The 59,625-nt window shown below is 43.2% G+C and overlaps 2 protein-coding genes across 4 annotated transcripts; one reads left to right on the forward strand and one right to left on the reverse strand.

Annotated features, from left to right (window-relative positions):
- Positions 1–10,142: 10,142 nt before the first annotated feature.
- Positions 10,143–51,075, reverse strand: PES1 (pescadillo ribosomal biogenesis factor 1). Of its 3 annotated transcripts, none has more exons than XM_040416712.1 (15): positions 50,929–51,075; positions 45,530–45,609; positions 45,051–45,204; positions 43,324–43,433; positions 41,319–41,490; positions 34,058–34,147; positions 25,805–25,921; positions 24,905–24,982; positions 24,687–24,776; positions 20,582–20,712; positions 19,198–19,323; positions 17,369–17,553; positions 11,356–11,486; positions 11,103–11,270; positions 10,143–10,766 (listed from the first exon to the last, which is right to left on the reverse strand). In XM_040416712.1, the coding sequence occupies exons 1-15, from the start codon at positions 50,950–50,952 to the stop codon at positions 10,683–10,685; spliced, it is 1,740 nt and encodes a 579-aa protein (XP_040272646.1). In that variant the 5' UTR covers positions 50,953–51,075; the 3' UTR covers positions 10,143–10,682. The 3 variants fall into 3 exon arrangements, with proteins under 3 accessions (XP_040272646.1, XP_040272645.1, XP_040272644.1); XM_040416711.1 differs by having other exon boundaries at positions 11,356–11,501; XM_040416710.1 differs by having other exon boundaries at positions 11,356–11,504.
- A 137-nt stretch (positions 51,076–51,212) lies between these two features.
- Positions 51,213–59,220, forward strand: TWNK (twinkle mtDNA helicase). The gene is made up of 5 exons (XM_040416713.1): positions 51,213–52,600; positions 54,210–54,450; positions 55,700–55,807; positions 56,843–56,984; positions 58,665–59,220. Exons 1-5 carry the CDS (start codon positions 51,352–51,354, stop codon positions 58,902–58,904), a joined length of 1,980 nt encoding a protein of 659 aa, XP_040272647.1. The 5' UTR covers positions 51,213–51,351; the 3' UTR covers positions 58,905–59,220.
- The last annotated feature ends 405 nt before the right edge of the window (positions 59,221–59,625 follow it).

Consider the following 59,625-nt stretch of genomic DNA (forward strand, 5'->3'; position numbering starts at 1 on the left):
ATATGGTAAGAAGGAGGGGGGATTGGCAGTGCCTAACCCCTGGGTGTATTACCTGGCTGCACAAAGCCAACATTTTAGAGGTTGGCTGGACTTTAAGACACCAGATACGACGGGTCAGATGTATAGACAGTACTTGAAGGACAGCGAATTGATGTCATTGGTGGAGACGAAAACGGCGGGATCTGGAATTGCCATCTGTCGCACGATGTACTCGGTGTGGCAACGGATTAAACACTTGAGGGGGATCTCTGGTCTCACCAAATATACACCGTTGTGGCGGAACCCGATCCTGTCGGAATTTATGGCCTTATCGGCCTTTGAGGAATGGCGGAAGAAGGGGGTGACTAGATTAGGACATCTTCTTGACAGTGGGGTGTTTAGGTCCTTTGCCAACATTCAAGAATTATATGGTATCCCGCATCAACGCTTTTACCAATATTTGCAACTGCGTCATGCATATAATACAACGGGGCAGTACTGGCTCAAAGGGACGCAACGCTGCACCAAATTGTGTCGGGCGGGGGCAATAGGGGAATGATCTCCTTAACCTACAGGCTATTGCTGGACAAATACCTTAAATCTTATCCGTTGAACAAAATGCGCAAATGGGTGGCGGATGTGGGGGAACTCACAAATGAGCAATGGGCTGATATCTTGGAGGCAGTGCCAATGTCCTCTAAGTGAAAGCGGAAAGCTATTGCAACTCTTTATAATACACAGGGTGTACAAAACACCAGTCTTTTTACATCGTATTGGTTACCAATCTGATGCTAAATGTCCGCGGTGTGGTACAGAGCCCGCTGATCTTATACATATGTTATGGACATGTGGGGCTCTCGCTGCCTATTGGAGGGAGGTGACTGCTATCATTCAAAGAGCATGCTTAGTAAGCATTCCCCATGACCCGAAGGTGTGTATTTTAGGATATGTGTCGGATATAAGCACTGAACAGGTGTCCAAAATAGCTATAGGTAGGTTATTGTATACGGCTAGGAAATTGGTAGCCCTACACTGGATACAAGCTGCACCCCCCACAATCAGGGAATTTACGCGTAAGGTGAATACCATGATTACTTAGGAAAAAACATTCTTCAGAAAAGGGGCTGTCTAAATAAATTTGAGAAATTGTGGGACCCCTGGATGTCACAAATGTATGCAATGGCTCGTGGGAGTGCTGGTGGCTCCTGAAACCAGTGGGGAGAGGGGGCAGGGGAGGGAGGGGTAGAAGGGTGGAAATTGGGGTATAAAACTGTTTATTATATCTACTTTGTAATGATTCTATGCACCTGTAAGTCAATTTTTGTAATATTTGAGACATTATGGGTGATTATACACTGTTATATAGCACTCTACTGTGTGTTACATGTTGGATATTATACAAAATGTGGCGCTTTCTGTTACAATAAAAACTATCTGATAAAAAAAAGAGACATGTGTCCCCCAGCATTTGCCATCATCAGACTCCGACAGAGCAGCCGGTCTCAGTTCCATCAGAAGATGATCAGGTTCTGGCCATCCTTTGCAAAAAGATCCTTTCTTTATCCCTCCCCCCCCCAACCCCGATCCTCCAGCAAGAGTCCCCATCCCCCACAAGAGTCGCTGTTATTATACTTACCTTTCCTGCGGGGTGCTCGGCAGCGGCCGGCTAATGGAGTCCGCAGATGTGCCCTCTTCTTTAAGCACTGGGCGGGACGTCACATACAGCGTCAGCAAAGCGGGCTGACGCTGTGTGCACGCCGGCCTTGGCCAGTACAGCGTGGTGCAGAGTCGGGAGGCCAAGAAGAGCTGTGAGCTTCTGCGCAATCATTCACTACCGCTCCGTGGTCATATCACGGGGCAGCGATATACACAAAATCCATATCGTGGCACATATATCGCCCACCCCTATTTCCCATAATGTAATATCTCCTGGAGCCGTCTAGTCCGTAACCTGTGCTTGCACCCTGTGTTCCTGAACTACCAGAGTTCTTTTTTGAGTCAGACACGTAGTACACCTTTGGACCAGTTCTGACCGCCACCTCCCCTTCTACTACCGCAATGTAAGCAAATGAGGTAGGCTTCCTTATTTTGTAACTCATGAGTTTATACACAGGTGCTCAAGGTCATAACGACGTCAGAACAACACATAAAACACAGTGTATCAAAATCTCATCAATTACTGTGGGGTTCTTACTTGCGTGCCCTCAAAGGCGCCGCACCCCTTCTTCAGACAGATGACAAGAGGCTACACCAGGGGACACAGTATAGGCAAGATTACTCTGTTTTCTTACCTCATATCATGGGTAGCGACCCCGGTGTCCGTTGGTGCGCCCCTCCTATGTCTAATCTCTGGGGGTTTGGGAACAGGGGGTCCAACATTCGAGCCCCACGTTGGGCACCAAAATTGTTCTGGTTCTGATCAATGGTCAGGTAGGTTGATACACTGCTCCAAATTAGATACATAGATACGTGCGTGCATGCACGGCGAGAGAAATTAACACTGACACTCTATATAAGGTCAAAGCATAACTCTAATTTATTAGAGATAATATACCCTCCATATAAGTGGGAGGAGTGGGCTCACATGATTGGTTTTTAGCAAGAAGGAATATAAACAGGAAATAAGTTTAAGGCATATGTATGATAGACTCAGAGGAATTCCTGACAGTTTTAGGTTTTTACTGCAAATAGTTTCAATCATAGAATGCATACTGGGGTTGTCTCTCGGACAGACACCATTTTGTAAGTGACAAGCAAGAGTCCATTTTATTCCATAAACAGTATCACAAATGTTTAACCCCTCCACATGGTGTGGTCAATTGGGACCATGGAATCTGAGGTCTTTTCATGGTAACGCTGCTCTCCCGGGAATCGGATGGCTCCCTCATGCCTAGATCGCAGGAGCTGTTCAGTTGCCATGACAGTCTCTGGCCCTCTGAAGGCTCTGAAGCCTGTCATAGCAACATAAGAGTATACAGAATATTCCATAAACTGCAGTATTAAATCATTACTGTTTTCTTTTCAAAATTTTAAGTATTAAAACTATAAATATGTGGAATCATTGTAATCCTACTGACCCAGAGAATTAAGTTAAAAGGTCAGTTTTACTGCATAGGGAACTCTTTAAAAACCATGGAAAATCTGTGTTTATTTCAATTCCAATCCATTTGGATTTTTTTTTCCAGGTTCCCACTACATCATATGCAATAATAAATGGGTCCATTAGAAAATAAGACTAGTCCCGCAAAAAACAAGCCCTGATGTGTCTATGTGAACAGAAAAATAAAAAGTTAAGGCCCTGGGAAGGCAGGGAGCAAAAAATTGAAGTGCAAAAGAAAGAAAATTGGCTGGGTTGAAATTATGCCTGAAAATAAAACAGTAATACTAATTAGTAGCATTTTTAAGCTTTTTTTAATCCTAGCTTTCTTAACAGGGCAGGTCTACAGTGTAAGGCCACATGGACACAACCGTTCAGTTTTTTGCGGTGCGCAAATTGCGGATTTGCAAAACGCGGGTCCGCAAAACACGGAAGCCGCCCGTGTGTCTTCCGCAATTTGTGGAACGGAACAGGCGGCCCATTGTAGAAATGCCTATTCTTGTCCGCAAAACGGACAAGAATAGGACATGTTATATTTTTTTTGCGGGGCCACGAAACGGAGCAACGGATACGGACAGCACACTGAGTGCTGTCCGCATCTTTTGCAGCCCCATTGAAGTGAATGGGTCTGCACCTGAGCCGCAAAAACTGCAGCTCGAAAGCGGACCAGAACGGTCGTGTGCATGAGGCCTAATGGTAACACTTCTGCCTTTGATACAAACTGAAAAAGCCACGTAAACCAATGAATTATGAAAAATTACAAAGATCTTTATTTAACCGCTTTCCGTCCGCCCATAGGATATAAATGTCCTATGGGTGGACCTCTATTTCTGAAAGCACGTTTTAAAACGTCCTTTCAGAAATAGCAGCTGCATGCTAATCGTGCAGCTGCTGATCGGGTTGCCCGCTGTCAGTGACGGCAGGGCAACCCTTAGAGAAGGCAGGGACAGTTCCCAGGTGTCCCTGCCTTCAGGATCGCTGCAGACACAGCGCTCACCGAGCGCTGTGGCGCTGTGTTTGCAGAGAAGGAAGCGCTATGCGCTTCCTGTTCCGGCCCGGCGGTCATGTGACCGCCGGGAGCGGAGAGTGCAGGGGCTGTGTGAGGTCTCTCAGAGACCTCGATCAGCTCTGCTCTGAGGCTGTACAGTGCTGGATTGCTGCTGTACAGCCTCTCTAGGGGTGCATTTCTTCTGTAACTGCGGCTACTATGTCAGCCCCAGTTACAGGAGAAATCAACAGTGAAAAAAAAAAAAAAAAAAAAAAAAAAGTGAAGTAAATGTCCCCCAGCGGTCTTGTATGACCTTATGGGGGACGAAAAGTGTAAAATAAAAAAAATAAAAGGTTGAAAATAAAAAAATAAAAAAGTTTCACATGTAAAAAAAAAAAAAAGTCCCTAAGTAAGGAATGAAAAAAAAATGTTAAAAATAGAAAAAAATAAAATAAAATAGACATATTTGGTATTGCCACGTCCGTAAAAACCAGCTCTATAAAAATATCACATGACCTAACCCCTCGGGTGAACACCGTAAAAAAAAAAAAAAGTCAAAACAAGCAATTTTTGTCACCTTGCATCACAAAAGGTGCAACACCAAGTGATCAAAAACGCGTATGTCCCACAAAATGGTACCAATAAAACAGTCACCTCATCCCGCAAAAAATGAGCCCCTACATAAGAAAATCTCTCAAAAAAATAAAAAAACTATAGCTCTTAGAACATGGAGACACTAAAACATCATTTTTTTTGTTTCAAAAATGCTATTATTGTGTTAAAGTGAAACAAATAAAAAAAAGTATACATATTAGGTATTGCTGCGTCCGTAAAAACCAGCTCTATAAAAATATCACATGACCTAACCCCTCGGGTGAACACCGTAAAAAAAAAAAACTGTGTCAAAACAAGCAATTTTTGTCACCTTGCATCACATAAGGTGCAACACCAAGTGATCAAAAACGCGTATGTCCCACAAAATAGTACCAATAAAACAGTCACCTCATCCCGCCAAAAATGAGCCCCTACATAAGAACATCTCTCAAAAAATAAAAAAAACTATAGCTCTCAGAACATGGACACATTAAAACATAATTTTTTTGTTTCAAAAATGCTATTATTGTGTAAAACTTTAATAAATGAGAAAAAGTATACATATTCGGTATCGCCACGTCCGTAACAATCTGCTCTATAAAAATGTCACTTGACTGAACCCCTCAGATGAACGCTGTAAAAATAAATAAATGGAAACTGTGCTAAAACAACCAATTTTTTGGTCACCTTGCCCCATAAAGTGTTATAATGAATGATCAAAAAATCATATGTACCCAAAAATAGTACTAATAAAACTGGCACCTTATCCCCTAGTTTCCAAAATGGGGTCACTTCTTGGGAGTTTCTACTGTAAGGGTGCATCAGGGGGCTTCAAATGGGACATGGCATCTAAAAACCATGTGGAGTTCCTTTCCTTCTGCGCCCTGCCGTGTGCCCATACAGCAGTTTATGACCACATGTTGGGTGTTTCTGTAAACCGCAGAATCTGGGTAATAAATATTGAGTTTTGTTTGGCTGTTAACCATCGATGTGTTAAAGAAAAATTTTTATTAAAATGGAAAATCTGCCCAAAAAGTGAAATTTAAAAATTTGATCTCCATTTTCCTTTAATTCTTGTGGAACGCCTAAAGGGTTAACAAAGTTTGTAAAATCGGTTTTGAATACCTTGAGGGGTGTAGTTTCTACAATGGGGTCATTTATGGGGGTATCCACTATGTAGGCCCCACAAAGTGACTTCAGACCTGAACTGGTCCTTAAAAAGTGGGTTTTGGCAATTTTCTTAAAAATTTGAAGAATTGCTTCTAAACTTCTAAGCCTTCTAACGTCCTAAAAAAATAAAATGACATTTCCAAAATGATGCCAACATAAAGTAGACATATGGGGAATGTTAAATAATAAATATTTTATGAGGTATCACTTTCTGTTTTAAAAGCAGAGAAATTGAAATTTAGAAAATTGCGAATTTTTCCAATTTTTGGGTAAATTTGTGATTTTTTCATAAATAAAGGTGAAATATTTGGACTCAAATTTATGACTATCATGAAGTACAATGTGTCACGAGAAAACAATCTCTGAATGACTAGGATAAGTAAAGGCGTTCCAAAGTTATTACCACATAAAGTGAGATATGTCAGTTTTGCAAAATTTGGCCTGGTCAGGTAGGGGGCAAATGGCCCAGATGGCAGGTGGTTAAAGTATACAAATAATATGCATACAAGTAACAAAAAAAAAAAAAAAAAATTACACAAAAAAATAAAACAATAGGGACACCCGATGGACAAAATGTGTAACAGCGCCCACTTCCTGATTAACATGCCAAGCAAATTACATTGCTCAAAGCCTAAACAGAGCAGAATATATCCAAAGCAGAAAATTCCGCTAATCACATCAAACTAGGAGGAAGCCTCATGTAATACAAAGTGCAAAGTGTAGCTTGGAAGGAATAATACTAGGATAAAGGACACCGGCCACCAGTAGTGTCCTGGGGATGGTACACTACTGGAAAATCCTTTGATGGCATTATTTTATTGAGGTATTGTCCACATTGCACTTGTGTCCTGCATAGTTCTGATGCAATATTACTGTCTCGCAAATTCATTCTTTAAACTGACTCAATTAGTGTCTGACGTCATTTCCGATCTCTGTCTCAACAGATTAACAATAGAGATCAACGATTACTTAAAATTCTAACCAGCAGCACAATAATGGGGAATTAGGTATCCCCACATGAAGAACCTTGTGTGAAAACCATAAATTCCCTCAGTGCTTTGTGACAAGGGGCAGGGAAGCACATGGTCTTCATGCTGTGCGAGGCAAAAAGTAAAAGGCTAATGCTAAATTCTTGACCTAACCCCTTCCCTATAGCCAGAGGTGTAACTTTACCAACATGCACTTTCTATAATACCGGTGTCATAATACGGCACAAGTGTCTTTGGGCCCATCAGGCTCCTGGGCCCAGTAGAGACCACTACCTCTGCACCCCCTATAGCTACACCCATGATTTCAGGTATTCAAATGTATATCTATGACAGAAGGCCCACCTGGGGGTTAAAACTGTTTTTGTGGACCTTTCCATATTTACTGGTTTTAATCAAATGACAAATTTTTTAAATGAGAAACAGAGCTTTTGTTGTACCCCTCTTTATCAGATCTATCTTACAATTCTAATTGAATGGAATGTTACAATCCAAAGGTCTGATCAAGCTTGATTTAAGTAAATGGATATGAAAGGGGTTGGCCACTATTACAACCTTCACATGTGCTGAGAACAAGCACATACATGCAGCTAGTAATAGGCGTTATTAAACCAAATGTCCAGTGGTTTACTGTGCCTCACCTGCTTCCAAAATGGCTGTTAATGGCGGGTACCGTCCATCAGCGGCCTCCATTCATTTACATTGGGGACAGAACGGCAACTAGACAATGTAGTCAATCCTCAGTCTAAGGCCTGGTGCACACGACCGTATGCGTTTTTTGCAGTCTGAAAACTGTGGATTCGCAAAACATGTATACTAGCTATATGCATGCAGCCATTTTATTCTCACTTCTGTAGAAATGTCCTATACTTGTCTACAAAACGGACAAGAATAGGACATGTTCTACCTTTTTTTGCCAGCCCGTAGAATGGATATACAGATGCGGACTTGCACACCTTGCAGTGTCCACATTTTCGTGGCCTCCATTGAAATAGGTTAGGATCGCTTGCAGTAATATACGGTCGTGTGCATGGGGCCTAAGTGAATGGAGGCTATTGATACCGGAGCTGATGGTTTAGTAATACCTATTACTAACAGCACATGCATGTAGCTAGTAATAGACCGTGGTCAACCCCTTTAACCCATACTGACAAGTTGCTCTAGGAATATGGAGATGGAGGATTGACATGAACAGAAGGTGGCAATCATTTTAATGTCAGCAGTTCTGGGGGGAAAAAAAAAAAAAAAAAGTGACTTTACCATATTATTATAAAAGGATTGAACCATGGCACTCAATGTATTCAGTTCACGAAATAATTTTATTATTGCATGTTAATTCCATAAAATCTAGACAAGAGGATGATTGTATTTTCCAGTAATACTCATGCAGATTAGCTGAACCTTTCGTTCTATTCAGACCTTCTTCAGCTATGAGCCTGAACAGCGAGCGGAAACCATGTTGACAGTCAGGACTTCCACATTGCTGTTCAGACTCATAAAGCTAAAGAAGGTCTGATTAGACCAAAACCTTCAACTAACCTGTATGAGTATTGCTGGAAGATACAATGATGCTCTGCTCTGGACTTTATGGAATGAACATACAATAATGAATGAATTTCTTGAATATTGAGTTCTGTGGTGCAATCCTTTTATTACCATTTGGCTTCTGGCCTACCACTGGCACCGCAATCCCTTTATTGGAGTGCAGGTGTCAATATATTGACTGTTGACCGTATTAATAAGCAATGTTGTGAAAGGATTCCCCCCCCCCCCCCCCCCCCCCCCGTAAAAACAGTGCCATGTCTGTATGGGCTATGTCTAGAACTGCAGTTTAGTCCTTTGAATGGGGTGCAATACCAGACATGAACCAGGACATGATGTGCAAAGGTTTTCTAATGGACTAGCCCAGGGCTGGCCAACCTGCGACTCTCCAGCTGTTTTAAAACTACAATTCCCACCATGCCCTGCTGTAGGCTGTCTGGGCATTCTGGGAGTTGTAGTTTTGCAACAGCTGGAGAGCCACAGGTTGGCCAGCCCTGGACTAGCCCTTTAAATTCTTGTTTATTTTATCAGAGGATCTCAATATGACACATTAAAGGGAACCAGTCACCATTAAAAAGCAATGTAAGCTACAGGCAGCACGTTATAGAGCAGGAGAGGCTGAGCAGATACAGTATATAGTTTTAAGGGAAAAAATAAATAAAAATCAGTATAAAATTGAGGTTTTATTCATTTAAATTCCTGCTTATTCTGGTCTTTGAAGTCAAGGAGGCGGTCCTATCTGTGATTGTGCATACAGTGATAGAGGCAGGGCTGTCACTGATAGGACCATCTACTTGACTTTAAAGGCCAGAATAACCAGGAGTACTAACTGTATAAAAGGAGAGCAGTCAGAGCCCCTAGTGTTCTGCAGTTAGGGACCAATGCTTGGAGTGGAAGACTCTGCCAGTCTGTATGAGTGACCAGAAGACAATGAAATAGGAACGCTGAGCCACAGACCATGGGTCACTAGCCCTTTATCCAAGGAGCCACCCGGACTACTGAGCATGGGCCTCCAGACTTTGACCAGGGTACCAGCCTTCTGAGAGAGAGGAACAGCTAGCTCAGGCCTTTCCTCAGCATCAAACCCTTCTTCTGCCAGGGAGGAGACTTGAGAAGCCAGCCCAATGCCTCGTCTGTATTGTTTTGTACCTTCATTCCTCCAGTAAAGAAGCACCGAGGTTTACTGCAGACGCTGACTCTCTGGACTTCTTTCCGATTGGGGTGCACCACACCTTACCATCCCTTCCAGAGAGCAGCAACATGTGGTGACACCACGGCGGTGTCCGGGGGACCCAGCGTAGCATTGGGTCCACCACAAACCCGGCCACTTCATGTGTCATATTGAGATCCTCTGCTTGATAAAATACTAGAAAACCTCTGCACATCTGTCCAGGTTCATGTCTGGTATTGCAATTCTAGACATAGCACATACAGACATGTCACTGGTTTTCAGGGGGAAAAATTATGCTTTTGCTATTCATTTTGTGCAAACACCTAAAAAAAAAAAAAAAACACCCAAAACATTGTTTAATAAAAGGCCTAGCAACATTGACAGTGTATGGGTGCAAAAAAATGGGACATGTACTATTTTGTCCATTTTCATGGCCACTGCAATGCAAGGGGTGAGATCTGGGACAAATCTGTTAAAATCCATAACAAAATCTGCAAGTAACATATGCAGGGTTTGTTACAGAGATGGGAGAGTGGCCCTTTCTGTAGTATGTATGCATGTGCAGGGCTGTAGCTACAGTGTATATAAAGTAGAAGAGCACGTTCACACGTTATAATCAATAAAATTTTTGAAGATTTTTAATAAACAGGAGCCAGATGGTGCAAACAATGCTTTTCTACATTTGTACAAACATAAAAACATTTATATTCCACAAAATGTGTTACTTTTAGCATAACATTATAAGGAAGGAGTAAATGTCCAGTAATAAGGGGCTACCTATCAATAAGAAATATAGATGGAAGCCATAAGCCTCAACATGACAACCGTATGCATTCATATTAATATTTTTTGACGTGAAAGGTGTCTAAACAACCTCCATTCACACACGGTACAGTCTGTTCCCAGGGGGTTCAATCTGGATTTTTCAATACAGCATGCTGTAAACTGTAATGACACTTAGTGGAGTCTCCATTCACCCTGTCTCTTACAGCCCGGAGGAAATAAAACCATGATCAACTGTATCTCATGCTCCTGTGGAAATAGCAGAAGGATCATGGTCTGCAGACAGTTCATATAAGTTATACATCGAAATGGTCTCAGAATTTCATTAGACACTGGGTGGTCTCAACTGGAATACATTGTTAGAGATGCTAATCATTGCTTTTTTGACTTCTTTCCCTTGCGTTCAGATTTACTGGCGTCGTCATGGGCTTTCCTCTTTAATGCCAGCTTATTGGCCTGGAAAAAATGAAAAGTTCTTCATTAACACATGCAATGAGCTATTTTCAAGCACTCTGGTGTTCGTTTACCAGGCACTGAACATACAACAAGAGGATTTTTCACACCTAATGAGTCTCCTGTGAAATATTAAATGGAATTGGTCACCAAGACAAGTCTACCTCTTTGGAATTGCTAAGCTACATGTGCAGTACATGACTCCCTAGCAGTTTCCATGTAATGTCTCAACACATGCTCCTTTTCTTACTTAGCAGCATGAGAGGCTTTTTATTTAGATACTACCATGATGTATTGTGAACTGTGGGTTCTGGCAAATGTATGTAAACCCATCCTCACCTCTCTGACTTTTCGTTTCTTGCCAAACATTATCTTGTTGTAGAGATACTTCTCTTTTTTCTTCATCATCATGATGGCCAAGCGTTTTTCCTCGCTTTTCTCTTGCTCAGCAACATGTGCTTTGTCCACCACTTTGATAGTACCAGCAGTAACTTTCACATTCAACTTCTGTATATGGAAAAGTAATCAAAGCTTTAATATAGTAAGAAAAAAAAAAAAATGAAGGTCAAAACCGTTTGTAAACAGAAGATACCTTTTGTCCAAGTGTTTTTTGCTTCTTCCTTTTAACTTTTTTGCTCTTAACTTCATCTTCTTTCTTTTCCTCCTCCTCCTCCTCCTCATCATCCTCCTCCTCTTCTTCCTCATCATCATCATCATCATCATCTTCCTCATCATCATCATCTGTAAATGGGGAAAATGTTTAAAAACAAACATTAATCTTCCTCTTAATTGACATCAGTGACAACACTACTGCTGTTGTGTGTCAAGCTGACTATACACACTAGGTAACAGTCGCCAAGACCCTCTGCCATCTCCCCCAATGGCCCACCAGTAAACATGCAAAGTTTGAACAACAAGGAAGGCCGACAGTCGGCTGCTCATACAATGAAGGAGACCGCTGTATTTATATGCAATAATCTCCTTCACACTATGAGGATGAGGGATTGCTATTGCGATCCCTCATCCTCATACAGAATCATGGTTTCTAAACAGCAGATCGCTGTTTAGACACCACAACCTGCTGCCCAGAAAGCCACGATCGGTGGTGCCTGCATGAACGACAGGATCACCCGATGAATGAGCGTTTCGGAGGATCGGCGGCACATTTACATGGCCAGATTGTAGGGATCGACTGTTCGCAGGAGGTGCATGGGTAGCTTTATTTGTTTAGCAGGGCTTCATTAACATTCCCATTAGCTTCACACATTCTGCTTTTTACTCATCAAATAAACATGCTGTTCTGTTGCCTTCAGTTTACTCAATCATTGCCATATTTAAGATTTTTATTGGTTTTATGCTCACACATATTTGCAAATAAAAATTGAATTTTTTGTTCTTACCTGTAAAATCCTTTTCTCGCTGAGTTCATTGGGGGACACAGGAGACCATGGGTATAGCTGATGCCACTAGGTGGTGACACTAAGCAAAAAAAGTGCTAGCTCCTCCTCTCAGCTATATCCCTCCTGCAGACACTGAGCTAATCAGTTAGTACAAAAGCAGTAGGTGCAGCCAGGAGAAGCCAACAGAAAACAATAAAAAGTAAGAAAGGCGAAGATGGGTCAGAATCAAGAACCAGAGGGACCCATCAAGGAGCGCCAGCAATGTACTTACGGGGTGGGAGCTGTGACCCCCAATGAACTCAGCGAGAAAAGGATTTTACAGGTAAGCACAAAAAAAATCCTATTTTCTCGCTCGTATCATTGGGAGACACAGAAGACCATAGGACGTTAAAGAGCAGTACCATGGGGAGGGAACAAGACCAGAACGAATCCACGGGCAGTCATAATGCCCCACATAGAAATGCAGGGGCGAACACACCCGGAACCCTGAAAAAGGGACAGGAAGAATCATTCCCAGGAAGGCCAGCCAGATAGCGGCTGAACACGCAGAGGCTCCGGCTGGGCAGAAGAAGAACAATCCAGGGAATATAAGTCACGGCTTAGGAGACTGCAGAAGATCTAGGAGACTTCGGAGCAAGTGATATCCATGGGTCAGAACCCCAGGAAAAAACCACGTTAGTGCCATCAACAGACACAACATGGTGTGAAGAAAAAAGGGAACCACTCAGTGTAAAACTGATTGGAAGACAAACTAAAAATGGCGTCTGGATATCAAGGGACAGAGAAGTGCAGATGTGACAAAAATGTTGCCCCCCACGGGGGACAAAGTAGGGGTGCCTGAAGGCAAGGTCCCAAAACCATAAAAGGCTGCCAGAAGAGAAAACCACTCCAGCGTTACCATGACGAACAAGGCAAGGCTAGAGGACCTGGATGAAAGGCATGAAAATGGCCCACAAGAAAAAGTTCTTGAGGGAGAGAAGAAAGTTAATGGAAACAAGGCAGTGAAACTCACCCAAGCCACAAAAAAAGGAGGGGGTAACCTGGCAGGAAATAAAGTGTCCTCTGGAAGCAAAAACGTCCGCTTCAGACCTATGGCCAAGGGGTTTGCTGCACAAGAGTGTTTCCCAAAGGGAACGCCAATGTGATATGTAGAGGTAGGTAGAGGAGGACCTTCAATTCCAGAACAAGAGAGGAGAAGCTGTCAGATACGCCATGGAAAGCTGCCTGAACTGGCAGATCTAATCGGAAGCTGAAGAAAGAAAAAAAACACCTAGGCCAAAGGGACGAAAATATGAAGGTTGTATAAACTCATCAGACACTGTTGACTGTCACTGCGGAACAACCCCACCTAAAGAAGAAAATAATGGGGTTATCCGAGGAATGCACAAAACGGGCCGAAAGGAACCAGAGATAGCATAAATACTGCACCAGGAAGGGAGTGTGGACACCGAACGCTACAAGTCCCAGAAAAAAAAAAAATGGTAACAGAAGCAATACCACCCGCGCAGGCACTCTACAGCAGAAAGGGAGCATACGAGAACTCAATGGTTATGGAAACTGGCCGAGCAGGCAGAAACAGTATCTGGAGAAAGTGCAACTACTCGCCCTGCAGAAGGCAAGAAGTAGAAGAGGCTGATGGGGCTCAGTAGGGAACCAGCATTTAGGGGTGACAACAAGGACAGTACGACGCTCTACACGGGGAGGGGACCCATGGAAACAATTCACATATGCAAATTGAATAAGTGCATACCCAAAACCACAAGGAGGCAATGCGGTCACCATAGTAGATGTCAGAGGCAATGCACTACATGTGAAGGGAAGAAGGTGCAAAGCCAGCACCATAGAAATCAGCAGGTTATACCATGCACAGAAAACTGTACTAATACCCACGAGAAGTGAGCAAACACACTAGCTGCAGCATGTCATGGTATGGGCAGATGATAGCACTATAGGGAATAAGAGTACCTGTCAGCCAGCGCCTAAGGAACACCATACATATAAGGCCTGGAGGATCTATCGCACCTAGTGCTGGCAGAACATGAGCACAGTGCCACCTGTGAGATGGAAATGTAGAGACAACCACAGCTACAACTAGCGAGGAAGTTCCACCCCTAAAAGGAGGAATAGTGCGCAGATACCGCACAAAACACCAGGGACGATACTCCACATGGACAAAGGGGATGCGGTAAACACGATGAACACAAATACACCCCCTGGGACGGAGTCACACAGTAGTAGCCACGGAACAGGAGTAGCCATAAAATCTATAGCCAGCGCAAAGCTGCCTTATAGGGGGACACCATAGCACAACTATGGTCTCTAGGGCCAGAGGAGAGGCTCCCCCTGAGAATGAGGCCAAACAGCAGTAGTCACCAAGAGAATGGTGCTAGCGCCATCCTCCACTTGAGAGAAGGAAACTGGCAAGCGGTGCAGACGTTCCACCTACTGACAGAGAATGGACGCCGAGCGTGTTGAGTCAACAGCCTGTCAGCACCTGTCCCACCTGGAAGACAGAGGCTGCCACGTTGGCGCCCGACACCAATCCAATCAATGACTACCTGAGGAAGGGGATAGTGTGGTGTAGTCACAGTATCAGTAGTAGTGCTAAAATACCACCTATGACAGGGGATAAGGCGACTGTAGGGACTGAGTCTAGCAATAGGCCATCCATGGAACAGGATGCAATGTGACAAGAAGTGAGAGTAGTCGTGGTAGTCAAGCGATTACCCCACCTAAGAAAGACGGAAAATGCGATAGGATGGACAGCTTCTAGAGGTAGGGAATCAATCCGCTGATGGAAAGAGAAGAACCAGACACGATGTACCGGGTCCACTGGTAGTGCAAGCATTACTGGTTGTGCAACTACCCTGCTAATGGAAGGAGGGAAATGCTACAGGATCTACAGTGTGCAATTGTGGTGCAACTAATCCACCTATAGAAGGGGGAAAACCGAAAGGACAGATGACAACCAGTATTAGTGCAATTACTGCCTCCTACGGACACCAAGCTAAAACTGATTAGCTCAGTGTCTGCAGGAGGGGTATAGCTGAGAGGAGGAGCTAACACTTTTTTTGCTTAGTGTCGCCTCCTAGTGGCAGCACCTATACCCATGGTCTTCTGTGTCCCCCAATGATACAAGCGAGAAATAACAGAGATACCAAAGAAAAAAAAAAGGAGACCCTGTATAGGAACCTAATCCTGCTGTACCCTGTAGAATCCCCCACAGATGAAGGTTCATTGAGGACTCCAAACAGGGATACAAACACAAAAAACGTCATGCCAATGTAGGACAGACCTTTATAAATGTAGTAATATGCCACAAAATGATGGACAGCACTACCAAACCTTATTAAGGTTATGGTGGCTGCATTGTTCTTAGGGTACATACACACGACCGTGTGTAATCCTTTCCATTTTGCGGTCCGCAAATAACGGAACCGTGTGTCTGCATTTTGTGGCCAAAGGACTTGCGTTTGTGTTCTGTATGTCTTCCGTTTTTTATGGTACGCAAAATAACGAAGAAAAAAAAAAAAAAAGAATTAAGTCCTTCAATAATATGGAAAAAATTCAGTATGTCATTCATTGACTTGAATAGGGCTGCGGACGGATCTGTGTGGACAATAGTAGTACAAGCTTCATATTTTTTCGGACTAGAAATGCGGAAACACGGATGCGGACAACATACTGAACGTTGCCCGCACATTTTATTCACCTATAGGAATGAATAGATCCGCATCTATTCCGCAAAATGCGGATCAGACACTGATAAAATTATACGGTCGTGTGAATGTACCCTAAAGGCCTAATGCACACGACCGTATGTATTTTGTGGTCCGCAAAAAACGGATCCGCTAGAAATAAGGATGAGGTCTGTGTGTATTCCGTATTTTGCGGAACGGAACTGCTGCCCCCTAATAAAACAGTCCTATCTTTGTCCGTAATGCAGACAATAATAGGACATGTTCTTTTTGTGGAACGGAAATACGGACATATGGAAACGGAATGAACACGGAGTACCTTCCGTTTTTTTGCGGACCCGTTGAAATGAATAGTCCGCAAAAAGAAAAATAAATAAAGAAACGGACACGGAAAGAAAATAAGAAAATACGTTTGTGTGCATGAGCCCTTAGGCCTCTTGCACACAACTGTATGGCTTTTTCAGTATTTTGCGGTCTGCAAAAAATACGGATGACATCCGTGTGCATTCCGTATTTTGTGGAACGGAACAGCTGGCCCTTCATAGCACAGTCCTATCCTTGTCCGTAATGCCGACAAGAATAGGACATGTTGTATTTTTTTGCGGAACGGAAATACGGACATACAGAAACGGAATGCACGTGGAGTAACTTCAGTTTTTTTTGTGGACCAAAGACAAAAAGATGGAAATAAAATACATTCGTGTACATGAGGCCTGATGATTGCTGCCTGCCTCCTCAATCGACAGATGGTGTTGGGGGGAGAAAAGAATAGGCCAAACTGAATTTCTGTCACACAAGGGATAAGCCCCCCTTCTCACATTGCCAACACATACTTGCTCACCTAAACTTAATGTGCATCTGTATGGGGGAGTAGGGAAAGATGGCCTTGGACAAACAATCATTCGTCCGCTAGCTACTGACTATAGATGGCCACCTTTACTTCTTTATTACATGGGCTTTAAGTTAGTGATATGTTCAAACAAAATTAAAGATAAGTTTTGTTTGAGTCATTTTAATGATTTAGGAATGTTCTGACTAGCAATTAGTGCATATACTATTATTTTCAGGAATGCCCCCTCTACAGGCAGAAGTATTAGTATAATAACCCTACGCTGCTGCAGTTATTTTCTAATTCCTGGCCTTTCAACTGCCAACATACTAGAGAACAGTTAAAGTTGTTCTCCAATTAGGACAACTACCTTTCTAGATGACAACTTTGCTGGCCATTAGCTGATCCTACAGGTCTAGCAGCGCAAATCCATGCAATGATCCACCACAAGGGTGAAGCTGGGATAACTGCACATTACTCCTGCCAATGTAGGGGAAATGTAGCATCATATGAGTGGAGAAACAAACAATACATTGTCGATCAAGTCCTCCAGAGAAGAAACTCCCTTTTGTAGTAGCTCTCGGCTCTATCCCAAAGTATAAAAGGTCAATTTTAGCTAAGCTAGGATGCTAACTAAGCAATAAATAAAAACAGTTCCTAAATAACGTTGTAAATTACCAATTCTCTCTCCTCTCTGCAAAGCAAGCAGTCTCTGTTTCTCTGGAGGAACATAGTCTCCTTCCTTCTCCTCGACAAAAGGTGAGAGATGTGGAGGCAACAGCACACCCGGAAAGTAATCTTCAACAGGAAGGCGCAAACGGGCGTTCACACTGTCAAATACCCACTGTGGTTGTACATAATACCTGTAGATAAAACACAAGTAAGGGATTAGTGAACCTAAAGTACATTCACTTTATGAATGGCAGACAACAAGGATATTAGGCAGCATGTACTGCAAAACTTGTAAGAGAAACATTTTAGAAAATGGTCCAGAATTTTAGCTCTGTTCCATTAAGGCAGAACTATAATCAGCGAGTACAGTTTACCTGTACTGTCTATTGGAACAATGAGGTAGCTTAAAATCCAGGAAGATGTGTTGATGCACATATATAGCAAATATCTCATCCCCTCAAGATATCTTTGGTGTCAATCCCTTTATAACTTCCCCCAACTTTGGAAACACAAATCTACCTTCAGTCCATAAGAGGCTCTCAAATCCTGTGACAACCACCACTACAGAAGAAATGGCATTAGTACTAAAAGACAAGCTCATATTACAGTGGAACTAAAGACGGGAAAGACCCGCCGATTTTGGGAAAACCATCCCTCAATCTTTAGTCTCTGAATTAGCGGACTCTTTCTTTTTTTGAATCAGATCTTTTTTTATTGAACATTTTACAATGTAAATACACATTTTAACATATCACAAACAAGGATGACAGAGACATAATTTCCGTGGACTCTTTCTAGTTCTGCTCGTCCCAAGACTCACTTAACCACCTAGAAATACTACTGCTCAGAGACCTCTAGCAACTTTTGTGCCGTAAACTACCCTCCACTCTTTCAGTAACACAAACTGGATTGACACACATGGACAAAAAGGAACATTTGCCTGGTTTACAAGATGCACAAAATTTAAAATAAGATTTCCTCCTCCATTTTGTAGAACCCCGCTATAGCTATACTGACCAAATGTACTATACTTCCCATTTACATTTACTGTGGATTGTCAAGAAGTGTACACGTAGGGAAGATAAACAGCAGAACAGACTTTCCTCTCCACACCACTCCTGGTGACACTTGCATGGATGCATGTATACTACTACTGGAGCCACACAGAATATGGTTTTCCTACTCCTCCCCAGGACCATCATTTCCCCTCTACCTATGCCCACTATTTCCAATAGAGGGAAACCCATCATCCAAACCCAGCATGTAAACACAGTTTAGCTACAGTGTCTACAGAGATTTTGTTGCAGTCTGAGACATCCTTCCAGTCTAATCATTGCTTCAGGCTGCTGCTTGAAATTATGGCAAAGTTTTTGACACAGAACTGCAAAACGTTCTGGAATCTCACAAGAAAAGCAGTAGATTGTAAGAAGAGAACCAATTATGAGACACCTATATAACCACCTGATTAGCATCTGCAATTTAGTTAGGGATTTAAAGTACCGTATTTTTCGCTCCCAAAGTGGGAGGAAAATGTCAGTGCGTCTTATAAAGCGATAGTGCAGAAAATCAAGCTGGCCAGCAGTATTGCAGGATCACTGGAGCCTTTACTTAGCCCACTCCTGATCCTGCGATTTAAGTGTGGGGCAGGCGGCGGCAGTTAAACATTCAGTGAAACTGAATGCCGGCAGCCTGCACGTCCCTAACATGTAAAAATATTTTTTTCTTGTTTTCCTCCTCTAAAACCTAGCTGCATCTTATCATCTTATAAAGCGAAAAATTAAACAGGATTTTATTTGCATAAAAAAAAAAAAAAAAAATTGTCGGGGTAGAATTACCTGTTGATGACCTGTGGTCCTACATTCGGCCTGTCTACAATGTGATGTGTAATGGATGTATCTGAGCTGTCATACGTTGCACCAATACAGACGGAGCTGTCCCATGAGACCTGTCCTCCAAAACTCCTAGAGAAATAAAAGTATGTCATTAATAACTAATTAAGACTCATGCACACAACTGTATATTGCATTGTGTCTAATCCACAATGTTTGTAGATTGCACATGGGCCCATTCATTTCACTAGGTGCACAAAATTGGATGGCATCAGTCTGCCATATGCATCTGTATGTGCATGTTGCAAACAGTAGAACATATCCTTTTTCTGTCCATAATGTGGACAAGAATAGTCATTTCCTTGTGACGGGAGTGAGAAAAATGCAGATTGAACACAGAAGGTATCCATATTTAGCGGATCTGAGGTTTGGGGACTGCAATATGGGCATAGTTGTATGCATGAGGCCTTAAAAGAAATCCATTAAAAACTAAATTACATCAATTTGCTCTAAATAAACATTTGATTGAAAAGGGAATCTTTCAGCACTTCTGAACATGCTAAACTGCTCACAGCACTAGGTACGGGCTGGGAAGAGCAGTACAAAACATATCTTGCAGAGCAGAGTTTTTATCATCAGGAGTAGTGTGAATTAAAGCTGTTATCAGAGGTTGGAAATTGCACCCCATACGCCCGGGACCCTAACACCGATTCTACTTACCTGGCTTCCCGCTCCCTACGCCGCTCCTGGTCCCACGCATGGCCGCAGCTGCTTCTCCCTGTGCGCGGATGAAAACATCCGGTGTCGGGGCGAGCAACCCATGACAGGCGGTGACGGGGGAAGAGCCTCCCTAGCATCGCGGGTGACGCTAGGGAGGCTCATCCCAGTCACCGCCTGCTACTACATGAGCCCCCCCTCCACCGGCTGAAGTTTTCATCTGCGCACGGGGAGAAGCAGCTGTAGCCGTGCAAGACTATGAGCAGCACAGGGAGCGGGAAGCCAGGCAAGTAGAATCAGTGCGAGGGGCCCGGGCGTATGGGGGGCCCATTTCCAACCTCGGATAACCCCCTTTTTCCCCCAGTTCTTCTACTGCAAATATCCAGGAAACAGAGCTTCACCGTGAAGTGCTCTCTGTATTGATCTGCTTCACATCCATTCTCCTGACAGAAGTATTATCCAGGAGATGACTACAAATGTCACACACAGCCGAACATGGAGCATTTCACAGAGAGGCTCTGCCTTCAGGGCACTGGAGCAGAACCTGGCAGAATAAAACTTCATATTCACAGCTCTGTAACAAAAGCTCCAAAAAGGGTATGGTTGTATTGCTCTCCCCAGCTCCCTCCAAGTGCTTTCAGCAGCTTTGCATGACTTTCTCATTCACACTCACCGAATGACAAATGCAAGAGCTTCTCTTGGTACTTCCCGGTTCAAGAAAAACTTAAGGCCTACAAATAAAGACTTGTGTTTCTCCTCTTCCTGCTGCTGCTTTTTTCTCTCTTCTTGCACACCCGAGTTCTCCTGCACCCCAAAAACAGCATAAGAAAAAAAATAAAACCAGACACAAAGTGCATCGTCACTGCTGTAACATACAAAATAAACTGCAATATCCCTCTGAACCACCTCCAAATGCCAATGCATAACTTGAACAGCCTCCCACAAGCCGCAATCACAAAAAAATAAAAAAGCCACGAGAACTTTAATTAACCACTTAAGGACCACAGGTTTATACCCCCCTAAAGACCAGGCCCTTTTTTACAAATCGGCACTACACTACTTTCACCGTTTATTGCTCGGTCATGCAACTTACCACCCAAATGAATTTTACCTCCTTTTCTTCTCACTAATAGAGCTTTCATTTGGTGGTATTTCATTGCTGCTGACATTTTTACTTTTTTTGTTATTAATCGAAATTTAACGATTTTTTTGCAAAAAAATGACATTTTTCACTTTCAGTTGTAAAATTTTGCAAAAAAAACAAGATCCATATAGAAATTTTGCTCTAAATTTATAGTTCTACATGTCTTTGATAAAAAAAAAAATGTTTGGGTAAAAAAAAAAATGGTTTGGGTAAAAGTTATAGCGTTTACAAACTATGGTACAAAAATGTGAATTTCCGCTTTTTGAAGCAGCTCTGACTTTCTGAGCACCTGTCATGTTTCCTGAGGTTCTACAATGGCCAGACAGTACAAACACCCCACAAATGACCCCATTTCGGAAAGTACACACCCTAAGGTATTCGCTGATGGGCATAGTGAGTTCATAGAACTTTTTATTTTTTGTCACAAGTTAGCGGAAAATGATGATTTTTTTTTTTTTTTTTTTTTCTTACAAAGTCTCATATTCCACTAACTTGTGACAAAAAATAAAAACTTCTATGAACTCACTATGCCCATCACGAAATACCTTGGGGTCTCTTCTTTCCAAAATGGGGTCACTTGTGGGGTAGTTATACTGCCCTGGCATTCTAGGGGCCCAAATGTGTGGTAAGGAGTTTGAAATCAAATTCTGTAAAAAATGACCAGTGAAATCCGAAAGGTGCTCTTTAGAATGTGGGCCCCTTTGCCCACCTAGGCTGCAAAAAAGTGTCACACATCTGGTATCTCCGTACTCAGGAGAAGGTGGGGAATGTGTTTTGGGGTGTCATTTTACATATACCCATGCTGGGTGAGATAAATATCTTGGTCAAATGCCAACTTTGTATAAAAAAATGGGAAAAGTTGTCTTTTGCCAAGATATTTCTCTCACCCAGCATGGGTATATGTAAAATGACACCCCAAAACACATTCCCCACCTTCTCCTGAGTACGGAGATACCAGATGTGTGACACTTTTTTGCAGCCTAGGTGGGCAAAGGGGCCCATATTCCAAAGAGCACCTTTCGGATTTCACAGGTCATTTTTTACAGAATTTGATTTCAAACTCCTTACCACACATTCGGGCCCCTAGAATGCCAGGGCAGTATAACTACCCCACAAGTGACCCCATTTTGGAAAGAAGACACCCCAAGGTATTCCGTGAGGGGCATGGCAAGTTCCTAGAATTTTTTATTTTTTGTCACAAGTTAGTGGAATATGAGACTTTGTAAGAAAAAAATAATAATAATTCCGCTAACTTGGGCCAAAAAAATATCTGAATGGAGCCTTACAGAGGGGTGATCAATGACAGGGGGGGTGATCAATGACAGGGGGGTGATCAGGGAGTCTATATGGGTGATAACCACAGTCATTGATCACGCCCGTGTAAGGCTTCATTCAGACGTCCGTATGCGTTTTGCGGATCCGATCCATCTATCAGTGCATCCGTAAAAATCATGCGGACATCTGAATGGAGCTTTACAGGGGGGTAATCAATGACAGGGGGGTGATCAGGGAGTCTATATGGGGTGATCACCACAGTCATTGATCATGCCCCTGTAAGGCTTCATTCAGACGTCCGGATGCGTTTTGCGGATCCGATCCATCTATCAGTGGATCCGTAAAAATCATGCGGACGTCTGAATGGAGCTTTACAGGGGGGTAATCAATGACAGGGGGGTAATCAGGGAGTCTATATGGGGTGATCACCACAGTCATTGATCACGCCCCTGTAAGGCTTCATTCAGACGTCCGGATGCGTTTTGCGGATCCGATCCATCTATCAGTGGATCCGTAAAAATCATGCGGACATCTGAATGGAGCTTTACAGGGGGGTGATCAATGACAGGGGTGTAATCAATGACAGGGGGGTGATCAGGGAGTCTATATGGGGTGATAACCACAGTCATTGATCACGCCCCTGTAAGGCTTCATTCAGACGTCCGGATGCGTTTTGCGGATCCGATCCATCTATCAGTGCATCCGTAAAAATCATGCGGACATCTGAATGGAGCTTTACAGGGGGGTAATCAATGACAGGGGGGTGATCACCACAGTCATTGATCATGCCCCTGTAAGGCTTCATTCAGACGTCCGGATGCGTTTTGCGGATCCGATCCATCTATCAGTGCATCCGTAAAAATCATGCGGACATCTGAATGGAGCTTTACAGGGGGGTGATCAATGACAGGGGGGGTAATCAATGACAGGGGGGTGATCAGGGAGTCTATATGGGGTGATCACCACAGTCATTGATCACGCCCCTGTAAGGCTTCATTCAGACGTCCGGATGCGTTTTGCGGATCCGATCCATCTATCAGTGGATCCGTAAAAAACATGCGGACGTCTGAATGGAGCTTTACAGGGGGGTAATCAATGACAGGGGGTAATCAATGACAGGGGGGTGATCAGGGAGTCTATATGGGGTGATCAGGGGCTAATAAGTGACGGGGGGGGGGGGGGGGGGTGTAGTGTAGTGTAGTGGTGCTTGGTGCTACTTTACTGAGCTACCTGTGTCCTCTGGTGGTCGATCCAAACAAAGGGGACCACCAGAGGACCAGGTAGCAGGTATATTAGACGCTGTTATCACATCTCCAGCCTGCCAGCGAACGATCGCCGCTGGCAGGCTGGAGATCAACTCTCTTACCTTCCGTTCCTGTGAGCGCGCGCGCCTGTGTGCGCGCGTTCACAGGAAATCTCGGCTCACGCGAGATGACGCCTATTGGCGTTAGCGTAGCCTGGGGGAGCCGCCGCAATGACGCCTTTCGGCGTTAGCGTGGCGGCAAGCGGTTAAACAATCAATTTATTCCAAAACTTCATAAAATAGAGAATATATATCTCTATCTATCTCTGTGACGTTTTGGCCACAATCTGCCTTTGTCAAGCTAAGTTAGATAGATAGGAGAGAGAACGATATATACACACAGAATCATGATGGTTATTGTATTATATGTCATTTGATTTTTTTCTTATTTACAACCTATGTTGTCATTTTAGTCATGGGAATCTAAAGAATATGTGTTGAAGATAACAAATATTCTATATATACTCGTATATGATTTTTTGGCTTGACAGAGGCTGAAACATCACAGATATATATTTTTTTATGAAAATATAAATAAATTGATGTTTTAAATTCAAGTTCCGGTTCCTTGGATTTTAAAAATGTTTTGTTCTAACAAACAGTTTCAGGTCAGGATCTTCGATAGAAATGACCAACAATTGTAATGCATTTTTCTGACAAGGGGGACTCAAAGCATAAGTAGTTGTGTAGCTGGGGCGACTCCTTGGGGAGTCAGTGGCTGCCATATAGGTGCTCAACCCCTATACGCAACACTCACTATGGTCAATTTACTGATAAATTATTGTAGCGTTTTTCTTTGTGTTTTTTTTCTTTTTTCCCCTGGGATGAATTTTAACCCAAGGTGCGGAGACGTTGTTTTAACAGAGCTTCCTCTCTCCATCAAATACTTATTGTGCCAATCTGACCAGTAATGAATATAACCGCTCTTTCTATGACCGATTTACCAAACTGCATATTAATAAAACAAGATCTGTCAAGCTCAAGCGTTTGCATTCTGCTGTCACTACTGGAAATTAGCCCCAAACCTCTTAAGGCTTGATACAAAGGATCACTCACAGCCTCTGCAGGGAACTCGTCAACCTCTACTTCCTCTTCGGGCTCGGATGGAATCACACGGGACAGACTGGCACTGAGAGCTGCCAATTTCTGCAGGAAAGAAAAATGAGCAGATACACCACAAGTGGTCATCAAGAGTACTTAGCCGAGAGACTGTGGCACCAGAGTAAAAAGGCATAAGATAGCAAAATATATTCGGTAATACACAAGCCCTATACCTCCATGTATGTCTCAGACTCCAGAGCATATTTCTCTTCATCGTCCATCTTCATTTCTGCCTCTGAACGAGAATCCAGCTGGTTGAGGGAAGAGGGAAACAAAGTTATTAACTAAATCATGAACACAGTGTGGCTACAAAGAACAGAATAGAACTAAAAGAGCTGCTGACAAAACAATACTTCAATCCATTTGCTAACATTTTAATGTTTTCAATTGTATTTTTTTCGATGAAAAAGAATATTATAGGAAATCTATCAGCAGGTGTATGCCTTCCTGAGAGCGGCATAAAGAAGTGACAGAGACCCTGATTTCAGTGCATGGTGACTTACATATTTCTCACTTTTCATAATATAAAAGGAAAAACTACACAAAAACGAATCGCTAGTGTTGATCGAGCACCAAAGTGCTCGTGCACTCGAGTAGAACATTTCGCAATGCTCGGGTGTTCTACCGAGCACAATGGAAGTCAATGGGAGAACCCCAGAGGGGAGGGTGTCGGGACTCTAGCTCGGCTTAGGAGTCCCTGCTCTGACTCCACATATAGCTATGTCCATATATGGAGTCAGCGCTTGGGGACACCCTAAATCTAATTTAGCCTCCATTTCAGAAAAGTTTCTGCCTGGATTCGAACTCACAACCTTCTGTATTAGAGGCAAGGCACTATGCAGTAAAACACCAACAGCAAGGCTCATAGTGATGACTCCACTGTCTTTAACTGGCAGGCTGAAGATGAAGCTGCTGATGGAAGTGAAACTTTAAAAAAGGTGTGCTACATCTCAGTTTCTTCTTCCCCCAAAATCCAGACTCAAAGTGTGGGGACGTGGGTGGGTAAGCCAATTTCCCCCCACCCCTCTCTTTTAAACACTAATAGAAAAAATAATAAATTTCACAGTCATTACCTTAGGAGGATACTGAAGATTAAGAGCCTGGTAGAGGCGGAAGTTCACAAATCCCAGAAGAGTTGTATAAAACTCAGTGAAAGTGGCCATAACTCTGTAGTCCACATCTGTAGGGTGCTGTAGAAGACAATGTCATTTATAGACTATTTTTTTTTTAAATGTTCCATATGGTCACCCATACAACAGAATATTTCACGATAAATACAATAGCCTTATTTTCTCCCTGTTCTAGTACTCCTCTTCAGGGCTCTATTTCTAATTAATGTTCTTTCACATGCATAAGTAGTAATATTGTTTGACCTAAACATAGGAATGGTGTACAGCAAATTACACATGCACAGTATGAGGATGGGTGTGATAAGTCAAAACTGTATTGGCATTAGGAGATTAAACATTTCAGTCTGAATTATATCATTGTACCAAGTGCATTATTCACAGATTTGCTTAAAAAGGAAGTGTTCACACATGAGTCATGATCTCTAGGAACATATTTGATAGCACTGTATGAAACAACTATCTTCCATGCAACATGCTGCAGAACGTGGCCAAGTATTAAAACCAGGCCATAGACCAGGGGTACTCAACTGGCGGACCGCGGTCCAAATACGGACCGCAGCCGCCAGTTGTCCGGACCCCGGCCATCCTTCAGAGCGCTGCTCCTCTCCTGCACACTGTGCCGTGCAGGAGGAGGAGCTTACCGGCGCACTTCCACCTGTCCCACAGCGCAGTGAGACAGGGCTTCCTCCACATGTAGCGCTCCTCCTCCTGCACACTCTGGCAGCTCTGCTCAATACAGCGGCGGGGCACAGGAGCTGATAGTTCTCAGCAGCGCAGGAGGAGTCTCTCCCTCCCCCCTGTCCCCGCCGCTGCCAATAAGAAGAGGCAGGAGGAGGAGGAGGAGGAGGGGCTGTGGCCACTGCGCCACCAATGAAGAAAACTGACCTGTATTACAAATACAGGAGGTGGGTGCTGGAATCAAATAGCCGGCACCCGACCTCTGTGACAGGGAGCTGCGATCAGCTGCAGTTGAGTTAACCCTTCAGGTGCGGTACCTGAGGGGTTAATTGTAGCTGACTGATCGCAGCCCCCTGTCACAAAGGTCGGGTGCCGGCTATTTGATTCCGGCACCCGCCTCCTGTATTTGTATAAGAAACGTTGGTGGCACAGTGCGCGCCCCCCCCCCTAGTATAAGAAACATTGGTGGCACAGTGCGCCCCCCCCTTCCCCATTATAATAAACATTGGTGGCTCAGTGGGAAGTGCCAATGAGGGTTAAAAATAATAAAAGAAAATTAACTCACCTCCTCCAGTTCATCGCGTAACTGCCGGTCTCCAGTTCTTACTTCTTTCTTCAGGACCTGTGGTGACGTCACTGAGCTCATCACATGGCCCATTACCATGGTGATGGATCATGTGATGAGCTCAGTGATGTCACCACAGGTCCTGAAGAAAGAAGTAAGAACTGGAGACCGGCAGTTACGCGATCAACTGGAGGAGGTGAGTAAATTATTTTTTAACCCTCATTGGCACTGCCCACTGCACCACCAATGTTTATTATACTGGGGTGATATGGGGGGGCGCACTGCGCCACCAATGTTTATTATTTTGAGGGGGGGCGCACTGCGCCACCAATGTTTATTATATTGGGGGGCACACTGCGCCACCAATGTTTATTATATTGAGGGGGGGCGCACTGCGCCACCAATGTTTATTATATTGAGGGGGGGCGCACTGCGCCACCAATGTTTATTATATTGAGGGGGGGCGCACTGCGCCACCAATGTTTATTATATTGAGGGGGGGGGCGCACTGCGCCACCAATGTTTATTATATTGAGGGGGGGCGCACTGCGCCACCAATGTTTATTATATTGAGGGGGGGGCGCACTGCGCCACCAATGTTTATTATATTGAGGGGGGGGCGCACTGCGCCACCAATGTTTATTATATTGAGGGGGGGCGCACTGCGCCACCAATGTTTATTATACTGGGGTGATGGGGGGGCACACTCAACCACCAATGTTTATTATTTTGAGGGGGGGCGCACTGCGCCACCAATGTTTATTGTGATGGGGGGCACACTGCGCCACCAATGTTTATTATTTTGAGGGGGGCGCACTGCGCCACCAATGTTTATTATATTGGGGGGCACACTGCGCCACCAATGTTTATTATACTGGGGTGATGGGGGGGCACACTGCGCCACCAATGTTTATTATACTGGGGGGGCACACTGCGCCAATGTTTATTATATTGAGGGGGCCGCCAGACGAAAAAGTCGGACATGTAGTACTTTTAGTCTGGCGGCCTCTCACCGTGCTGCGCCGTAACTCTGCCCCCATCCCCATTATAGTCGATGGGCACAGAGCAGCGGCACGGCGAAGTAGTGGCAAGATGGATCTGACAGGGTGAGCAGCCTGTCGGATCCATCCTGCTGCAAGTGTGAAAGTACCCTTACTAATGAGCGATTCCATCATGGAACGCCCATAGTACAGCCTTTACCTCCACCGCTACTTGTGCTAGTAAAAAAAAAATATATATTACGATTACGGTACCTCCACCTCCATTTGCTCACGCTGTGGAGAACACTCCCTGCTGACTAGAAGCTCAGGACAGGACCTACAAGACGTCATCACGTTAGAGCACCGGTCCTGAGCTTGCAGTCAGCAGCGAATGTTCACCGCAGCCAGGTGAATGCAAATTATTTTATTTTTTTTGCAAAAGCAGAGAAGGGGGGCAATACTCTTACTGGGGGCACTAATGGGGACATTATTCTTACTGGGGCACTAATGTGGCCATTACTAATTCTGGGACTTACCCGGGGCGCTCTACTATAACGTCAGAGCGCCCCAGACGCATGTATCACATGATCGCATGGCATCTTTACTGTTGGCGTTCAGCTCGGACCTTCACCTGACTGCAGACCCTGGTATGTGGACCTTTAATAAAACTAGTTGAGTACCCCTGCCATAGACGCTGTTGTGCAATGTCCCAATACGGATGACCGATCCTTCTAAAACGGCATCAATAAATATTAGGGTGCTGCCAAAGGTCGCAACTGTGCTGTGTTTTTAGTGCGTTTTTTGCAACATACCTGCATTTATGGTGCGTTTTTTTTTTCCTTTCAGCAAGCACATCAGGTAGAAATTACATTAATGTAACTCAATTTTGCAATTGCTGTAATTCCATATTTCTGAGGGGGAAGTTGTATAAATAAAAAACCCAGATATGTTGTTGCTAACACCGTATACATTTTTTTGCCGCACTAAAAAACGCAGCACATCCACGAAGTGAGGCAGCGCCCTTAGGAAGAATAAGCGATTGTAAATCGCTTTGGTGCAGATGAAAGTGACAAAAGTAGGACTCGAGGGGCAACAACAAGACAACCCCAAAAAGAGAAAAGTCTCCCAGCACAGTCTAAGGGTCCATTCACACGTCCGTGTGTGTTTTGCGGATCCACGGATCCGTGGATCCGCAAAATACGGACATCGGCGATGTGCGTTCCGCATTTTGCGGACCGCACTTCGCCGGCATTCTCATAGAAAATGCCTTTTCTTGTCCGCAATTGCGGACAAGAATAGGACATGTTCTATTTTTTCCAGGATCGCAATTGCGGACCCGGAAGTGCGGATCCGCATTTCCGGATCCGGGCAGCACATCGTGCTGCCCCATAGAAATGAATGGGTCTGCAATTCCGTTCCGCAAAATGCGGAACTAAATTGCGGACGTGTGAATGGACCCTAAAGAGCAGGACATGGTCAGTTACACAAGGAGGGCTGGACATCAACTCGGCATCAGGACAGGTTTCTACTCCTTTGTGCAAGGAGGAAGAAAAGGAGCACTTCTACCACCCTACAAAATAACCTGCAGAAGGCTAATGGTCTGTATGTTTATGACCAAGCTGTCAGAAACAGACTAAATGGGGAGGGGGGGGGGGGGGGGAGATGTCCTGTAGTTGGACCTGTGCACATGTGACAGACGCAAAAGAGTCTGGAGACACCGTGGTGAACATTATGCTGCCTGAGGAGGCATGACTTAAAAGGGGTATTCTGGTAGTTTGAAGTTATCCCCTATCCCGTGGATGGAGGATAACTATTAGATCGGTGGGCGTCCCTGCAGTAGGACCCCCACCATTCACTAGAATGGCCCCCCTCCCATACACCCTGCAGCCCATCTGTAATAAACGGAGAGGATCCTGGTCATTGCAGCCAGGTGTCAGCTATATTAGACAGCTGGCACCCAACCACATACTTCCTTTACACCGAGATGATGTACATGCATAGACAAAATTATGCGTTATGGGGTCAAAGGGTTAATTTTAATGAGTTTGGCGAATTCCCAATATAATTTGTCAAAATGCTAAATACAGTCATGTATGCACCACATAAGCATGCATGACATACCGTCCCCAAGCTGTAATAATGGAGGCCCCAGACTGCCCTGGTTCCATTGAAGTAAACACACTCACCTTCAATCCTATGCATCCATGTGCCGCAAAGACAGTCGCAACCACTTTCTCTGGCTGTTCCTGGGTACCTTCTATTCCGCACAGGCGCCGTACAGTAAGTGGACATGTACGCAGATACAGGGGGGTTCTGCTGCCGGTGTCTGCACATGTGCCAGACATGTCCATTTGCCGTTCAACAGAGAAGGAAACCAGGAACAGCCAGGGGAAGCAGTCAGTCATTTTGCAGCCCATGACAGGTGAGTGAGTATGTTACTTCATTGAAGCCTGGGAAGCCAGGGGCCTCCATTAGGACAGCTGGGGCTCAGAATACAGTCATATACGATTGTATGGATAATGTGACTGTATATGGGATTTTGACAAAATACATCATGAATTGACTAACCCCTTTAAAGAGGGCCTGTAACCCTTTTGTGACTCGTATTTTAGTGACTACTTGCAGTCCCCATGTAACTCTGGAACATCTATTCTTATGACTATGATGGGCTATTCGATTATTATTTCTTTTTTTTTCTTTTTTTTATAATAATTCTTTATTATTTTTTCTTCAACAAGACATACAATACATTCAGAGTGTACATCTCTGAACACACAAAGAAAAAAAGGGAAATTTAAAGCACAGCAAATGCCATAGATAATTCAATCACAAACATAGGGCAATATACAATGACATACATAATCAATCCTCTTGCGTAGAACTAGGAAGAACTGGCCAATCTAAACAACAGACGACCAAGTGTCCCCTTCAACTGGCTCGCCAGGTACCATTCCGTAAGCGTGAACGGCCTCATAATTAGCTGTATTTCTGCGTTCAACATACAATGCTCAATAAACGGTTTCCATTTCCGAAACAACCCTTTAGCTTGCCGTTCCTTCACCGCCAGAGAGTTTAACCTTTCTATATGAAAAACATGTTTTAGTTGCTCTATTATGAACTGTAACCCTGGAGTATCATCTTGAAGCCATTTTTGCAGGAGACTACGCTTTACTATCATGCATATAGTATGAAACAAGCGGGGTAACCCACCCTGTCCTACCTCCCCCTCCTCATAGGTGAAATAAATACAATTTGGCAGACAATGGAAACTCCCTTCCCCAGATCCCCCGAATCAAAAATTCCCCACTTCCTCCCACAATCTTTTACTCTTTGGACACGTCCACATCCCATGGAATAAATCGGAGAACCCCATTCCACACTTCGGGCAACTTGTGATCCTGTCTGGCTTAGCTGGATGAGGGGGAATATTAAAACCATAGATAGCTCTATACATAAGTCGAACCTGAGTGTCCCTCCAGGACTCATTAACTATACGTCTCCTAACTACTTCCCACCCTTTCACTATCTTTGGTTCGATGTCACCATCCACCAGTTGCTCCGCCTATTTGCCGAAACATTTATTCCTATCCCTAGTCCCATCTTCTTTCCGCATATGAGCATAGATCGTAGAAATCGAGACCCTCCCACCTCCTAAGTCTAAAATCTTATCCAGGATATTCCTACGCACCTCCTTCTGCACCAACCCCAGCTGATTTATCACCGCCTCCTTCACTTGAGACCACTGGATAGTTTGAAATGACGACAAGGAGAACTTTGCAATCAATTCTTCTCCAGTTAGCCACCTAGGCTCCGAGTCATGTAATAAATGTTTCACATACAAAATCCCTTTCCGCCTCCATTCCTCAAACAATTTGTTCCTATTACCCTGTGGGAATTCAGGATTGTTCCACAGTGGAAGATGCTTGGAGATTCTATATGACAACCAGTACTTTTTCCTAAGAATCCTCCATGCAGCTATTGTGTCCTTAAATAATAAAGACTGCTTAATCCATACAGGAATCACCTGCAACCGTGAATGCAGCAACGCCACCGGAGACCAGGGAGCACAGAATTCCTTTTCCAACAGTAAAGCTGAATAAAAACTAGAGTCATTAATCCAGTCACAAACATGCCTTGCCATGCACGCCAAATTGTAATTCCTAATGTCAGGAAATGCTATCCCTCCTTGCTCGATTCCCTTCACCAGGGAACTCATTGGTATCCTAGGTCTCTTGCCATGCCACAGAAAGAGTTTGAACGCTTTGACAAGTTTGGAGACATCTTTAGGTTTTAACAGAATGGGGATAGTCTGCATAGGGTAGAGTAATTTGGAAACTGACATCATCTTAAGATGATTACGCCCCAACGACGACAACGGCAGATCATGCCATCTATGTAGTTCATTAACTATTTTAGTTATTAACGTCGATTATTATTTCTGATAGAAGTTATGAATGAAATGAAGTTTACAATGAAGGTCCATCCGGGTGTTACCGGTTGGGTGCGTGTCCCTGCACAATCTGACACTATCCAATCAGCGCTGCCAGGTTCATTCCCAAATCACTGCCGAGGACAATTTTCTAAGCTTTAAAACTCATAGGCACCTTCATGCAATTTTGTATCAAACCATAACATTTTATACAACATGCAAAAGAAATTGTTTACAGGAACAATTCAGACTCAAGCTGAACGTTACACATACAACCTTACAAAATACAAGACACGCACATTTCATACATGCCAGGTATGCCTGTGTCTACATGCACGTCTACACAAAATCATTAACAATGAAGAGACACACATACTCTATTGAGATGCATTCCTAAATATGTTGCACTACAGTTGGTTTTGACTTCTATAAAATAAAAAAATAAAAGTCCATGCAGTACACAAAAAGAACCGCACATCCACAGCTGGCTTGGATATAAAGTTGCACGTCAAAACCATTAGCTTTGATTAATCATAAAACAGTAATGACACTTAATAGCAGGCCATAAAAACAGGAACAAAGATAATAGCAGCAGACATATTATAAAAGTAAAAAGATGCATTCATTAGTAGCTGTTTTTATGATTGTTGGGAGTGTCAGACATGCCCTAATCATCACCTAATACAGTCATACCGTAATAATCAGACTAAACAAAAATCACCTGCACGATGTGAAATAAAAATGCGGATGTACACGGCCACATTTATAAAAGACAACTCACTGAAAATAATACACTAACACAATAGATACAAACATTATATATGGACTAAGCCATCAGCCTGATATGATAAAATCTGAGGCTCTCAGCCATGTACATCCACATATTTAGGGATCATATCGTGCAGGATGTTTTGTATCTTTTTCTGTGATTTTTGATAAATTCATGTGCATGAAGAAGGAGTGGCACCTTCAAATGTGAATGCGTTCCTATTATCTGGGAAGTAGCATTCTTGTGCACTTTTTGCCCAACCTATGCCACATGCGACTTTGATTAGGTGGTACATATAGGTGTGCATACTCCTCCTCTCATTGGTTGCTTGATGCATTCAGAGGTAACTAGGAGCAGCACACTATATGTGCAGAGTCTGCTCTCTTGAATGTAGATGCCCAACGGCATAAGAAGGTTTAGCTTGGGACCTGCCTGACTGAGACCACCTTGGAGCGGGTAGGCGGGCACAGATGTGTTTTGATCAAAATATATGGCTGAAAGTCTCAGATTTTATCATATCAGAATGAGACTAGGTTATAGTGTATTATTTTCTGTTATCTTTCTACTGTAACAATCAGCTGCAACCTCCTGTGTACACTTACTCTAATTTTCATATTACCCCAAATATGGGCTAGTGGCTGATATATTTAAAGCAGGATTCCACCTCTTGCCCCCTGCCCATCAGCCAGTAGGTAGTTGGAGAACTTGTATTGAGAATGTCGGACTGTCGCCCCAACAACAAAACACATGATACAAAATCACATTTATCACTTACATCATGAGAAAAGGCATATGGAGTAATCCATGTCACTGTCTGTCCTAGGATTTCGGCCTGGTAATAGATTCCTTTAATTGATAAGAACACCTAAGAGGAAAATGTAAGCAAATATTTAATCTTACTGAGAAAATACAAATGATCTGCCATCCTAAGAACAACCGATTTTTGCACTTACACTCGCTATATGAAAGCTTAAAATCATAATGACTGCTCCAAAGTGTAAATGCGCCTTAAAGGGGTTGTCCAGGTTAAGAGCTGAACCCGGACATATCCCCATTTTCACCCCTCCGCCCCCCCCTCCCCCGATATGAGCATCGGAGCATTTTTTTTAATGCTGCGAGGCTCTCCCTTGCCCTGCGCTGTATAGCACAGGGCAAGGGCTGTTTGTTTAGAATCCGCACACTGCTAGGCGGAGGCTTCCACCTAGCAGTGTTGCCAGTGACATCACTGGCACCGACGGGCGGGTTTTAGCGCTGCCCTAGCTGTTTTACAGGATACGGCAGCACTAAAGCCTGCCCATTAGTGCCGGTGTCGTCAAGGGGCTCACTGCTAGCTCCGCGCTAGCTTACCCATGGAGAGCCCGATATGTCACCGGATCTTCAAAAAAGCCTTTGCTCTGTGCTATTCATGAAATGCTACGATACTCATATCAGGGAGGTGGCCTGGCTGAAAATGGGGATATGTTCAGCTCTGAACCCAGACAACCCCTTTAAGAAAACTGAAAAAAAAACCTAAGAAAAGGCATGAAAGATAAAGCTTGCTTTTAACATTAGTTGGTCTATTTGAACGAACTGCGCAAATTGTTGATCAAGGGAACTGCCTTCTGGATTAACAAGGATTTGTTATCACGAAAATGTGAACTTGTTATTTTCAAACTACTAAGTATGAAAGGATTCTTCTGGTGATGTAATAGCAGAATGAAGACAAACCTGCCATGTTATCTACATCCTTATGGAAAACATCAGATAACACAGCATATCACAATGAGTTGTGGCCAAAGACAAACTCAGCACTGCTACATCCGTAGCTAAAAAAGGGAACGTAATGCCCCCCTGAATTTTTCACGCTCAGTATACTGATTTACATTATTCAGTTCTTGCAAATATGTAAGAGGGGCACACCTACATCTGATTCACACCAAACGCTAATCAATGTTTAGTATTAATATTTAAAAATTTATTAAATACAGTTTAATATAATATGCTGAATATGGTACCTTATCGCTCTAAAATCATAAAATACATGCTTAAAATATAGCCATGCCAAGGGTTAATGTGTACTTCAATCTGAGATTTCAGTAGTGGATATAATGTCGATTTCAATACTACCGAGTCTCAGTTTATAAAATGTTAGTGAATGCAGTCTCTGTGTTAATCCGCAGTTTGTCAGCGAAATTTTCAATATAGGAATTTGCTGAGATAAAAATATTGTCCTTTGAAATTCCTTGCATATGGTCTTTCACAGTTATAGCTCAAAAAGGTGTTTGGCTAGTGCACTGTGATAATATAATGATAAATTACTCACTGTTTGGAAGCAGTAAAGTGTTCGGATTTTTGCGCTTAACGTGGCGTCCCACGAATTATCAGCACAGGTAGTCGTACCACCGATCAATTTTACATGTGAGCTATGAGCTTGCAAACAAAGAAACAGTCCGTTTGGGTGCCGGGGTAGGTGTGTGGTTACACCCGCTTGAAATTTGTAGTAGCTTGATATCTTTTTTCCCAGGACAATACCGGACTTTCGTTTCTTTACAAAATATATTCGGATATTGTTGCAAGTTGAGTAAAGATGCGCAGATAGTGAACTGCGGTTTTTCTTCCTTTTGTAGAGACTTGTGTACACCAGTTGCGTTTCGGAGTTAACACGACTGAGGACCACTGAGGAAGGAGTCGTGTTAACTCCGAAACGCTGACAATATCGCTGACAAACTGCGGATTAACACAGAGACTGCATTCACTAACATTTTATAAACTGAGACTCGGTAGTATTGAAATCGACATTATATCCACTACTGAAATCTCAGATTGAAGTACACATTAACCCTTGGCATGGCTATATTTTAAGCATGTATTTTATGATTTTAGAGCGATAAGGTACTATATTCAGCATATTATAATAAACTGTATTTAATAAATTTTTAAATATTAATACTAAACATTGATTAGCGTTTGGTGTGAATCAGATGTAGGTGTGCCCCTCTTACATATTTGCATACTTGACTTTTCCCTAAAGGTTTGGGGTAACCTTTTTAGGGGGAGCACCCTTTTCCTTGCAACTTGGAGGGTGAGCCATCCCGATATTTTCTACACATTATTCAGTTCTTGTGCAACAAAAGTTTTGTAAAACATTGCAAAATGAAGTCAACCTACAATACATCATAATAAGCATTTGATAAAATACACACACCCAAGGGAAGTATTTAGTAATAATATTTAGCATTTTTTGAATGCATAGTCAGATATCATTGCAAAACACATTATGTATAAAAAATAAATTCTTTTTGGGATCCAACCTTAGTTATGTAATATATATGCCAAGGTACATGTCTAATAGTTAAAGGGGTTGCATGGAAATAATGACTTTTTATCTAATGTTCGCAGGCTACCTTCTGAAACAGAAAATTCATACTTACCTGCTTCCCGCCTCTCCAGTCCTTCATGCTGCCTCTGATTTGTCCATGTTCCAGTCCCTGCAAACAGACACACTATAGGCAGCATGGGGGACTGGAGAGGCGGGGAGCAGGTAAGTTAGAATTGTGGCTTCAAGTGGCAGGCTGAACCTGTCAGAAGGTATGTGCGATTTTGCGTGCGAGGTGCTGGATTTGGGCATGGAGACCTTGACTTCTTTCGGCTGCGTTTCTATCCCCTTGACTTCAAGGACCTACTTTACATATGACCCCAAAAAGTATCAAAGTTGTTTTCATCATAAGACACCTCTTTGGGATAATAAGAAATAGTTGGAGACTAGATGACCAGAACTGTCAGATATTGGTCTTGGTTTGGGGGTCAAACAGGATCACTTTAAATATTAGCAGTGTAGCTGGGCATATACATTACAGAATTGTAACCTTCTGCCTGACTACCCCCAATGCCTGTTGTTTAAAGAGAACCTGTCACCACTCCTGACGTGCCTGTTTTAATAACTTCATGCATTCCCCGTGTAATAATAATTCAGGAGCAGCTGTTCTTATGTCTCTATGTTGTACCGTTCCTTTATTATTTCTACTAGAAGTTATGAATGAATTGCTACCAGTCTGCAGTGAGGGTACATAGGAGTGGTAACCATTTGGAGGTGTGTCCCTGCACAGTCTGACTATGTCAGCACCGATTGGATAGAGTCAGACTGTGCAGGTACACACCCCCAACTGGTAACACCCCTCTGTACCCTTACTGAAGGCTAATAGAAATTCATCCATAACTTCTAGTAAAAATAATAAAGGAACGGTACAACATACAGACATAACAGCTGCTCCTGAATTATTATTACACCGGGAATGCATGAAGCTATTAAAACAGGCATGTCAGGAGCGGAGACAGATCCTATTTAACCCCTTAAGGACTCAGCCCTATGACACCTTAAGGACTTGGCCATTTTTTGCAAATCTGACCAGTGTCACTTTAAGTGCTGATAACTTTAAAACGCTTTGACTTATCCAGGCAGTTCTGAGATTGTTTTTTCGTCACATATTGTACTTCATGACACTGCTAAAATTGGGTAAAAAAAAATTTTTTTGCATAAAAAAAATACCATATTTACCAAAAATTTAGAATAATTTGCAAATTTCAAAGTTTCAGTTTCTCTACTTCTGTAATACATAGTAATACCCCCAAAAATTGTGATGACTTTACATTCCCCATATGTCTACTTCATGTTTGTAGCATTTTGGGAATGATATTTTATTTTTTGGGGACGTTACAAGGCTTAGAAGTTTAGAAGCAAATCTTGAAATTTTTCAGAAATTTACAAAAACCCAATTTTTAGGGACCACTACAGGTCTGAAGTCACTTTGCGAGGCTTACATAATAGAAACCGCCCAAAAATGACCCCATTCTATAAACTACACCCCTCAAGGTATTCAAAACTGATTTTACAAACTTCGTTAACCCTTTAGGTGTTGCACAAGAGTTATTGGCAAATGGGGATGAAATTTGAGAATTTCATTTTTTTGCCTAATTTTCAATTTTAACCCATTTTTTCCCCACTAACAAAGCAAGGGTTAACAGCCAAACAAGACTGTATCTTTATTGCCCTGACTGCCATTTACAGAAACACCCCATATGTGGCCGTAAACTACTGTACGGGCACACAGTAGGGCGTAGAGGGAAAGGTGCGCCGTATGGTTTTTGGAAGCCAGATTTTGCTGGACTGGTTTTTTGACACCATGTCCCATTTGAAGCCCCCCTGATGCACCCCTAGAGTAGAAACTCCATAAAAGTGACCCCATCTAAGAAACTACACCCCTCAAGGTATTCAAAACTGATTTTACAAACTTTGTTAACCCTTTAGGTGTTGCCCAAGATTTAATGGAAAATAGAGATACAATTTCAGAATTTCACTTTTTTGGCAGATTTTCCATTTTAATATTTTTTTTCCAGTTACAAAGCAAGGGTTAACAGCCAAACCAAACTCATTATTTATGGCCCTAATTCTGTAGTTTACAGAAACACCCCATATGTGGTCGTAAACAGCTGTACGGGCACACGGCAGGGCGCAGAAGGAAAGGAACACCATATGGTTTTTGGAAGGCAGATTTTGCTGGACTGGTTTTTTGACACCATGTCCCATTTGAAGCCCCCTGATGCACCCCTAGAGTAGAAACTCCCAAAAAGTGACCCCATTTTAGAAACTACAGGATAGGGTGGCAGTTTTGTTGGTACTAGTTTAGGGTACATATGATTTTTGGTTGCTCTATATTACACTTTTTTGTGCGGCAAGTTAACAAGAAATAGATTTTTTGGCATGTTTTTATTTTTTGTTATTTACAACATTCATCTGACAGGTTAGATCATTTGGTAATTTTATAGAGCAGGTTGTCACGGACGTGGCGATACCTAATATGTATACAATTTTTTTTATTTATGTACGTTTTACACAATGATTTCATTTTTAAAACAAAAAAAATGTTTTAGTGTCTCCATAGTCTAAGAGCCATAGTTTTTTCAGTTTTTGGGCGATTATCTTAAGTAGGGTCTCATTTTTTGCGGGATGAGATGACGGTTTGATTGGCACTATTTTGGGGTGCATATGACTTTTTGATTGCTTGCTATTACACTTTTTGTGACGCAAGATGACAAAAAAAATAGCTTTTTTTACACCGTTTTTTTTTTTTTTACGGTGGTCACCTGAGGGGTTAGGTCATGTGATATTTTTATAGAGCCGGTCGATACGGACGCGTCGATACCTAATATGTATACTTTTTATTTATTTATTTAAGTTTTACACAATGATTTCATTTTTGAAACAAAAAAAAATCATGTTTTAGTGTTTCCATAGTCTAAGAGCCATAGTTTTTTCAGTTTTTGGGCGATTATCTTGGGTAGGGTATGATTTTTGCGGGATGAGATGACGGTTTGATTGGTACTATTTTGGCGGACATGCGACTTTTTTATCACTTTTATTACCTTTTTTGGGAAGTAAGGTGGGCAAAATTTCAATTTTCTCATAGTTTTTATTTTTCTATTTTTATGGCATTCACCGTGCGGGGAAAGTAACATGACCGTTTTATAGATCAGGTCGTTACGGACGCGGCGATACGTAATATGTGTAGTGTATTTTTTTTATTCAGTGATAAATGTGGGTTTTTTTTTTATCTTAACTTTTTTCACTTTTTTTTACATTTTTTTGACCCAGACCCACTTGGTTCTTGAAGATCCAGTGGGTCTGATGTCTGTATAATACAGTACAGTACTGTATTTTACTTACACTTTGTCTGAACAGATCTCTGCCTTTAGCACAGATCTGTTCAGCACCATGGACAGCAGGATGCCTGAGACTGCGTCCTGTTGCCATGGGAACCTTCCCCGTCTGCTCAGTAGTGTTCAGAACTTCGCAGACGGGGAAGGGTAAGGACGGGGCTGTTAACCTTTTCCATACCGCGCGACACCCCCCCTGCACCACCCGCCCACATAATATCATTCAGGGGTGCAGGGGGGGTTAATAAAACTTTATTTAGGGCATTTTAAAGTTTGATCCCCGCGGTCAGAGACCGCGGGGATCAGAATCGGCTAAAAGCGCAGCAAACCGCAGGTCTGAATTGCGGTTTGCTGCGATCGCCGATACGGGGGGGGAGGTCACGTCACATGACCCCCCTCGGCGTTGTGACAGGATGCCGGCTGAATGATTTCAGCCGGCATCCCGTTCGGATTAACCCCCGGGGCGCCGCAATCTTATTTTAAACTCATGGGTCCTTAAGGACTTGGGACCCATGCCGTACCGATACGTCCTAAGTCCTTAAGGGGTTAAACTGTCTGATCCTTCCTTCCTCTGGAAGATAACTGGCCCAATGGACTGTGGCAACTGTCTGCCCCCATATGGCCAGTCTGAACATACATGGTTATGGAAAAACTAGGGGAGCCAGCTGTAGGCTCAATGATTTGCAAACAGTTAAGTGGCATGGCCTGCTACTACACTAGGTTTTTGTAATGGTGTATTTTTTTGGTCCAGCGAAGTGAATAATAACGCCTGACTTGTGCAGCTGTTTTGAGGCATTTTTGCCCATATAGTGCTTGAGCGCTTTGCATTTTTTTTTGCATAGCTTATGTTCTACGCCACTGACCCCAAAAAACACATCTCAAGTGTCAGAAAGGCTATTATTACAATAAAATGCCTGTTTGCTTTTAATATTTCCCAAAGATTTCCATGCAAAACCTGGAGCTGGCATTTTTGCCTTAAAAAAACAAAGAAAAAAACCTGTGTAAGACCAGCCTTAATCTTTTATACAAATAATTGCAACCTAATATTTGCGTGTCAAAGATGTATACTTTACATCAGTGCCACCTGGTGGGAGATCAACAGAAATACACATGAGCGCGATTAGAAAGCATGAACATGCAGGATACCAGTCTGACATGGATGGGCAGATGTCTTTTTTCAGCCTTTTAAACTATGTTACTATGTAAAATGACACCGCTGAGGATATAGTCAAACTGTATGCTCATAGACAGAAATTCCATGTCTGACAACCCTGACTTTTTAACAAGTGCTGCGGTAGGTTCTCATTGAGCATGACACCATATTACATGTTCTACAATGAACTCACCTTGCGCAGAGATCGGGAAGTAATTACATAATTAAGGAATTCAACACTAAGGCGACGACAAAGCTGTATGGTCTGAACATGACACTTTCCAGTACGTCGAAAGGTGGCAAAAAGAAAGTTCATGGATAGCGCATCATCCAAGTCACGGAGAGCATCAATAAAGGTTGGGTACCTGCAAATAAAGATTAAAACTTTGCTGAATTATAAGCAGTATATAGGACGCAAGACACGGCACAGTACGGCGGTTCAGTGGTTAGCACTGGGGTCCTAGGTTTGTATCTGACCAAGGACAACATCTGCATGGAGTTTGTATGTTCTCCTTGTGTTTACGTGGGTTTCCTCCCACACTCCAAAGACATAAGGATAGGAAACTTAGATTGTGAGATCCTTAGGGGACAGTGAGTAAAGATAATGTCTGTAAAGCGCTGCGGAATATGTCAGCGCTATACAAGTAAAATAAAAAATAAAAATGACAAAATTATGATAGGTGTAATAAACACCACAGTCTATAAAACAAGAAGAGGTGCACCACAGTCATAGGCTATTGTGGGTTTCAGTGTCCTGACATAAATTATAGTAAATGTGCTGGGGCAGCTTCTGCTAAGCCCCATCCAGTGATGTGAGCTGCAGAAAGCTTTCTGTATTAAATAAATAAATACATAAAAAACAAACACTAATTTTTGCATAAACATGCCTGTATGAAAAAGGCTGTTTAGCTGAAAAGCGTCACATCTGCCGGTATTTTGCTTATAGCAATACTGTAAAAATTGTTTTTGCTGATCCATTTCTTCAGACTAATATTTGTACAAAAGGCCACTTGCACAAAAGAAAGATCTGTGACTTTTGTACACCAGAAACTGATGTGCAGCACTGATGAATTCCCGAGACCATAACGCTAGGCAAAACTAGTCATTGCTTCCAAAGTGCCAAACATCACAAAATAAGAAAAAAATAAAAATAAAAAAAAATATATATATATATATAATAATAATAAATAAAGGGGTTGGAGCTGACCAAACAATTCTCAGAACCATATGGGGGGAAAAAAACAACTCAAAAACACTCAATTGCCCAACATCCCACACCATGGCCCCTGTTCCTGACCGTTTTGGGTCCTTGCTAGATCGGAAGTGGCTTGGTCTCGTGATCGCTGTGGCCAATCACTGGCCTCAATGGTCATACGTGGCTGAAGCCAGGAACAGGGCTTCAGACAGGCAAGTATTTATCTTTTTTAATTGGAAATGGAGATTGGTTTGGTCGGCTCCTAGGCCTGACAACCCATTTAAAAGATAAATAAAGTATAATATTAATAGAAATTACAAGTCAGAGTTGAGAGAAGCTATTAAAATCAGCAGCGAATGTGGAAGTTGTACGTTAAATGTGGTTTCAGGTAACACGGCCAATGAAAAATTACTGTACATTAAAATTTTGTAAATTGAGGAATCAGTGTAGTGGAAAACAAATCTTGGCAGAACATTTCTTACAAAAATCTGAAAGAAGATCCTTCCTTTTGCCAATTTCCCCATAGCGTATTCAGTCTGGGAACACGCCCAGTATGAGGGCTGTATTTCCCAGACTGAACACTGCTCCTCTCCCAGTATCACATTGCTTTATGTAGTAGTGTGTTCCTGTCTGACCTCGGCTCTACTGAGGTGTACCCTCATAATGCTGTGCATACAGATCAGTAGACCCACAGTCAGGCAGGAACACACAGCATCATAAATTATTCAGATAGAGAGTTCACATCAGAGGGGCATCACACTGCGCATGTTTCCTGGGCTGCATATGCTCTTGTGAAATTGGTCTTTCAGTTAGTTTGTGTTCTTCCAGAAATAGTAGCAGCTTTGACATACGGAAGCTCTCTCCAATCAGAGAACGACCTAGGCACAAAGTGAGTGGGGGGCGCGTCTTACATTACAACTTCCATATGGCATCATATACTTGTCTTCAATTCTTTCCCGTCAGCTACCTATTTACCTCAATATCTAGCTAGTAGACATCATACCTCTCCTTGATGATGTGATCAAGTTTGTAGGTTGGTTTGTTGTCTCTAATGCGGTCTACGGCATCCCATTCCTGTTTTCCATATGCCTTGCGCAGACGACGCACAAATACCTGACAGTCAAGGGAGAAAAATGAAAAATTGGAAGATTCTTTATATTTTGTTTGTACTATTAACAACAATTAGGCAAGCATTGCTTTATAATATTCAAGTGAAGAAAGGGTTAAGATATTTAACGCTACATTTACAGGGCTTGTCTTATGAAGTCCATAAGACTTATTAGATGGGGGTTTCTGGCTGGTTACCGAGCCTCTCTATCTCCATATCCGCTGCACTCGAGCCGCTTATGTAATACATGGCCATTAGGTAATTCTACACTTCTCCTGCAGCCGCCAGCAGCCCCCCTGCCAAAATCAGCTGTTGGCTGGTGGCGCATCCTTGTCTATTTGTTTCTTTTGTGAAAACCATCATTTCTAGAGCACCGACCTAAATTGGGACTTCTACCCATGTGATCGCTACTTAATGCTGCATATCTGAATACGTGTATAATGTACAGTCCTTCTGCAAAACAGTGCACATCTGTCTAACCTATAGTGGCCTTTTATAGGTCGGTGGTCAGGTATTGCGCAGCTCAGCATGTGTGCCAACACACTCCAGAAAATAAACACTATAAGGACTATAGCATTGGATCACACCTCTTAATCAGGTGTTTCGCTCCATCCCATTACCACAGGTGTATAAAATCCAGCCCCTAGCAATGCAGTCTGCCTTCACAGACAGTTGTGAAAGAATGAGTCGTTCTAAAGAAGTCACTGAATTCTAGTGTGGTACTGAAGTAGGACAAGTCAGTCTGTGAAATGTCTTCCCTCCTCGATATTCTACCATCACTCGTGAGTGGTATTATTGAAAAGTAGAAGTATTTAGGAACCACAGTAACTCAACCACAAAGTGCTGAGGAGAACAGTCTATAAGAGACACCAATGCTCCGCTAACCCAATAGTTCCCCTGGCATTAACATCAGCACAAAAACTGTGCCCTGAAAGCTTCATGGAGTGGGTTTCCAAGGCAGAACAGCTGCATGCAAGTCTTAGATCAAACGTAATGTATAGCAGCGGATGGAGTGATGGACTCTGGAGCCTGATGGAGTCTGGGTTTGGGGAATGCCAGGAGAACGTTACCAGCCTGCACTGTGCAAACTGTAAAGTTTGGGGGAGGGGGGGGGGGGGTTAATGCTATGGGCTTGGTTTTGTTTTGTTTTAGTTCCAGTGAAGGGAAATGTTAATACTACAACATACCAAGACATTTGGACACTTATGCTCCCAACTCTGTGGGAACAGTTTGGGGAAGGCCATTTTTTGTTCCGGCATGACTGTGCCCCAGTGCACAAAGCAAGGTCCATAAAGGCATGGTCGGAGGAGTTTAATATGGAAGAACTTGACTGGCCGCAGAAAGACTTGACCTCAACTAGAGCGAAGATTGCAAACAAGGCCATCTCCAACATCAGTGTCTGACCTCACAAAATGTTGTAGTAAGCCTTCACAGAAAAACGGAAGCTGTTTGGGCTCTGAAGTGGGAACCAACTCTATATTAAGGTCTATGGATGAAGAACTGGATGTGTTAAAAGCCACTGAAGTTGTAATGTGCTGATGTCCGAATACCTTAGTCTATACAGCGTATATATAGCTTTTTAAATGTGAATTGAGAATCCTTTAAACCAGGACTGTACATACCTTGTACTCTCTGAACTTTCCCACAATGGGTTCATGCAGAAGAAACTTTATGTCCTTTAACAGATAGAAGGTCCGGGGGGCTGTGGAGCCCTTGTTGACTTTTTTCTTGTGTTTAGGTTCATGAGGATAGATTCCTTTCAAGATGCAGAGACGTCTAAAGAAAGAAACAGGAGGAGAAAAACCACCTTAATGGTCTTTTCATACTGATGACGGATGAGCTGTTTGAAGAGGACGCAGTGCTCCGGTGAACGTTGCAGCCTCTTCCTAGGAAAGTGACCTCATGTTCATCTTTCACATGACCTATGAGCAGCCAAGTTCTATTCAAGTAAATGGGCCTGGGCTGCAATACCAAGCACAGAAATTATACAATGGATGGCGCTGTGCATGGTATGCTGTGAGGAGGCCGCAATAATGTGGTAAGGTCCCAATGTAAGGACTCTACACATAACCCAGACTGACAGTTTAGGACAACAATTTACCTGAAATCTGGCAGGCTCAACTGCAGCTTCTTCCGAGCCTTGTTTCTTGTGATGTAGTTAGTGGCTGAACCTCGCTCATACTGAAAGAGACAGAACAGTCATGCAATGCTATATACCGGGAACGTGCAACTTTCATTACTAAGACGATAGCAGGGCACATGTACATGCATCATCAGCACACTCCGTACGGGCGGTGTCGCTGTGCAGGGGGAATGGTAATGCCTGCACAGTCCAAATTCATTTCTACTTTCCCAGGAAAAGCACAGATTTTTTTAATTTACGATTTTCTTTTAAGAGATAGTGATACGTTATTAGGCTAATTTCACACAAGCGCATTTTCTGTCCGGATTTGATCAATTCTCTGAACAGACAGCATCTGGACCGAATCCTGACAATATTCATTTCAATGGGTATATACACATAAGAATTGTTTATCACGGATTGTCCGCGTTTAGGTAAAAAAAAAAAAAAAAAAAAGTGAAGTGAATGGGGCTGCATGAAAAATAGAAGGAATCCGGATGCAATGCTTTTTTCCCTGATGGCTGCCAGGAGATGTAGATGGTTATTTTTCTTCACATGAAAAATGCATCAAAAACTTAAAAATGCACACACTGAACGCAATCGAAAACAAAGTTGATTAAATCTGCCTGCAAAACCATCAGGTTTTCCCTGAACAGACTCGGACACATTGTGTACTGCTCATGTCAAAGAAGTCTAACTGTTATTTAAAGGGAACCTGTCACATTGAACGTGGTGTCTGAACAGCAGGTTGTAGAGCAGGAGGAGCTGAGCAGATTAGTATATTGTTTTATGGGAAAAAGTTCAGTAAAACTTCTAATTTATTCATTTAAATTCCTGCTCATTCTGGGCTTTGAAGTGGAGGCGGTCCTATCCGTGATTGACAGTTGTCTCTGTATACACAGTCATAGAGAGAAGGCTGTCAATCACTGATTGGACCGCCTCCATGACTTCACAGCCCAGAATGAGCAGGGATATAAATGTATAAATTACAAGTTATACTGAATCTTTCCACATAAAACTATATATCAATCTGCTCAGCTCCTCCTGCTCTATAACATGCTGCCTGCTGGTTCAGTGTGACGGGTTACCTTTAAAGGGGATTTCCGAGACTTTTATACGAATAACCTATCCTCCTCTCAAATTGCTGACTCGAGGGTGTCAGACCCCCACCAATCAGATACTGATAACCTCAGATGACATCAATTTAAGACTACATGCACACGACCATTGTGCGGTCCGCAAATTGGGGATCCGCAAAACACGGATGGCTTCCGTGTGCGTTCTGCAATTTGCGGAACGACATGGACAGCCATTAATATAACTGCCAATTCTTGTCCGCAAAACGGCTAGGATGCGGATATACTGCAGCTAGGATGCGGACCAAAACAACGGTCGTGTGCATGAGGCCTAAAACAAATCTAGGAAAACCCCTTTAATGGGAAAGTACAGTAAATATTAAAATACACAAGTCAGGAGAGCTGACAGATCCCCTTAAGAATATGTTCACGTGGAGTTTATTAATATACACAAAAAAAACTAATAAAAAATAATGCACATCTGCTTGAGGATTCTGCACAGTTTTTGGAGTGCGTTTTTTTTCTATGACGTAGTTTTTGGATGCAATTTTTCATCCTGTTCATTGTCAATAGAAATTCTGGACACGTATTCTGAGTCCAGAATAAACGGGTCACTTTTTTCCTGTCGTGCACTTTTTAAAACAGTGTGGATTCCCCATACAAATCAATGGGAAGGATCTGCATACGCTTATGGCGTGGAACCTGGGTTTCTTTTCCATCAATCAGATGCTGATGACCTATCCTGCAGAGAGACCATCGATATCCAAATCTCTGACAATCCCTTTAATCCTGATGTACTATTCCAAGGTAGACTTGCGCCAAACAAAATGGTGAAAATTGCTGAATTATTAACCCTTTAAAGACCAGGACAATGTTTTTGTTTTGTTTTATCATTTTTCCTCCCTGCCTTTTAAGGGCCATAACTTTCCTACTTTTCCATTCACATAGCGATAGCTATACGAGGGCTTGCTTTTGCAGGACATGATACATTTTTAATGGCACCCAAAAAAAAAAAAATTATTCTGCCATTTAATTTTTTTTTTTTATTTTTTTTTTGGGGGGGGGGGAAGAGTTGTTTTTACGAAGTTCACCATGCTAAAAGTTTTTTTTATGTTTTACTACTTTAAAAAAAAAATAAAAACCTTTAAAAAAATGTTTTTGCATCACCATATTTTCATTTCCAGAACTGTGGGGTTATGGTTAGGTTTTTTTTGCATGGTGTTCTGTACCATACAGCTTTTTGACAACTTTTCTATTCAATTTTTATTGGGGAAGTGACAAAAAAATAAAAATAAAATCAGGATTTTTTTTTTTTCTGCTACAGTGTTCCCCACGCAGGTTCATTATTTTTTTTTTATACTTTAACCCCTTCAGGACCCAGCATAATTCTGCTAATCTGAAGTGTCCCTTTATGCAGTAATTACAATTTTCTATATTTTCTTTTAAGAAACATAGAATGTGTCGGCAGATAAGAACCATTTGGCCCATCTAGTCTGCCCAATATACTGAATACTATGGATAGCCCCTGGCCCTATCTTATATGAAGGATGGCCTTATGCCTATCCCATGCATGCTTAAACCCCTTCACTGTATTTGCAGCTACCACTTCTGCAGGAAGGCTATTCCATGCATCCACTACTCTCTCAGTAAAGTAATACTTCCTTATATTACTTTTAAACCTTTGCCCCTCTAATTTAAAACTGTGTCCTCTTGTGGTAGTTTTTCTTCTTTTAAATATGCTCTCTTCCTTTACCGAGTTGATTCCCTTTATGTATTTAAAAGTTTCTATCATATCCCCTCTGTCTCTTCTTTCTTCCAAGCTATACATATTAAGGTCCTTTAACCTTTCCTGGTAAGTTTTATCCTGCAATCCATGTACTAGTTTAGTAGCTCTTCTCTGAACTCTCTCTAGAGTATCTATATCCTTCTGGAGATATGGCCTCCAGTACTGCGCACAATACTCCAAGTGAGGTCTCACCAGTGTTCTGTACAGCGGCATAAGCACTTCACTCTTTCTACTGCTTATACCTCTCCCTATACATCCAAGCATTCTGCTGGCATTTCGTGCTGCTCTATTACATTGTCTTCCCACCTTTAAGTCTTCTGAAATAATTACTCCTAAATCCCTTTCCTCAGATACTAAGGTCAGGATTGTGTCAAATATTCTATATTCTGCCCTTGGGTTTTTACGCCCCAGGTGCATTATCTTGCACTTATCCACATTAAATTTCAGTTGCCAGAGTTCTGACCATTCTTCTAGTTTTCCTAAATCCTTTTCCATTTGGCGTTTCCCTCCAGGAACATCAACCCTGTTACCTATCTTTGTGTCATCAGCAAAAAGACAAACCTTACCATCGAGGCCTTTTGCAATATCACTTATGAAGATATTAAACAAAATTGGTCCCAGAACAGATCCCTGTGGAACCCCACTGGTAACATGACCTTGTTTTGAATGTTCTCCATTGACTACAACCCTCTGTTGTCTGTCACTCAGCCACTGCCTAATCCACTCAACAATATGGGAGTCCATGCTCAATGACTGCAGTTTATTGATAAGTCTTCTATGTGGGACAGTGTCAAAAGCCTTACTAAAATCTAGATATGCGATGTCTACTGCACCTCCACCGTCTATTATTTTATTTTATTCACAAAGTTAGTAATTAAGATTCACCACGTGTACTTTATGTTTGCATCATTTAGCAAATGTCATTTATTTTATTTTTTTTAGGCTTAGAATTTTATAAGCAATTTCCTCATATTTTCCAGAAAATGTCCACATTCTCCAATTTTTTTAAGGACCAATTCAGTTCTAAAGCGACTTTGAGGGGCATACATACAGGGGTATCTCAGTTTGGTTAACGCCATCCCCTATCCTATACCGCTGGGACCCCTACTGACCACGAGAACGGGGACCCTGTACCCCCTGCAGCTCCCCTGAGAAGAACGGAGTGGCCGGTCAGGCATGCGTGCGGCATCTCTATGGGAATTCCAGAGATAGTCAAGCACCGTACTCAGTTATTTCCAGAACTCCCATAGAAATGAATGGAGCGGCCACGTATATGTGCGACCCTGCAATTTTGAAGGCTTTGATACGATGACCTCTCCTCAAAGACAGGTCATCATTATCAAAATCTTGGAAAACCCCTTTAAGGCCGAATGCACACGGCCGTCTTCCGCGGCCGAAAGCGGTCCGTGGTATGCCGGGCTGGATTCCTGTTCAGAGCAGGAGCGCACGGCGTCATTGGTTGCTATGACGCCGTGCGCTTCAGGTCGCCGCTGCACTACAGTAATACACTATACGAGTGTATTACTGTAGTGCAGCGGCGGCATGAAGCGCACGGCATCATAGCAACCAATGACGCCGTGCGCTCCTGCTCTGAACAGCAATCCAGCCCGGCATACCACGGACCACTCTCGGCCGCGGAACACGGCCATGTGCATTCAGCCTAACACTTTAAAATGCAGGAATACAGTATCACCATTAACGTTCTTGGCTGCAGCGGTGACATCCCATATACTGCACATGACAGTAAATGGACAAGACAGCTGAGCTCAGTAATTGGCTGCACTGTTCACGTGCGGTATACGTGCATGTCACCGCAGCAGTCACGTAACAAAGCCAGACCAGGAAGACTGGAGCAGCAGCGCTGGAACGGAGGGAGTCTCAATAGATTAGAGCAGGGACCCTCAACCTGCGGCCCTCCAGCTACTACAATTCCTGGCATGCCCTAATAGCTGTAGGCTGTCCAGGCGTACTGGGAGTTGTAGTTTTGCAGCAGCTGGAGGGCCGCAGGTTGGGCATCCCTGGATTACAGTATAATTCCTTTAGTGTTAAACATTTTTCTAACTAGGAGTGCCCCTTTAAACCCTTTGCCTTTGGAATACAGCGCTAGGCATTCCCAGTCAGTCTCCCTAAGATGAATGGAGTGAGAGCATGAGACCACCACTGCATTCATGTGGAGACGCAGGATCCTTGCTCTAGAGATCAGTGGTGGTCCCATCAGCTGAGCCCCCGTCAGACTCTTGATCCCTATTCTGTAGGAAAAGTTTTAAAGTTGGCACAACCTTTAAGTCTCTGGTTTAGATACACGCAGATGACGTCACCTTATGGAAGTGGTCAGGCTGGCATCACTATACACTTATGGGATTGTGCTCAGTATATATGTATCCTGCCCCTCATGCAGCCTACAACACGGTGTCTCACATGAAGACCACCGGCTTGTCAAGCGCAGCCTGGGCCTACATGTGACATAAACTGCTTCTTCAGCTCTCAACATACAAACAGGGTTAAAGTCGTCATACCTTTTTCTTCTCCAAGCCCCCCATCACTGCTTATAATCACAGACCCCTCCGAAACTCCACACGTGTATTCCGCACGATGGGCTAAGGACCCCTACACGTGACCACAGCAATGCCTGCAGAAACCTAACGCAGGCCTTTTTCACAGACAGCTAGGACGAGGCCCCTCAGAGCGCATAACAGGCACTACGTAAGACAGCCATAATAGGGCCTTTGTACTTCCTGTGACATTACAGCTTGAGAAGGCGGGCCTTGTTCAGTAACCGGAAGTGACGTGAAGGCGCCAATGTTTTTCATATGACAGCTGACATGATGGCGCCCTCCAGGTACATGTGGCTTGCCCTGTATTGTACATGCGTGATAATGTGAGTGGACGGGGTGGGCGCCTGGTACATTGGCGCTGAGTGGCACACGTGGCCGAACACGATGATGCGATGTGTGTTTCACAGGGTGATCGCTGGTAGAGGACAACCTCTGCTCCCACGTGTCCTCACACCAGCTCTGCTGAAGCATGGCTTTGCCTCCGTTGGAGTTTCTCGCCGACATTTCAAGAAGGACCTCTTATCCATCCTGGATGGCTCTGTTACCCCAGTGACTGTGACAGAGATCCGCCAGTATCTCAGAGACCACATGATCTCCTTCCATGATGGCTACAGCTGCCTGCATGTCCCCAGCCCCTTCACCCCTAACAAAGACCACCTGCTCTTCATTGACAAGACTACAGGGAGGTTTCTCTGCAAGGACACCTTGCTGGAGGGCACCTGGGAGGACTTTAAGGACAGCATGGATCTGCTCACAAAGGAGGGCTCCTCCTTCCTCAGCCCTGAGACCCTGAGAAGCTACCTGCAGGACAGCGACTCTGAGGATGGAGAACGGCACCTGAACCACACGGAGATCAGCAGGATCTGGAATAAAGCCCTGTGGTTCCATGACCTGGAGGAGGAGGATGCCCAGCTGATCAAAGCCATGTTTAACATCTCGAAAATAACCAACAGTACCCTGAACAAGTTCGGCGTCAAGTGTTTCCAACCTACCAAAAGTCTAGTGTTCCCATGGTACAACCCACGAGATCTCACCATGAAAGGGTTAAAGTTGCTGTCCGCTGTGTGTCAGGCAGATGTGGTGAATTACATTGAGACGGTTTATCCCGGACCTTCTCGTTACCATAACTTGTTTGGAATTACAGTGATGGGGAAGAAGGACACGGAGGTGGTGATCACCAGCCAAGAAGTGGATAGTTTAGCTGTCCATCAGGCCACGGGGATCACCACGGTATCTTTACCACGTGGGATAAATTGTTTCCCACCTGTACTTTTGCCGTTTCTTGAGCAGTTTAAGCGCGTCACCCTGTGGCTTGGTGATGATCTGCGCGCCTGGGAGGCTTCCAAATTGTTCTCTCGGAAACTAAGTATCAAGAGGTGCTCTCTGATACGGCCCGGGGATACACAGCCGAGTCCCCTGAAAGCCTTCAATTTGGGGCTTAACCTAAATAAACTCATCAAGGCTTCTCTTCCAGCTAGCCACAAGTCTATCATCTCATTCCGTCAGCTGAGGAGTGATGTCTTCAGCCAGTTAGAGAATACAGAGCAAGTGGCTGGGGTGAAATGGGCAAGATTTCCTGAACTGAACAAGCTACTTAAAGGCCACCGGAAAGGGGAACTGACAATATTTACAGGTAAAGCTATAGTCATCTTTGTTTTGCAGTAATGGACATGACATTTTATGAATGGGGCCACAGCGCTGTGCGTACGGGCAGGAGCGCACACTGCTGCTCCTGCCTGTGCCCCCCGGAGGTTTACTAACCTGGTACCCTGTAATATGCCAGGATTAGCAGAGCGGGCTCCTGCCTGTGGCTGCTCCGCTAAGCTAAAAGCTGACATGCAGGACTCTTAGCGAAGCAGGAGCCCACTCCGCTCAGCTTATCCTGGCATAGCACATGAGTACAGGGTACCCATGTGCTATGCCAGGAGTTAGTAAACCTCCAGGGTTTACGGGCAGGAGCAGGAATGTGTCCGTACTCCCTGTGCTGCGGCCCCATTCATAAAATGTGACGTCCGTACACCGCTGAGCATTCAGCGGTGTATAGAGAAGTGAATTCTAAGCGCACAGGGAATGGTGCGTTTTAGGGGGGTAAAAGTGTAACAAAAATATAAAAAAAAGCCTTAATAAAGTATAATAGAAAAAGTGTTACTTAAACATTTAGTTACTCTTTAAACCAGGCAGTCACAGGACGCACCAAATCTTTCACAGCGGTGCACACTATATGATAACTTTGGCACGTCTTGCTGTATACTTTACACTAATTAGGGTGCCTTCACACGCGGCACATTTTGTGGTCGAAAATTCTGTGACTGAAAAAAAGTTCCATTCACCTTAAAGGGGTATTTCCATCACAGACCATGGGGGCATATCGCTAGGTAATCCCCCCCATTGTCTGATAGGTGCGGGTCCCAGAGGGAGAAGGAAGCGGGGAGAGTTGTGGCCACCACCAAGTGCTGCTCCCATACAAGTTAATGGGAGTGCACCGCGGGACCCGCACCTACAACAAGAACGGATCGGGGAGAGCTGTGGCTGGAGGGATCGGGGTTTCCCAGGGTCGGTCCATCACCAAGCGCTGCTCCCATAGAAGTGAATGGAAGTGCACCGCGCATACGGTGGCCCCCGCTCCCATTCATTTCTATGGGGCCGACATAAATAGCCGAGCCAGCGCTCTATTTTTGGCTGCCCCATAGAAATAAATGGAGGGCAGCTGCGCAGTGCATCCTCCACTACTTTACCTGCTCCGTTCTCTGGGACCCGCACCGATCAGACAATGGGGGCATGTCCTAACGATATGCCCCCATTGTCTCTATGATGGCAAAACCCCTTTAACGGAACTTGCAGAAATCAAACCCATTAAAATGAAATGATTCACTGGCTGAATTTTCAGCCGCAAAATCTGCAGCGTGTGAACACACTCTTATACCAACGACCACATGGAGCGGCCAAGTACCACGCATTTAATCAGTCTTTATTGTTAATTGCCATGCAACTGCAGAAGTAGAGGCCAGCACTACTGTGGCTTCATATTACAATGTACTGCCCATATATAACTTGGGTGCTGAGACTCAGCTGCTGTCTTCAGTGGTGCTCAATGAGAAGTACAAATGAACAGTCAATCAGAGAAAGCAGAATGCAGGGCACTCACCTTCGGGTAAAAAAGTCTCTTTATTGCATAGGCAGGTACATCAGGTGTGGACAGGTAAGGCATAAAGGTTTAATACGTCTCTTTTTCTTTCATTTAGGCCCAACTGGTAGTGGAAAAACGACATTCATCAGTGAATATGCTCTGGACCTCTGCATGCAAGGGGTTAACACTTTATGGGGGAGTTTTGAACTCAGCAACGTTCGCTTGGCAAAAGTTATGCTGACCCAGTTCTCCCTGCAGCGACTAGAGGAGAGGCTAGACCAGTACGACGAGTGGGCCGATCGATTCGAAGAGCTGCCACTTTACTTCATGACTTTCCACGGAGAGCAAAATATAAAGTAAGTCACCGGAGACTGGACATATACATAGTTACCAACAGTCCTGAATTTGCTGGGACTGTCCCTAATTTTCAGAGACAGACCCTTCAAATTTGTGCTGAAGATGGGTCCAGGACAGCCTGTGGGGTCTACTTTTCGCTAATTTACCGACCGCAGTGTTATTAATAGTAAACCTGTTCTGAGAAATCCTATAGCAACCAATCTGGAGTCCAGCTTTCCTTTTCCTAGGGCTTTTAGGCCCCTTTCACACAAGCGCGTTTTCCATGCGGGAAGTGAATGCCTAGCGCCCGCACTGAATCCTCACCCATTCATTTCAATGGGTCTGTGCACACGAGCGTTGTTTTTCACGCATCATTTCAGGATGTTCTATATTCTGCGTTTTTCACGCAGCTCTGACCCCATAGAAGTGAATGGGGCTTCGTTTTTCACTGAAGGTTGATAGAAGATGTTCTTTGTAAATCTTCTTCATATTATTTTTTTCATGCGCAATCAAAGTCAAAACTGATCGCACCCGCACGGAAAAAACAGAACCGGTAAACTTAATTGCAGACAAAACTGAAGGAACTTGCTTGCCAAATGGTGCGAGAACGCATCCTGACACAATCCGTATGGTTTGTGTGAAAGAGGCCTTAAGCGTAACGTATTGACAGACACGCAGATTTCAATGGTCTGCCGCCTGCTATTGTAAGGTGGTTTCCAGGGACTTACTGTATAATGTATGCCATTGTTTGTTTTTGGTTTTTTTTGCGGATCCATTGTAACAATGCCTAAAACGGACAAGAATAGGACATGTTCTATTTTTTTTTTTTTTTTGCGGGGCTACGGAACGGACATACTGAGGCGCAGAGCACACGGTGTGCTGTCCGCATTTTTTACGGACCTCATCACCTATTGAAATGAATGGGTCTGCATCCTATCCGCAAAAAAAAAGGAACGGACACGGAAACCAAATACGTTCGTGTGCACGTAGAGTGGTTTTCCCCATAGACCTCAATTGGGTTGTTAACATAAAAAAAGATAGTGTGGATTTTTTTTTATTTTTTTTTTATCACCTTCTTGATGCTGTTTTCATGCGCACGCCCTGCATACCAATCCTCACTGTACAGGTAGCCTTAAAATGACACTCGGTATGTCTGCAGTACCTGTCGGCACTTTTTGGTCCTTTTGAGTCTGCTTAGGCCAGTTTATTACCTACACATTGTCTATTCTCAGCTTTTCTGTGTAACCGTTTCTTTTTCACCCCGTTCAGGTCTGTGATTGACACCATGAAGCACGCTGTGTACATGCATGATATTAACCACGTCCTCATTGATAACCTGCAGTTCATGATGGGCCAGGAGCATCTCTCTTCAGATAAGTAAGAACTAGTTGTCACTTGCTGTATTTTAATTGCGTGATTGGAAAATGTCCCATATAAACTTCTGATGGGTTATCGGAACTTCTGTAAGTTTAGATGTAAGGCGACTTTCGCACTTGCGTTTTTGGCGGATCTGTCATGGATCTGCAAAAAACGCATGCGTTAGAATAATACAACCGCAACCGTTTTTCTGAGACTTTTGTACTGATGACCTATCCTCTTGTCATCACCTGAAGATACTCTAGCTGAGCAATGAATGGGGAGATCTCTGGATCCACGTGATATATGGGGCTGGTTCTAGCTTTGTTGGAAAAAGCTTGTCATGTACTATATGACATAATATTTTTTCACATTAATTATGGAATGACCCCTTTAAATGCTGTAAATGCCAGCTGTTTGCAGTGTTGTGGGGGGCATGAGGGGAGGCTGGAGAGTAAAGTTAGGCTGTAGCTGATTGGCTGAGGAGGTATAGCAGTTATCAGATGACTGTCACTGTCCTGGTAGACTGCACGCTTTAGTAGTCTAGAAAAGGAGTGTCAGCTCTTGCGTCTGCTTAGCAAACTCTGCTAATCTCTTGCTTTTACCATAAGATAATTCTGAGCCCTCTTTTTTTATTTTTTTATTCTGCATTGTGATGTTTCTAGGTTATTCCTCCTGGAAATGTCTGAATGCATTGACTACTGGCTGTTTCCATTTCCTAAAATGTCAGAAAAGCTGAGAAAGCTCTTCCTATCATTGTAAAAATTCCTCCGATTGTCCTTCTGATAATATGGAATTGACAAGGATAGGGACAATGATTCCTATAATTGTTAGCCATCTGATGGAAGAAAACATAATGAATGCTTTTATTTTCCCTGAAGCTATTTTGACCTTATTGCTAAGCATTATATGACCTAAGCACTGAATTAAAGGCATCGTTTTGTATAATTTCAAAGCTCCAGTTTTCTTTCTTTGGTCCTGACATTTTGCACATGTATGTTTTGAGTCGCCATCCTGTTTTCAGATATGTATATTACATTTTTTATTTTTTTTTAGGTTTTCAGTACAGGACTACATAGTTGGGGCATTCAGGAAATTCGCGACTGAAAATGACTGTCATGTGACATTAGTCATTCATCCCAGGAAAGAAGATGATGACAAGGAATTGCAAACATCCTCAATTTTCGGCTCTGCAAAAGTAGGTGGTGAATCCATACCTGACCTGGATAATCGCTCCCACTTCTACTTAGTACATGATATGTTGCTTAGATTTCTCAGCGGACTGCTATAAAAAGACTGCTCCATATCAGTAATGGGGCATAACGGTTCTGCTTGGACCTAATATATAACTTGGCCGTATGATGGTCAGGTTTGGAATTGGGCCATCCACCGGCATCACCTATGTTAACGTCACCTTCATCGGTGTTCTGAAGAATGTGGCAGTTAAAGAACGCACTCCGAACTGCCTCTAACCCCTCCGTGTTTAATATGCATGTGTGCGGATAATTATGAGGAGTTGGATGAAAGTGGTACGAAGTCGCTATGACGCCCACAAGAAAATTTTATCTTAGTGGACCGATTCTGAGCCAAGCACTGACCTCCTAAAACTTGATTGTAAAAGGCCATTAGTATACACACAAGCCTTTCCTGACAGAGGAGGCAGGGTGGGGGGTTGGATTGGATGGGTGGAATCTGCAGACCTTCTTAAAGAGGACCTGTCGCCAAAAAGTGCAGTGCAATCTGAAACCGCCATGTTATAGAGCAGGAGAAGCTGAGCGGATTGATGTATATTTTTGTGGGAAAAGATTCAGTAAAACTTGTAATTTGTACACTTAGCTCCTCCCTCCTGTACCGATAAATCTGCAGCCCTGTGAAGTGCTATCAGTGACTGACAGCTATGTCTCTGTACTCTTATGCACACAGTGCTATCACCTACTGATACCCCTTCCCTCCGGTACTGATAGCGGTTCACAGGAGGTGGAACTATACAAATGTATAAATTACAGGTTTTACCGAATCTTTTCCCACAAAAATATCTATCTGCTCAGCTTTGCTGCGGCCCTCCAGCTGTTGGAAAACTACAACTCCCAGCATTCACGGACAGCCTACAGCAGGGCATTGTGGGAGTTGTAGTTTTACAACAGCTGGAGGACCGCAGGTTGAGCATCCCTGTTCTAAACGATTTCACAACCCTGGTGTAGTAAGCCTGTGAATGCTAGAGTAGTGTTGAGCCAACTTCTGTTTTCAAGTTCAGCGTACAAGGTTCGGGTTATCTAAGAATTCCGTTATGTATTCCGCTACCACGGACTGTAAGTTATGGTTGGTGGTAGCAGAATCCATAACGGAATTTTTGGATAACCCAAACCTTGTACGGCGAACTTGAAAACACAAGTTCGCTCCTCCCTACCAGAGAGTTTAGTGGGTTGGAGTGAGTAATTGTGAGTTACCTAGTTTAATGCGTCTTGTCCGCTTAATATGACAAATATTGGCAGCCAATATCCCTTAGATGTGGATGTCAGATAGCTAAAGGGGGAAGATTTGGCGTAACCCTGTGGCTCAAAGTAGCAGAGTGGGAGGTTGACATTAAAATCTGGGTGACCCTTTATGCTCCCGTTTGAGTCTAAGTCGTGATCCTGACAGCTGTAGTAAATTTTTAATTACATGCAATTATTCAGATCCAGGTGCTGGTTTGAAAAATGTAGGATATTTTGTGGGACAAGCCCTTTAACATTGTTTTATTCTGCTCCTCTATCTCAATCATGTCTAACATACATTGTCATAAACTTTGCACATTTAGTCGTAAATTGATTGGATGTTGTGATGAGCCAGATTATGAGACTTTTTTGTTTTTCATTTGCTCTTTTTCTCATGCCCACAGGCCAGCCAAGAGGCAGATAATGTTCTCATACTTCAAGATAGGAAACTGGTCAGTGGCCCAGGGAAGAGACATTTACAGTTGTCGAAAAACCGCTTTGATGGAGACGTTGGGGTTTTTGCACTGGAATTCAACAAGTCCACACTGACTTTTACTTCTTCCAAGAGCAAGGCAAAAGTGAAGAAAGTTGCCAAAGAAAATGAGGACGCTGTGCCGGATCAGGCACCACCAAAAAAGAAGTAAACAGGAACGTTTGTGCTTGCTGCTGAACTGACATTTCAACTGAGCTTTTGGTACATCTGAGTCCAGGGCCAGGATGGACATGTCATACGTTTTGTGAATACATATTTGTTATGTAAAACACTATTTTATATTGTTGGTCCTCATTTCAAGATGGATCTGTAAGCTAAATTTCAACATTTTGTTAATTTTTTGTATAAAACATGTTGGAGTGTCTGTCATGGTGACATACCTGTTTGTCCTCTATCAGATGTCCTGATAAAATAGAAAAAACGCACCAAAAAATGTGTACTTTTTCTCACTGGAAAAATTATTTTTGAATTGCGCTGATTTTTATTATAATATTTTTTTTTAAGCTTGTTTTGAGGGCCAGGTGACCTGGCCCTCAGTGACCATACACAGTAGACATAGGTTAAAATAACCTGCTGCCTTCACAGAACCGGCAAACCTTCTAATGTGTGTGAAATGCTCTGCTGACAGTTTGTTCGGCAGGTGTTAAGGGAAGACAGAATTGGGCATGTTTACTTTAAGGCTAAGTTCACACGAACGTGTGTGATCCGTGGCCGTATTGCGGGCCGCAATACACGGCCACAGTTCCGTGTGAATTCTGCATCACGGATGCGGACCCATTCACTTCAATGGGTCCGCTAATCCGGAATCGCGGAACGGCCGCACGGGACGGGACCCCTCGGAAGCACTACGGAGTGCCTCCTGGGGTTACGTC

Source organism: Bufo bufo, chromosome 2 (assembly GCF_905171765.1).
Source record: "Bufo bufo chromosome 2, aBufBuf1.1, whole genome shotgun sequence".
Lineage (NCBI taxonomy): Eukaryota > Metazoa > Chordata > Amphibia > Anura > Bufonidae > Bufo > Bufo bufo.

Bases quoted from the DNA above. Each gene is read 5' to 3' on its own strand.
- PES1 (XM_040416710.1), bottom strand. From the start codon at position 50,952: ATGGGGGGCTTGGAGAAGAAAAAG. The intron at 25,922-34,057 runs GTAAGTGATAAA...TGTCTTCTACAG, and splicing joins CATATGCCTTTTCTCATGAT to CACCCTACAGATGTGGACTA. The intron at 11,271-11,355 runs GTATCTTCTGTT...TTCCATATACAG, and splicing joins AAAAAACACTTGGACAAAAG to AAGTTGAATGTGAAAGTTAC.
- TWNK (XM_040416713.1), top strand. From the start codon at position 51,352: ATGATGCGATGTGTGTTTCACAGGGTGATCGCTGGTAGAGGACAACCT. The intron at 52,601-54,209 runs GTAAAGCTATAG...TCTTTCATTTAG, and splicing joins GGAACTGACAATATTTACAG to GCCCAACTGGTAGTGGAAAA. The intron at 54,451-55,699 runs GTAAGTCACCGG...CACCCCGTTCAG, and splicing joins CACGGAGAGCAAAATATAAA to GTCTGTGATTGACACCATGA.